This window comes from Nesoenas mayeri (assembly GCF_963082525.1).
Source record: "Nesoenas mayeri genome assembly, chromosome: 4".
NCBI classification, from domain to species: Eukaryota; Metazoa; Chordata; class Aves; order Columbiformes; family Columbidae; genus Nesoenas; species Nesoenas mayeri.
This window is the reverse complement of record NC_137540.1, coordinates 12,012,951-12,073,898: the sequence shown is the minus strand read 5'-3', so window position 1 is coordinate 12,073,898 and position 60,948 is coordinate 12,012,951. Positions and strand designations below refer to the sequence as shown.

Below are 60,948 nucleotides of genomic sequence, written 5' to 3'. Positions count from 1 at the left end.
CTAAGGGTGGTGGCTCTGTTACCTGACCGACAGCCAAATGTTAGCAATACAGTCCGAGAAAGGATATCGGGTATTTTTAAAGTATGTTTTTTCATCACCTTCAAAGCAAAAGTCAGGGCGAGTCCATCACAATTATATTGTTCACCAAAATGTGAGCCAAATAGCCAAAAATCTGAGTAACTTTTCTATTCCTGTGGGAATATCTGAGAAGTGGTTTTGTTCCAGTCCAGGGGATGGTTGTCAAATGTCTTAAAGGAGAGGGACATTTTTCTGAAAGCAGGGAAGTTCAGGGCAGGTGGAGGTGTGTGAAATGTGAGGGGGGGCGGTAGGGAGGATGGATGCTGCCTGTGGGTACCACTATGTCGGCATTTCAGTTTGGATGGCAGTTTCGAAGTGAGTCACCCCAGCGAGCTTCGTTTGGCGGTCACGGGTGGTCTCGGAGCACCGTTTCTGTACAAGAGCACTTGCACCCAGGGAGCACGGCCATCGTGCTCCTGCTCGGACCGAGGGCCCAGACCTCGCAGCCGCCGAGGTGGGTACGTGGCAGACACGGTACCTTCTGCACCCACCGCCTCGGTGCCCTCCGGTCCTGCCCGGGCAGGGAGGTGCTATAAAGGCGGGGGGTGAAAGCAGGACTGCCTCCATGGTCTCTCTGCCCGGTGCCCCTCTCTGCCCGCCGGCCGCCCTGCCGCAGGGGAGGAGGCTTTGGGCGGCGAGAGGATCGGCGGCTCGGCCGCCACCGGTATCAGCACTGGGCGGTCCGCGGGGAGTCGCGCCGTGCCGGGCAGCAGGCGGCATGGAGTGGGAGCTCAACCTGCTCCTCTACCTGGCGCTCTTCCTCCTCCTCTTGTTGCTGCTGCTGCTGCTGCTCTGCCTGCTCCTCCGGCAGCTGCGGGGCTCGCCGGGCAGCGCCCAAGGTGCCCCTCCGCGCCGCCGCCCGCCGCCGCGGCAGCCCCGGGCTGCGTGTCGGGAGCTGTGAGCCGCCCGTCGCCGCCGCCTCGGGCCGCCCCCAGGTGAGTCCGCTACTTCTCCAGGCGGCGAGAGGCAGGGGAGGACGGGGACTGCCCCGCTTCACCGCGTCCCCTGGGAAGGCACCGGCCGGGCGCGTTCCGCGGGTCCTGCTCTGCCCACTTACGCCGCTGAAGCGCTCCCTCCCCGCGGCACCGACCGCCCTCTGGGTGCCCACTTTCCCTAGAGCGACTTCGTTTGCATCTCAAAATTCAGATTAAATTTGACGGTGAGCTTGCCTTGCAGCTTTTACTTTGTAACACAGTAGAAAACTCCCCTCGGGCTCTCTTTGCGGGAGACATTACTTCAACTTTACTTCTTTGGCATACATAGATCAGAATTTGACCTTGTTAAAGCATTTTTAAGTTTAGTGTTTTCCAATGCAGAAGCAGACAGTCATATTTTTAAATGACTTTTTTTTTTTTTTTTTAACTTTGACCACATCTAACCTAGTTTTCCTCCTTTTATTCCACAGGAGTTATTCCCACATATGATTAAAATGCTAAGTAGGCTTCACTCCCTACAGATGGGGACAGACCAGGCAACATCTTACGGCTGGTGTCTCCTTGTCCCTGATGTCCCCAGGGACCTCTCTGGCCCCAGCACAGCAGCTACTGTTCCCCAGGTGTTGCCAGGGGCCAGTGCCCACACGGTGTGGCTGGGGAGGCCTGGGGCATGGTGGTCCCTCCACTGGGCATTGATGGGGCACAGAGGAAGCAATTCAGGCTCTGGAGCTTTAGGAATCTTGTGCTTGAGGCAGACAACACAGTGTTGTTTTTGATAGCTCTCTTGTACCATGGCAGCTTTCAGCGAGAGAGCTCAACCAAGTGTGAGCTCTGTGGTTGTGTATGACCTGTGCCCTGACACAAGTTCTGATCCAGTCATTTATTTCCGAGAGCCTCTCACCATTCCCACATTTAGCAGTACAAATATCTATGAGAGGAGGATTTGGGAATGACTTGACAGTTGGAATGGCACATAGATACCTGCTGGGGCCATGAGTCAAAGGGAGGCTGGTTGGTAATGCACTATGATGGGCTTGAGGTTACTGAGCCGTTGGGATGGAAGAGAAATTGTAGAGAAATTAAGGATAGATGCTAACACTTGTGCAGTAAGCTTGGGAAAAAGAATATATTTCAGAAGTACTATAGAGCTGGTGTTCCTGTTTAAATGCATGGGGTTTGGGCTTTTTTTTAGGCCACATTAGATGGCAGCTGTTGGGGCAGTTGAGCTGTAGAAGAGCAGGCAGCTGGGTCTCCAGCATTGCCATGGGGTATATTTTACAGAGCAGAATGCTGCTAATTCAAACAAGTACCTCTGGGTACATGGCCTGCCTTATTCCTGCTGCACATCTCTCTGTTGCAAGGCAGCACACTGTGGAGATGAGGCCACTATTAGAGGCCACAGCACCCATATGATATTCCAGCTCCCCAGCCCTTGCTGCAGTGAATTTCCTTCTGCTCACTGCTAAGTAACTCAGCATGGGGGGAAGAACCTGTCAAGGGTACAGGGGTAACATTAAAAACAAATGGGAAAGGCCCTCCTCCGAAGGGTATTGGCATTGCTCTGGCTCTTCTTCCCTTTGGCTGGCCCCAGCTTTCCATCACAAACTTTTGAAACTGTTACATGCTCTATCTCTTATTTGCATCATTATGAACCCCGTCATCTCCTATACAGCCTGTTGCAGCACACGGTCCTGCTTGCCAAGGAGCCGTAACCAGGCCATGCAGGCAGGACCAGCAGGGCTTCCCTGTGCCCAGCGTGCTCCTGTGTCGGGAGGGTTTCAGCACGCAGGGTGACATGGTCAAATTCAGCTTGGCTAAAGGAAACTGTATCTGTCAAATCCCCACAGAGTGTGTGCACAGGAGGGAGCCAGAGTCTCAATTCTCTCCAGTCCTGCTGTGCCTCCTCCTGGTGCCCCAATTGCCTTTCTGCATTTTGGGTGGGCTTTTTCAAAGTCAAGGGAAGATGATGAGAAAAAAGTACTGTTTAGGTTTCCTTCTTAAGACCCATCAACCTCCTATGTGTGTGGTTTTCTTATTCTTTCTCTGTGAAAATAGTGAGGATGACTTTAGCCCCATGTCACTGATTAGAAAGAAGAGTGGCTAATGGCTTTGCTCGATTAATATAAGTAGCCATAAAACTGTGAAGCCTATTATAAATGAGTACAAAGAGATCACCTTTATACCCAGCTGACTTTGGAGATGAGTAGCCCTGAAGTATTTCAAATAATGTGAATGGCTGAGGCACTTTTAATAACTTGATTTGCAGAAGCACTTTATACTTACTGTATTGAATGAAATAGAGATAATCTGATTTGTATAATGACTCTTCACAAATGTGACTGACAGGGCACAGCCTGAGTTACCTTTATTTGGAAAATGGAAACAAAGAGGTTATTTTCCTCTGACATATATGCATTTTTACATCAATGCAATGCAATAGAAAAGGTTTGGGCAGTTACTCAGTTAAACATTTGGAAGTCAGAAGATTATCAGCTCTTTGTTTTGTCTTGTTTTGGTACTAGTACTGCATCTAAAATGTCCTAATTGCAGAAATATTGCAGTGCAGGAATAAATACCCTAAACTTCCAATGCAAGTAAGATGAGTGCTCCTTGAAAGTAATCTCCATATTTCAATGCTGTCACCTGCAGTGTAATTTGGAAGGACAACCAGGGGGGCTCTTTGATATCACACACACCAGTGCCATCAAACATGTGCACCATTCAAACTAATTTCCATTTCTTGATACAGATTTTAGGGCACAGCTGTGGAGGCAACACCTTTCCATCCAGTTGTATGGTCACAGGGCAGAAAGGTGAATAGAGCTCAAGCCCTTCTTTGCTGAGGTTATATCTGTTGTTTGTTTGTTTGTTTTTTTGTTTTCCAAACGGAGATTAATGCTGCTGGTAGCCCCTGTCTTTTTGCTCAGAGAGGAGGGCAGGCCATGTGCAGAGAGCGCCTCTCCCACTGTCCACAGCTCTTCTGGGGAGTTTCTCAATTTCCAGTGTTCAACTTCACAACAAAAGATGTGCATCATTTTGTTTAATCAGTGTTGAGAGACAGAAGTAATCCGAAGGCTATAGAAGATTAGGCAGGTGAATCATCTTTGGAACATGTAAACAAATAAACTGGAGGGTGAGAGAAATACAAGATGTGATTATTAGTAATGAATTAATGGTGAGTCTGCAAAGCAGCAAAAGTGTCCTGTGTGTTGCTGAGCTGCACAAGCACAGCTGCCATGTCATAGGAGGGGGTAAGGTCTCTTTTCTGTTCAGCTCTAAGCTACCAGGCACTGCCAGGGCACCTCATTACTAGGCTGTTGTTCATTACCAGAGGGAATTCAGATAAGAGCAATTAAATGCCTTTGGGAAATTCAGAAAGAAAGAATAAAATAGTTAAATATATATGCTTTTGTTAGCTGGCAGCTATAAGGGAATACGATCATCTGCAAATACTTGAAATATATACATACTGAAGAAGAAAATTACTTATTTAGCATAATCTATAACTAGGCATAATGGCACAGACTATAGATAGGGACTAGTAGAACCAATAGCAGGAGAAAGCACTTGATGATGAGGTGTGTTAAGTGAAGACATTCTCCCAAGGAAAACACACAAAGCTCAATGATCGTATGTTGAAAACTAGACAGTGCACAAGAGTGGATATAGCTGTGCTTTTATGAAGATACAATCTTTTACAACTATGTAATCAGACCTTTTCCCATCTCTAGATTAAAAGATACAAAGGTTCAGTGGACCCAAATAGTTTCTGGCGAGACCTGCAGAATTATGCCAGGAATGTCCTATATGGGCATTTGCAAATACTCTAAAACAAATACAACAACCTATTTGTTTTTCTGGTGGTTAATTTGATATGAGTATTTTCCCAGTGACAAGTAGTGTAGCTCTGCTTACAGCTGCAGCTGTGCAAGACCTGCTCAGTAGCTTTAACTTCTCAGCATTCCTGAGAAACTCTTTATTCTTTTGCTTCCCTTCAAATGTCATTGCACGTCTCAAATTTCACTTTAAAAAAACCACCTCTGTGAAGGGCTCTCAGAACTCTGACAGTCATTTAAGATATGTTTTGAGGTGCCTTGGTGTGACTTCAGCCTAACAGGTTTTCCATCCAGCTGTGCTGGCACATCTGAGCTGAGCCACTTGCTCCTGTGACTGGTGTCACGCTCAGAAAACTCGGTGCTAGTTTGAGAGTCTCATCTCCTGGATTTGGGTGGTTGGATACAAATCTGTTTCCATTTTCAGAAAGCTCACTAGATCCCATCATAGAAGGGAGAAGTTTGAAAGGGAAGAAGGTAGTTAATCAAGGTCTTGCAGTTGCATCTTACTCCTTGCACAGAAAGACCTGATCCTTTTTTTTTCTCAGCTGGAAAAGACTCTGAATGCACAAAGCTTTCAGTACAGAATATGATGAACCATCTGAAGTGGTCATCACAAATCCATATGTTATATATTTTCAGTGTGACTTCTAGTGAAATTCAGCAGCATATGCTTATATGCTTCGGGTCACTTCTCTCTGAAAATGCATGTACTTTATTTTTTTTTTATTTCAGAAAAATAAACTTATTCAGAACAGAGCATGTCAATAACAATGATCTTAAAATTATATTCCACTTTTTCTATTTGTTTGATTTTAAATAACCAAGGATAAAATGTATGCCATCAGTCTGCTTAGTTTATTACTTGTCTCTGTGTGTTTTTTAGAAATTAGTTTTGTACTCTTTTTCTGAACCTGTCTTGACAGAAACAACAGTCTGCAAAAAGGGTTAAAAGACTGAGTCCCTGGTTGCTAAAGATATCAGATGATAAACAAATTACTTTTCTTCCAGTCCTTGTACACAAGGCTTTATTGATCTCTATGATAGTGAATGACACTTCTGTTCTTCCAAAAAGATTCGACATTGTGTTTTCAATATCTTTAAATGCTGAATTAACTGGAAGTCTACTGTACTCACCAAGGCGTACTCACACCTATTTAACACCTGGAAACTGGTGTGTGCTAGCATGTATGTCCTGCTGAACACTAAACCTCACTTTCCTTGCTGTAAATATTATTTTCCTTATGCTTATATTTTCAAGAGCAGTTAGTGAAATACCTCCTAACACAACCTCTTTCTCCTGACCACTGCCATGGGGTGACCAAAAGCTTGGTCTGTTCTCATGCCAAAAAGGGATGCTTGTCTGCCTCTGATGTCATTTTCAGGAGCTCAGCTGGGAGAGAGAATATGAACTGGAAAGGTTGTTGAAAGATGATAATAGCAAATGTGAGGGCTTCCTTCACTGCCTGTGTCCCACAACCTCCTTGGTGCTTTGGACAGGTCTCATCCAAGGGTCTTTCTCTCATCTTTAGGTTTTCATGGCCCCAGGCTTTGTCTGACCCAGGACATGAGTGTTCCCTGTTTAGCCTTGGCCCTGTATATGCTGAAACGGTATGAATTGTTGAATTGGGGTGAGAGATGTGTGCCACATGAGCCATGCCCACTGTGCTGGGAGGCCACTTTCTTCCAGTACCTCGGCAGTCATGCAAAGGATGCTTAATGATCTTCCCAGGGTACAGGCAGTCTTCCAAGCCACACTGACTAAAAGCAATGAACCTTATTTTGGCTTGTTAAACTGGAGCTGTTAGTGCAAGGCAATGGTGGAGGCTGTATCCAAGGGAAACTCTAGTACTAGTGCGAGACATTTCTGGTATTCACACTCTTATATTTTTTCATTTTGAACTTAGGTTTTATTTGCCCTCCTTCCAAATGAAGTGAGTCTTTACATGCCTGGGTATCCTTCATACCAGTTAATGCTACTGTGAGCTGTTTCTTTATCAGTGTTATCAAGATACCAGAATTTAATTATCAATGTGCCCAATAATATAGTACAAGTCCTAATTTTGCAATTGATACAGTACTAACATTTGTAGATAATTTTAAAGCATGTCAGCTATGCCAAAATGTTTGCACAAAGTGATCCATAACACACAATACACCAAGATTAAAAAAAAAGACAACTATAATGCTAAAAATTAATTCCATAGCTTGGCTGCAATTTGGATTGTCTAAGTATCTTGTAGCAGCTGATGTGGGACAAGTCATTACTAGAAAGAGCATGATGGATGTAAACTTAAAACCAGACCTGGTACCTGCACACACATGCTGCTGTTTCTCCTGCGTGCGATTAGCAGGAAAGATTTTCAGCAATACCAGGGCAAGATGTAAAAGAAGCCATAGAGAATTGATTTCCTAAAGCTTTACAGAGCCTGTGAGCTGCACTGTAGCTGGTCATCTGTGCACGCCTTATTAAAATTTATGCTGCGTTAAGGAGACTGTCAAGAGGCAACTCGTTGTCTTAAAGAATAGTAATGAAGTTTTCAAAGGTGTCCATTCTTTTGCAAAAGATCATCTATCTTTGGTAGAACAGGTTTTCCTGGGGTTTTGATTGATTGCTGAAGACAAGTTTAGCTGTTCTGCTTGGGGAGAAAAGCTCACTGGTGTATACTTTTCCTCTTTTGTTTTCTCTTTCTTTGGAGTGGCTGATGTACTCAAGCCAGTCCTTTATTCGTGACATGAATGCCACGTAACATCAGACATGTGATGAAAACTCAATATTCTCATGTTGAAACTGAAAAAAGCCTCCCAAAACCCAGCCCAGACCTTCATATGATGACAGTCCTGCCAGCTTACTGACCCTTGGGGATAGCCCAGGACTGCTTCTGGGAGCCCTGTGGGATGCTGCTGCTCAGCCTGGCGGGAGGAGGCCCTGGGGGGAGCCAGGGGTGGGCAGGAGGTAGAGGCAAGTAGGATGAGACACAGGTGTTGCCAGTAGAGAGAGGGGAAGGGGAGGTGGCTCATTTACTTGCATGGGAGGGTAGAAGCTGAGGTATTAAGAGGAGTGGGACAGCTGTCTCTTTCTTGGAGAGAGACGTGAGGACTTGGGAGGGGTCTCACAGGTCTTCCCTGCTGACCTGCGCAGCAGTGATATCTTCTGCAGTGCTTTGGTGTGTGTCCGCTGAGAGGAGCAGGTAAGGATGCAGGGAGATCCAGGAAAAGCAGGTGGCATGTAGATGTATTTTGTTATACTTGATTTCTGGTTAATAGAAGAGAGCAGAGCTCCTGTATGGTGAGGTACTGCTATGGAGTAAAGGGCAACGTGTTTGTGCTTTTCTTTGTCTGCTTCAGCCAAATGATTTTTAGGAAAATAGTGAGGTTTTACAAGGCATTAGATATTGAGACCTCTCTTGATCTCTTTTGTTAGATCGAGGCATGAGACAGACCCTGGGGATGTGCAGGAGACTTGCTGCCTTCATCTTCAGCTCCAGACCCTCAAAGAGGCATCAGCCACCGGAAAACAGGCATGGGAAGGGAGGCCCTCAACACCTGTGTTTAGCGGGAGAACCCCAAGTCAGCACATGGGGAGGTACGCAGCACTTCCGTAGGGGTTTTGGTGTCAGTACAGAGTTTTTCTGTCCGGCTGCATGGACAGTTCAGCACCCTCCTGCCAGAGGCAGGCATGTCTTGCCTTAGCATGAGGTGCCGCCTTTATTTAAAACTAGAGACAAAAGAGAGCATGTCTTTGTGGTCTTTTTGTAAGCCTCTAATGAAATGATCTAGTTGAGAGTGACTTATGGTAATTTGTCAGTAGCTGAAGTAAACCACTTCTGTGTTAAAGTGCAGTTTGGTTAAATAGAGGTCTTTAAGTTTTGTAGCTCTGTTTTACTGAAGTCGGCTTTAACTGACCTGTCTGTATCTGTTGCCCTGATTCAAGTGTGAAATCCCTGGAGGCTCAGCTGTCAAAAGATTATGGATATTTAGTGGAGGAGTTAGAGGTCTGCAATACATTATTGTGCAAAGAATAAGCAAAAAGATGATTCATTGCTGCTTCCACCAGCCCTGCATCCCCATAACTTACTCAGACTTAGGTGATCTCAATCACCCTGCACAAGGCTGAAAAAGCTGGGAGGGAAACGTGCTGCACCTGGTCTGTGTGTGCACTGTTCCTCCTCAGCCAGCTGCCGTGCGTGTTGGGCAAAACTGTGCTCCCCAAATTCCTCAGCTGGGAAATGGAGATATAAACTGGCTCTGAGCATGCAGGCCTACCAGCAGGGGTGCAATGCAAGCCACCGGTGAGGATCACCAGTGTGGAGCTCATGTGCCTCCCAAAACTGAGCGTGGGCTGAGGTGATCCACCTCCTTGAGCCCCTTGGTGGCTGAAGCCAACATGCTGAGTCCCTGGAGCCAAATCTGAACAGGCTCAGAGTTACGTCTGCATGCACTGTTATAGGCTGCCTAAATGCTGGTCAGAAACCCAAAAGACTGCCAGAAAGTGTGTTATAATACTAGGTAAACAAAGCTTGTAATTTGATCTTCAGGGAAGGTGCAGCATTTTTCCCTCTTGTCCTGTTGCTATGTGAATGGCAAATGAGGCTGCTGAGAGGGAAAGGAGTGTTTACTGTGGCACAGGCTTGTTTTGCCACATGGGCAGTGGTTTACTAGGAGATGCATTAGGGAAATTTGCTTAATGAACCCATGGAAGTCCTTCCCCATTTGATAGCAAGTTGCTGACTTTTACTGGTAGCACTAAGTGCCCAAACAAATTCCCTTTCAACTTTCTCTTTCCGCTACCAGCTCCATATGTAATGGCAGGCTCTGTGGAAAACCTGAAGGTGACAACATTTTGGAAAGTAAAAGACTTCAAGCATTAACAAATGCTTGTGACAGAGCAAAGCTGTTTGATGTGAGAAGATGTGCAATAGACTGACTTGCTTGCTTGTCTCAGCCTGCGCTTCCGAGAAACAAAGTATTACCTGAGAGCTGTAGAAATACTTCAGCTTTTAAAGTAAATGCATAATTCTGGAACTACGCAATGTTAATTTAAAGAGAAATTAAATTTAAAATACTATTTCTTTTTAATCTAGTATCTCCAGTTTAGTCCAGTCATTTGAGAATAGTGAATGCATGACTGGATTTCTCATTCACCGTTTAAAGCCGTTTTGCTTAACGTTTTTTACAAATGTCAGATTGCAAAATGTTTGCTTGACTGAAATCTGCTTTGACAGTACAGACAGTTCACTGTTGTGAAAATCCTTCTCTCCCCTTTCCTTCGAAGGGAGTTATTTGAATGCTAGAAAGTACTGCAGCTCTTTTCAGTGCTAGTGCAGAGGGAAAGATGGAGCCCTTATGAATTGTGATGGTTTTGGTTGCAGTCTGTACTGAAGTAACCTGACTGATCTACAGGTTTACTGTTTTCTCCTTATTTGTTCATCACCACTGTAGTATTTTCTGGTATGCAGTTTCCCAGGCATGAAATCTGTTTCCTCAATATACAACATGTAAACAAAACTTAAATGCCAAGCCTTATTATGGACTCACGACAAAAAATCATAAACCTCAGGACCTTTTATTTTTTTTCTCTGTTACACCTACTGCATTTGTATTGGTCCCATTTCCAGCTCAGAAATTAGCTTTCCTGTGCTAAAGACAAACTCTTGGCATGATATTATCTATCAGTATGAAGCATTTTACTCAGTAATTATTATCAGTTTTATACTGAAAAGAGCAGCGTTAGCAGGGGATCTGCTGACAGCTGCTGGGAATGCTGAATAAACAAAAGTATTCTGGGATCAAATACTACCATCTATAGGGGATAGTGTAGGTAAACAAAGCCCTTCTTTTTCCCCAACACCAGAGTTGTCTCCTTCAGCTTTCTACAAACAATGGCAAACCCATGGTATTTCTATGTGTGAACCTGTAATTCAGATGCAGCAGGATAGCATCATCTAAATCTTTTGACGCTTTGAGGGGGCATGAAGGGGAAAAGGAAGCTATGAGCCAGTTTATGACAAAAACCCCAAAATTTGAACCTGTCTGATCACCCCGTGAACTCCTGGAATAAACTTTCACCGTGTGTCAGGATTTTTGAGGACTCTTATGTACTGTCTCTGTTATTCCTCCCTGATTTAGCACAGTCTCCATGTGCACCCACAGAAGAGGTTTGGAGGAGACGTCTCTCCTTGCAGCAATTCCCAGGCAGTGCCACTAGATGTCCCGTTTTCTGTAAGGTTTATGCTGCTTTCAACATCACCGGTACTTTGAAATATAGGAAGGGATTTCAACAAGTCAGCATTTGTATTATTCATGTTTTCACTTCCCCTCCGAGTGTTACTGTAGCTATTTTTGAAAAATTTTCTACTAAGAGTGGTTCAACTAAAATTTCTACAGTGGCTGAGACTGCAAATGTGGATCTGACAAAACACGGGCATCCTTCTCTGTCACTGTATTCAGCAGAATGACTTGTGATAACTTGATTTTAAATTGCTGTATAGCAGTGCATCTATAGCAGGATGTATATCTCTGATGAAATCCTAGTACAAAACCCAAGCTCTTTGTCCTGTAACTACTAACAGTGGGAGATATTCAGCGTAAGCTACTACTTTGATGGTTCTTTTGATTTTAAAATAATTTTGAGGCAAAGCTATGCATGAATTGTGCTGTGTCTTGCATCTATGTGCAAGCCTGAGCAGTGCATTTGTGCCTCTCTGCAGCAGTATATGAATTATATTCTTAAATACCAGAAATGTTCATCCAGACGGTGACATTCGCCATCACTTCTGTGCAGATTATATACACTAGGGCTCCAAAACTGGGCAGGCACAATCATTTAAGGTTCTGGCCTCCAGATCCCAAAGGTCTGTTCTTGATCTTCTTGCTATAAACCCAGGGAAGCTTGTCCGGAGAGCCTTTGTAGCGAGTACCAAAGGTGTCTTTATGGCTCTGGCCCACAGAACCGTCATGTGGGCAGGAGGGGTGCTGCTTGCTCTTAATGACTGTGCAGATGGAGGCTGGTGTTGCTGTGAAGTTTGTGGGTTTTCTGATTTCCTCCTGTGGTTAGCTACCCATTTCCAGGACGTACGGCCGCTTGCCTTGCTTTGCTTTGCTCAGCCTTGCTGCATTGCCTCTTAACGCAGCCATTCAGCCAAGTGAACACTTGCAATAGAGAAAGGGAACTCCTAATTAGCCATAAATATTTATTTATTTCAGCTGAAGGAAAAAAAAGTAGTTTATGTCAGCAGCTGTCTTTGACAAATAATAAAACACTAGGAAGCAAATAAGTTAGGCATTAACAGAACAAAATGCACCTGCTCATCTTTCATAGTTGGGATGAAAAGTTTAAATGTGCTGATTTGCCTAGTGCCATTACACAGATGTGAATGTGCCACCTTTTTCCACAGCTCACAGTGTGACTTGCCTAGCTATATAGATGATATAATGTCTTACTAGAGAAAATCAGGGGAATTGCTCTTCAGGTTCATTCAATAATTACTGCAGTTATTTTTGATGATACTATGTGATCTGCAACTCTAGCTATACATGGCCTCTCTTTAATGCCTGATTCTGGATAGTGCTGGACATTTCTGGCTCCTGCTGCTATTTATTCTATGCAACAGTTGTCAGGATTGTACCTCAAGGCTTTTTTCTTTAATGAAGTTTTTGCTCGAGTCATCTTTATCGTGGCTTTTAAAATTACTGCTGTCTGAGTAATTGAACAGTAATTGAACTAAGTGAGAGTTAGAAGATGATCACAATTAGAGCACCATACTTTTCCTCCTTTTGTCTTGAGCAGAGTTTGGTGATCTTTGTAAAAGAGCAGCCAGGGAACCAAAGCAGCCTTGGGGCAGCTAGGGTACCAGCATGCGGTTTGTGGGCCAAGTGCCTGCTCTGTGTTAAAATTTCTCGTTCATCTGTAAGTCTGCTATAGGAGAGCCTGCTGCTGCAGATCCTGCCTTTGCCAGTGGGACTGCAAGGGTTGGAAGGATCAGGACAGGAATTTCTTCCCTTTTCCTCAGTCTCACCAGTCCAGAGCTGGGAGATGTGCAGTTATATAGGACCAAGATTTACCAGACAGAAAAAGCCTGTGTGTCAAACTTTTAGTGCTTGTGAGCCTCAGTTTCACTTATCTCCTGCTACAAGTGCAGGCAAATACACAAGAAGATAGTGAGGTTCAGATATTTCTCCTTTTTTTAATTCCAGGAACATGATTTGTCTGGCTCAGTCAAGGCATCTTATTCCTTCTCAACTCCATGTGGTCATTCATGTATTTGCATGTTTGCTTTTTTGAGCAATGACCTCCAGGCTTGAAAGGTAACAGTGATTTTATTTGTAGGGTTTTGATTACTTGGGACATGAACAACCAAGTGGTGTTGCAGGCAAACCATAAGAAGTCATTCAAACCCCTGACTGGAAATAGATGCAACAAACTCCTTTGAAATAAACAGAACTGCAGTTTGCACCAGGATGTAATTTGTTACTGTGTTCCTTACACCATAACCTGTCTCTAGTTTACCTAAAACTTCGCCGTGGTTACTGCTGTTGGAAATTGTTGGTGTGCTCAATTAATCATTCTATGCTTCAAAATCCAAATTATGGTTAAAAAAAACTCCACCAAAAGTCTCTGAGATGCAGAGGCACTGAGGCTTTTTAGAGGAATGTTACCACAGACGTTTTTTCTGGAACTAATAGCTTATTTTAAGACAAACAGCTAGTTTAGGAAGAATAGAAATATTCTGTCATGCAGCCAGCTCTTATAAACATGATGGGAAGGAGAAGTTTAAATTACTGGCAATGTTGACTACACATACAGTCTTGCGATAAGTCCATTATATTTGCTGCCTTACTTTGCTAAAACTTTGACTCCTTGAATCATATTATCACCTGGAAACCTCACCTTTCATTAAAACAAACAAAAACCCCCTGAATACCCAGCATTTGTTGCTATATAGAAAGGAATTGACAACATGATTCAGAGAATTAGGAAAGAATTGCACATCACACTACTTGAAACCTAGTCCTATTTTTCAACAGGAGGGTCAGTGATCCATGGAGGAAAAAAAGACTTGTGCCTGGCAATGATCAAGGTGGAAACAGGAGAATAATAAGTAAAGCTATTTAAAAGTGTCTTTGATTCCTTTTTTTTTTCTTTTTAAGAGAAGGATTGGGATTTAGAATGTGGCAGATCCCTCAGCCTTTTGTGAGAGCAAGCAAGAGAAAGTCTATGGAACTTTGTCCTATACGGGACTACACCTAAAAGTCTCATCTTTGTGTGCCTTTGTCCATGCATAAACCTTTGAGTGACTTGCTCACCTTTTAAAGTTTCAAAATTAACTAAAGAAATGGAGCATTTTAAATCCAGAGTGTCTGTGTCTGGGCACGGAGTAGCAGTGACTTATCAGGAGCAATTAAAACAATTGAAAACTTTACTTATGTGGTGCTGTTTTAGGTAGATTTGTCCTAGTTCATGTGTCAAAGCATATTGTAGAAAGCAGGAAATGGGCTGTAGAGGTCTTGAGTTCATGGCTAAAAATGTTTCTTGTGTTTACAGGAGCACTAACCATCCAATGCCAGGGGAATATACAAAAAGCTATGGAAAGAAAGAATGGAAGTAAGTTAAGTTCCAGACAAATTATTAAAGCTCCATAAGACACAAGTGCCTCCTGATAAAACTGTTATCTAGGTGGCTGCACCTGGTCTGCAATCAAAGCACTCTGTTATACATGGTTTTGATTAATAGCGGCTTGGAAGATTGAGATCAACATGTTTTAGAAACCTAATGAAAGACTGAAGAGAAAACAAGTTCATTTTGGCTTTCTTTGGTTTTGCCTCCAGACTTATTTCCTCATAATGAGACTAAAATTTTATGGGCCTGATTCTGCTCTTACTTAACAGGAGTCAAGGTTAGTGCTGCATCTTAGCCCAGCACCTTTAAAATAATTATGGATTCTTTTTTTCTATGTCAGTGAATACGTAAACCAAGGAGGCCGTTTTCAGTGACACGGAGGCTCTTCAGCAGAGTAAAGAGAGAAAGAACAGAGCAGTACAAGTCAGTAGCTTGTGACTTGAAACCTGGGTTCAGTTACCTACCACTGTCTGTGACGTTAGGGAAACCACTGAGCCTCAACTTACCTTTATTCTCACTTGAAAATGAGGATAATAGTGCTCTTGTATCTCAAGACTGTCATGGGAATGCTAATGGTAGGTCCTTTGAGGAGAAAGAGGTCTTGTTACAGGACCCCAGTTAGAAGCATTTGGTATAACAAATGCAGGGGCCAAACTTTAGTGACATTATGCCAATTGATTTCAGCAAAAGTGATTCTTATTTCTATTCTCTGCAGAGAGGGAGACTACCACTCGTGGATTATTTTTATTTTCTTCTCTCAGATTCTTCAAATTTCCATTAAGCTAGATCTCCAGCAAACAGAATAGAGTCTTTTTCTCTCTGCTCCTCTTTCCTAAGTATAACTAAGGGCCTAACTGATTAAGGGAAATATCTTTTTGAACTTGCATTGATTACTCTTGATAGTTGCTTAGTGTTGTCTCAGAGGTTTGTGATGACTCTTCCATTCTTTATGCAATGCTTAAATTTTGTGGATTTGGGATAAGACGAGTGTTCTGTTATTATTGATGGGCTATCCCCTTGTACACCCTCACTGTGTGGAGATGTGTAGAGCACAACGCCTATGCGATCTGCCTGAGATAAATTGTAGTGCAGAGCATCCAGAAATACAGAAATGTAATACCTAAGCACCTGGCTCTTTTTCTTTCCCTTTGTCCTCGAGGAGGAGTCCATCTCACTTGTCATCAGGGATGGCATTTCTGTTTCTCAGGAAGAACTGGGCACCTAGAGATCAAGCCCTGCCTTAGCGTAATGCTGCAGAGCTGTCCTAGTAATGAAGATTAACATCCAGGGACTGAGGCAAGTACTTGAATCTGGCTCCAAGTGATTTATCATTTCTTGAAATCAGATTGTTGCAGTGATACCCATATCAGATCCTTGTGATAAGTCTTTCTGTAAAGACAGTTTCAAAGAAACCTGTATCTCCTCTGAATAAAGGAAAATAAAGTATTTTTCCAGTAAGATGGTCAGCTGCCTGATGCTGTAACTGGTGTGAATGCTCTTAACTCCTATTAACCTTTTTACATTGTACTGGTGTCCCCAGAGAAATCAAGAATCTGACAGAGCGCTGCTTTGTAATGGACTGTGGGTTAGAAGTAATGAATCACTTACAGGAAGTTGTCTTTGCTGGAATATAAATCATTATTTAGTCTCCAAAGCAAGTGCTTTAAAAAAAAAGCTCAAAGTGCTTTAAAAAAAAATAATAAAAAACCAATCTTCTATTTTGTACTCTTACCAGGTCCTTCAGCGGCTCCCTGATGTTGGCACAGGCATCATGGAAAGAATTTTCTAAACTTTCTGTCGGTATTAAAATCTGAACTTTTTACCCTATCTGTAAACCAGTATTGCCCTCCCTTCTGTCCACTTTTAATAGTATTATTGTTTAGCCTTTGCATTGTACTTTCTACCCACAGCACTGGAGTACAGCACAAAGCTCGCCCCATTTGTGCCAAGAGCTGAACTGTTTCTGTGCTCATGTCAGAAAGGAGGAAATGAGGCACTGAGAAATGACCATCCGTTGGCACCTGCTCTGGAACAGGACCCATTTCTTCTTGTGAGTGTTAATCAAAGCATGAGCTTGAAATTCCTCTCTTTTTTAGCCTCCCTCACCTTTGCTTCTGAGTTGTGGTTCATCAAACAATTTTGACTGTTTCACTTCCAAAGTGACATTAAAGTGTGGAAAAGTGTTTAAGACTGATCTTCAGTTATAACTTCATAATGAAACTGTCTGCTCTGTGAAATTTTCCAAGCCTGAAAATCTCCTTTGGTAAGCCTATTGCACTTCAGTTCCTTGACAATAGGCTTTTAAAATATTTTACAATGGGACATTTTTTTTTAAGATAAGATATTTTAGCTAGGACACTAACTGTCCTTGGGCTTTCTGTATCATGTGAAAGGGGCTCTGATGTGATTACTGTGCTATAACTCTGTTAGATAAATTGAAGGACCTTTCCCTTTTCAGCAGCTCTTGGATACATATCAGAAGCGAACTTTCCTTTAATATGAGCTTTGCTCTTTTTGTCTCTTCTGTGATGCACTTAAAGATAGCTATGTAGTGTCACATAATAGCTCAGAAATAATATTGGTAGCAAAATGATGTATAGTGCTTTTGGCCAGGAGATGAGGACACGCTGGAAGACTGTCTTGATATAGCAAACCATCCATCTTTTTATTTGTTTATTTTTAAAAAATGCAAGTCGCTGGTCTTTCTAGCAGCTTGCTCTTGACAGCAACTGCAACAACTACTTTTGTACTAACTTTTCATCATTGAATGTTTTTGTATTGTTTCTGGAAAAAAAAACATGCAGATGCATTTTAGTGCTACAACCAGTCTTCAAAAATATTTTCCAGCCCCTTATTAGAAACTCTGTAACAAGTTAATTATGTCACATATCTAATGATTGTTCTCTGCAGTCTTTGCCTCCCTTCTACAACTGTGATGACTATTGTGTAACTGTGACATGATGGAAATTTTGGACTTTATACTGTGGTCAGTGCTCAAGGAAATTTTGCTTGCTTGCTTATTTTGAATAAATGTGTCTAGACCAGATCTGAATTTCATCTGGAAGTGAGGTTTACTGAGATCAGGCTTCTTTGGGTAGCATGTGCATACTGGTTTTGTCCTATGTAACATGCAATCTAGGCCAAGAAGTGCAGGTTACGCTGGGGTTTTGGACTTTTAAAAAGTAAAACAATATACAGAGCAATAACTTGGAGGAACAAAAGGTGGCTTTTGGAGCACTTCTTTGGGAGGCAACAAAACCCATGTTCTCCCACAAGTAAAGAAGTGTGTGATAAATGAAGATGGTCCCCATGATACTCTTCGTTTCTTCTCTCCTGGCTCTTCCTCTGCAGGAAGATGCTTAGAACCCCTGATGCAGGGTTTCAGCAAGCCACATGTCTCCTAAGTCCTCACCTCATCAGGAGGAAGAGAAATGCACAGCAAGCAAGCCCTGATGCGGATTAATAGTCTATTTTTATTATTATTATTTTTTTTTTTTAATCAACAGAACACTGGAACAGGCTGCCCAGGGAGGTTGTGGAGTCTCCTTCTCTGGAGACATTCAAGACCTGCCTGGACACATTCCTGTGTAGCCTCATCTAAGTGTTCCTGCTCCGGCAGGGGGATTGGACTAGATGATCTCTTGAAGTCCCTTCTAATCCCTAGCATTCTGTGATTCTGTGTAATGTGTAGCTTTTAAAATCCCTTTTCAAGATCTTAGGTCTCAGAAGTGGTAAGCTGTGACACAGCAGCACCTGCTAGTGTGTCTCCAGAGCAGAAAACCTGATCCCCAGGTGGGTGCAATCACATCTTTGCCTCCTGAGGAAGTGCAAGGTTGCTAACATAATCTATGCTTCTGAGATTACTTTGTTTTCTGGCTGCTGAACACTTCCTGGTTGCTTAATCAAGGCACATTGAGCCTTAGTGTGATATTTCAGCTTTCTGTTTTGCTCTGTCTTTGAGACCAATGCCAGAATTTCACTCTCTATGAAAAAGACTCGTGCATTGAAGCTGACTGGGAATTGACAGGGCCCTGCTTACAAAGTCACAATGTGTGCCAGAGCTAAATACATCATTATGGCACTGCCACTCTGTTTGACATCATGTTTGTTGCTTTTCATTATGCCAGGTGTTTGCAGCTCTGTGTTAAGGGAGGACTGGAAGTGCAGTGTGCCTGCAGCAGCGCTGGGAAGCAGACTGTTACATCCTGGTATGATATTGCTGGTGTTTGAAGATGCAAAGGGCAGGGAGGGGCTTGGAAGGGGGGAAAGACTGTTCTCACCTAATGTAGTTTTCTTTCCTTGTGTGAGAACTTGGCTTCATTAGAAAAAAAAAAAAGAAGAGAAACAGGGAGAAAAATATGAGAATTATACTAAAGCTAGAAGTCTTACTTGTGGGTGAACATTGCTGAATATTAGAGGAACTGTCAAGTTAAATACTTGCCCCTGGTGACTCTAAAGGTCCTGCATCTGATCCTTGTGAGTCACCATCTCTAACGGTTCCAAGTCCAGTTTGTTTCTACTGAAGGCAGTCAGTACAATATGCATTTCCCTCCAGCCTGTGTTCATGTCTTCAAGTTTGTTCTGGATTTGCTGGTATCGCTATTTCTGCCTCTGCCCTTTGCATTCAAATTGATGCAAAGACTGAAATTCTATGATAATTGGGAGATATTTTTTGCATGTCTGCTCTTGCCAAATGGGCTGGCAAATATTTCACATGGTTTTACTCTGACATTCCCACCTCTGTCCTGGTCTCCTTGATCCATGAAGTTATGCAAATATTTGCTTGCTTAAATAAATATTGATGACATATTAGATTGACTAGAGTAGATTTTACCCGACTTCATCTATTGGCAACAAGATCACTCTGTTCTGTTCAGTTGTTTTCCTACTGTTGCATCTTGGATAATGTGTTAATATTTCAGCCCCCCTCCAGAGAAGGAAAATATTCTGTGTTCTCACATCCAAGATTCTTTTCCCTGTCTTTCACTGATTGGAAATCCAGTGGTTACATTTGACTGACTGAACATTACCTCATGTTTGGCTGAGGGTAAGACTGTGCACATAGGTTGGAATAACAAGCTATTGTGTATAAGCTACTAGAAGGCAGAAGAGAGGAAAAGAATTTCAAATACTTTGAAATGGAGGAAGGTAGATTTCCTCCACAATAAATGAGAAGCGAAGTGTACAGAAACACTTACTGCAGAGCAAACAGTATGTGTTGATTCGCTCCCTAATCCACAATCTCCAACACAAAGAGAAAAATGGCATTAAAGGCATCTCTTACTACTTGAAAATGTCCTTAAATTTCAGACTTGCTATAAATTAGTAATGACAGTAAATAAGGCATGGGAAACAGAAGTCATATAATCCAGAAAAATTCATACCCGTAAGTCAGAAGGTATGAGAAGAGGTAGGGAGAAAACAAGCTTCCCCTGTTAGTGTGCTCTCATACACGTGAAAAATTAGCAACATTTTCATTAAGCTAGCAGAAACTGTGTCACGTTGCGTGGTTTAAACTCTACTTGGCATTATAGGAAGCCAAGAATTGAAAGCTGTATTGCAGCGCTGGGAGGGTCTTGCTGCAGCAGCGGGGAGGAGAGCAGAGGCTGCTGGCTTTCCGAGGCAGTGCAGTTGCATTCCAGGTGCTCAGATGCTAATTGCTAAATAATTTGCTAGACAAATATAAGCCTTTTTTTTCAAATTACTCAACGGTTCATTTTATTTGTGAAGCTTAATAGGTACATTTGTATCAGAAAAGGCAACGTACCAATCTTTGTGTATGCTGTTTGCTATAGTAGAGATTCTCTTAATGTATTTCAAATTGACAAGCACTATAACTTCATTAGTTTCAACACACCTTGTTAATTGTTCACATTATATTGATAGAGACTTTTTAAACTTTCATGTTACCCAATAACTTGTTATCACACATCTGAGTCACTAACAAGGTTTGAATTCCATTTGGCTGTGCTTAACGCCTCCGTCATGTGGTGCGTGGAGCACGGTTACCCCTGTACTTATGCGCCTCAGTCTGATGGATGGAATTTTGGAGTGGTTTAAAGAGCATAGATTTAGATCCCACTGCATTTTTGTGTGTGTCTTTGTGCTGTTTCTAGATGGTAAGGCTTGAAACATGATTGCAGCATGACCTGTAACTGCTCTGGATATAATGTGTAAGGAGAAACAGACTTACTTTTGCAGAAGGAGGTTTGCGCATATAAACAAGGTTGTGTTTAAACTAAAAGCAAACAGTTTGAACATCAATGACTATTTTTGAAACCATTCCATAACCCGTAATATTTTGTTAAATAGTGTTACGCTACATCTAAGCCTTTTGTGCATTTCCACATGCATATTACGAGCAGCTCACCATTATGTGTCTTTGAGCATGTGTGGAATGACACTTAAATGGGCTAGACTCAAATCAGACTTTAATAAGTAAATCAGGCCATTTTAGCAAACCATTTGACCCTTGGTCCTACAAAGGAAGCCAGCTGGATGGATCTTTTGTTTTTGCTGACCTGTGTGTGCACTTCTGGGGCAACAAGAAATAATGCATTTGTCAGTGTTTTCTGAGGTAAACACAACTTGCTTTAAGACATAAGTGACTGTAACACATTAAAGTGCTCATGCAGCGAGATTATGTTCACATCTTATTTTGGCAAATACACTAAATTCCATTTGTGTTGCGGACTCTCTTCCTTCTTTCATGTAGCACACAGCTGGATTGCACTTGTATGGGTGAGAGAGCAAGTCTTTGGCTTTAGGTGAAAATGCTTATTGAATAGCTGTGCAGACTGCTTCCTCCTTCCTCTCCCAGATTGGATGTGTCTTGTCTATACCTGGGTCAGTGAAGTCACTCCACTGAAAGATGCTGAGAGGTAAAAAGCATCATCACCTAAAATGCTTATCTTACAGATAGTCTAGAACCACAGCATTCTCTTCCAATGTTGTACTTATTTTGCTAACCTGGCTTACTTGGAAATTAATCTAGATCAGCGAATAAAATGCTTACTGTCAAATTCAGTACAGACTTGCCCTTTAGTGATGGGATATGATCTTTTTCAGATTAATAGGAACTGGTTTTTTTTCCTGATTTCATCTGGAGGGGGCTTGAGCACCCATTGAAGGCTGTCTGCAAATGTAATTTTTATTTTAAAAGGTTTATGATTACTGAGACTGAGGGGTGACCTTATTAATATTTATAAATATATAAAGGGTGAGTGCCATGAGGATGGAGCCAGGTTCTTCTCAGTGGCAAACAATGATAGGACAAGGGGTAATGGGATCAAGCTGGAACACAAGAGGTTCCACTTAAATTTGAGAAGAAACTTCTTCTCCGTGAGGGTGACAGACACTGGAACAGGCTGCCCAGGGAGGTTGTGGAGTCTTCTTCGCTGAAGATGTTCAAAACTCACCTGGACATGTTCCTGTGCGACCTCACCTACGTGTTCCTGCTCCAGCAGGGGGATTGGACTAGATGATCTTTTGAGGTCCCTTCCAATCCCAAACATACTGTGATACTAATAAACAAAACACTAATTATCCCCTTCCATTGGCATAATGGGGGAAAAAAGCAACCGCCTAAAGGAGGTGAGCCACAGGGAAGAGAAGAGGATGGAGGGGAAGGCTTTCTCTTTGCTTTCCCAGCTGGCCGCCCACACTGGTCACGGACCACAGGCGCGATCCCCTCGTGGCCGGGTCCCGGTGCCCGTTCTGCGGCCAGCGGGGCAGAGCCCGGTTGGGTGGTGCCTTCCCCGGCCCGGCTGGCAGCGCCGCAGCGCTCTAAGGTTTCGAAGCCCCGCGGCTTTGCGGAGTAAAACCGCCGCCTGCCCGGCCTCCGGGCGGCCCGGGAGAGGCGGCCGTGGCTCGTTGCCCGCCCAGGGTGGGGCCTGGCCCGGCCCCCGGGTGCGGCAGGCAGCGGCAGCGCTCCCTCCCTCCCTCCCATCCTACTCAGTGCTCCCCGTGGCTCTGGGCGGCGGCTGCTCGGCGGACGCGCTCGCGGTGAGGGCGCTGCCCCGCGTTGGGGCGCTGGGGGGAGGCGGGTGGCGGCCGGACAGGCGCTCACTGTCGCATCTCTCTTTGCAGACTGAATCTTTGCATCTCCCTGCAGACCCACACTCGGCTCCGGCCCGGCGGACCCCAGAGATGGCGAAGGTGAGGCGGGCACCGTGCGGACCTGCCGGCGGCCGCGGCCCCTCGGCGGGCTCGCTCCGGCCGGTCCCGGGACGTTCCCATCTTGTCCGTCTCTTTACTTTTACTCCTCACTGATTTATTCTCGGTCTCCCTTAAAATAACCCATGGCCAAGGCTGGGGAGACGCGGAGGGGAGGAGGACGGGGAAAGCAGCTAATCATGTGAGGCGTGCGTCAGGCACAACTTTTTTTTTTTCCGACAGTTTCCACTAATTTGGCCAAGTTTTCGGTACCGCGTGTTTATATTGTGCCTGGGTGGAGGCTCCTTCCACTGCAGGAGGAAGGAGAAAAAAATGCCACGGTGGCTGTGCCCCGTGGAGGCTTTGGGGTCGGTCCTCTCGTCCTCGACGTTGTCGTATTAAAATTAGTATTTCTGGAAGACTTGCCACTGTTGCACAGCACTTCGGCTGGTATTTCTTTCCTTTGCAGCCCCTGTGTCCCTGATGTTACGTCTGAGCCCAGATGAAAGTTTGCAAAGCGGGGCAGATTCCAGAGTTTGTTTCTATAGTTACATCAAATGCATACGTTCTGAAAAGTAAAATAAGAGCTTAATTGTTTATTTATGGGTTTTGTACCGCTGTGGGAAGTGAAAGCCATAAAGTTGTGAGTGCCTTCACAAAGGCCAGGGTAATTGCACAGTAATGTAGTGGTAGTTTCATTATTTTAATGAGTGGGAAGATTAGTGGTGTTTAACACTCCTGTGAATATTTACTTTTATCTGGATTTAAAAGACAGAAAAGGTGTTACTTAAAAAAAAAGGTTTTACTTTTAATAGTATTCCACTAAATCCTTAAAGTTTTAGATTGGTTGGTTGGTTTGTTTGTTTGACAAAGAGGGGTTTTTTCTTTCTTTAAACAACAAAGATGGTTTGTATGACGCATCTTAAGAAAACAGGGACTATGCCAGTGCAAGGAATCTGAGTGGAGGGATCTACCTGGACAGTCTTTTGTTATGGCATGTGTAGCTTTACTTATAGGCTTGAGGGTAACTTCCTTTTAGTAAAAGCATGGAAATTTGCAGTTCACTCGTGTATTCCACAGAGACACAAACTTTAAATCCTGATTTTTGTAAAATGAATATTTGATTCTTTGCTAGCGTAAACTCTTTTTTTTATTGTCTTTATGCAGTAGAATTTTCTACTGCCTGAGGTAACACTCGGGGCAGATTTAGTAACTGTGGTGGATGGCGGTAGGTTGGAATCATTGGAACGCTGGGTAGGCCTTGTCCTCCAATTTCCACTTTCAGGTGGCAGCTTTCCACTGACTTCAGTAGTACTCTTTGCCTGTGTGACTGTTCTACATTTTGTTATGCCACGAAGGTATGGTAAGAAGTGAAAATGCCTATAAATCATGAAATGTTGAGTGTCAGTTGATGGTAGTTATTTGTACAGCTAAGGATTTGGAGTTCAGAAAGGCTGCACAGCACAATGTACTAAAGTCCAGTTTAGTCTAGATAGTATCGCTGAAGAATAAAACCTTTAGGGAAGGTAAGTTATTTTTGGAGTCTTGGTCACTGAAGTATTTCTTCTTGTTCAGTTATGGGAAGATTTTAATTTTTTTTTCCAACAACCTGAGGGATTTTGTGTGTCCATGTCCAGGACAAAAATGTTCATTCATTTTGTGGGAAAACTCCAGCACACCATAATGTTCCGTGCAGACTGTTCTCTTCATGCCTGTGTTTATCTGTTTTCTTTGGCAGATCACTGCTGTTCTAACAAGCTGCCTTTTCTCACCCATCTGTGTGTGTAGTGGTCTTTGTTAACGCAGAGAAGCACATGGAACTACCTGCCTTGGAAATGCTGCCCCGTGTTTGCTAATTTAGAAATCTGCAAAGAACGCAACAGGAATAGTTTCTGCTTGCATGCTGTGAACCAGTCTGTTTTGGTCTGCTACTCCTTATTTTTTCCTCGAATGTGAAGTTGAGACCATTTTGTGTATCCCGCTGTAAAGCGCTGGGGAAGGAGCCCTTGCTGCAGGTGAAGGTGTGGCCGCTGTAGCTGGAGTTCCTGCTCTGCTGACGTACGCGTGTGACTCGGAGCACAGGAATAGTGTTGCTAATTCCAGTAGTGCTTCAGGGCACGATGTCTCACATTCCAGAGTATAGACGCTTTTTCATTTTTCAGAATTGAGTCCTAAGCTGCTCTTTGGCTTTGTTGAGGTTACTTGTGAGGACAGGTGCTTTGAGTGTTTTTGCAAAAGTCCCTACATTGATTCCTACATTACTGTTCCTTGCTCTTCTCCCTCTCTCCTGCCCTCTTTATTTTTCCTCCTTTATCTCCCCCATATCTTTGGAATCTCCGCAGCATACTGACTCAGAGTTCAACACAGATATTGTGTAACTCTATTTTTTGTCAGTTTAAATTTAGTGAGGCAGATGTGAATACAGTCTGCTGACCAGAGCTTATTCTTTTCATTTAAGTGGATGATCTGGAGCATTAATAAACTTAGGTGTTTTGTAAGGACAACTTTATAGTTGTGCATTGGGATCACCTCTGTGCCTATATTCATCCTCTCACAACATGATTTACGTCCTGTTGCCCTTGAAATTTTGGAAAGGATGTCACGAAACAGGGTGTATATTTCTTACATGATGTTAGTTTTAAAGCAGAGTTTGAACTGGGATCTCTATGCGGTCTTCAGTGGCCACGAAGGCTTTTGATTTAGCACACTGTGTTGTGCTTTATTTGCAAGATGGCTGTGCTTATGTAAGAAATCTTAAGGAAAGCTTTCATTTATTCTGGCATGTGACCTTCTGGGCTCTTTTCTGTCTTCTGAAAATAGCGTACCTTCTCTGTTTGTCAACACATGTGCTGGAAAACGTTCTCCATTTCCATTCTTAGCACTCCACAATTTTCCTGTGTCATTTTGTAAACAGCTGCTTTAAAAAAAAAAAGTCACATACCACCTTCTTCATTAGACACTGGTCTTTCCAGTAGCAAATTGATGAGACCCCATGTTTGTTGCTGCAGAGCAGGATCATGAAAGGGGGTGGCTCTTCGTGTATGGGAAAACTGGCTGGTAAGAACTTGCTGTGAGCGGGCAGCCAGAAAGAAGTCTGAATTGGTTCAAGGATGGTCTTTTGTTTGCTGATAGTGAATGCTTTGTGTTTAGCACTGACTAAACATGGGATCTTGTGGGTGGGAAATTCTTCATGTCCTTGGTGGGAAAAATTAAAAGGAACCTCACTAAGTGGCTATTGTTGATCTTACAGATAATGCTATTGCCAGGATATGTGGCTGCATGATATCAAATTGTGAAACCTATTTGTCTCTTGGGAGAAGTTAACATAGCTCTGAGGTGCTGGTTAGAAACATCTCACCTGATGATATTGTATCTTCTTGTCCTTTTGCAAACTTTTGCTGGTGCAGCATAAACAAAAATAACAGAGAACATTAATTAATTTTCTTGTTTGGAGGGTTATAAATTCTAAATCGAGATAATCTCTTTCTTTGAAGTGTATACATATACATATATTTTCCTCTACCTGTCCTCTTCATGCTGATTTTGTGCATCTCATTGGTCTCATTAGTCTCATCAGTAGGTATCTGGTAAAAAATAGAAGCCACTGTTTATTTCTAAAGTATAATCATAAATTGCACTTTGTGCTACACAGGATTGCTTAACAGCGGTCAGTGTATTGGGGAATGTAGAAATAAAAGAATGTTGGGTAGGTTTTGGGCGTTCTAATCTTGTAATATTCTTTCTGTTCAGGACTTGGCTGTTGTCCTTCTCTTTGTATTTTACTGCCCAGTGTAGGATGTTGCTATTCAGTAAGGGATCACTCCAGATTACAAGTGGATTTGTTTCAAAGACTGTTTGTGTTCTCCTTTCCATTGATGTGCTTTTAATTCTGCTGGAGGGGAAACTTAGTAACCAAAATAAAAACAGCCTAGGAGGCTATAGTGTTATTGTGTATTTATTTGCATAAATGTCAAGGAACATTCTTAGAGATACTAAAAATATAATCATTTATTTACCTCTATAAAGTTATGAAATTTGTAAATAAATGTTAAATAGTTGCCTTTCAGTTCACTATTTCTCATGTTAGATCAGGATGGTGTAGCAGTTGTAATGCTGTGATCCATCTGCAAGAAACACTTTGTTTTGATAAAGTTTAAACTCTAATGTTGAAACTGTGGCTTAGTTGTCTGATAAATGAGTGTCTTGCTTTTGTCAGAAACTCTTTTGTATGTTTTGTATGTTATTTTGTTAGAAACCCCTGGTTCATAGCTCCTATTTCAGATTCTCTGTGACAGAAAGTTGACTTCAGTGCTTTGGGCAGCGATGGTGGTGTAGAACAGGTGCTTGCCCTCTCATTCTCTGGCCAAAAGGTGCTGTGTTTGGGAAGGGGGCGGCAGCTCTTCCTTCCATGGACTGAGTTTAACTGTTGCAAAGTAAATGCTGTGTGTCAGAAGGGAACACCTGGAATGCAAACTGTGCCCAGACATGGAGAAAGTCTTTTAGACTACAACTGCGCCAGGAGGACTTCAGGAACTGTTCATCAAGCTTAGTGTGTGTTGACGGTTTCTGCACAATGCTTTGGAAAAGAGATTATTGAAGGATTCTTCTTAGCTAATAAAAATGAGGTAGATGATGCAGAGTTAAGTATAATCTAGCATACATTGTCTAAAACAGCCACACACGTTGTCACAAGACTTGAGAATTGTGAAGAGGAATTCCACTAATTCCACTTGCTTATAACAAGATAAGCAAAGGAAAACTTTAACTTTAAAAATCAATAACTGTTTCCTCCGAGATCTATTGACCATTGGTCATTTCCAAGGGAGAATTGTGGTAGTTCTGTAATATTAGTTAAGATGATATGAAACAAACCAGCAGGAAATATCTTTTTAAATAACATGCTGGCTGGTGTAGTGATAAGGGAGGAGGAGGAAAACAGCCTTTTCAGTCTTTATACCAAATTAAATTCAGTTTATAAAATTGAGTCCCAAATACTTGAGATTTGTTTTCATGATAGCCTTTGGAATTAGCTTGGAAAATGACATTAAGTACATGTTGTTGTGCCTAAATTTGACGTACTGCCTCAAAACTTGCTTGTAATGGGAAAAGCAGAACGCTTCAACAGAATTGTCGTGCCTCTGAAGCATGCTGCATATTGGAAAGCATCTAGCAGAAAGAAGTTTGTCGTTGCTATTAAACAGCATGACACTTTGTGTTATGATTTTCTGACATACGAGAGAGGTAAACCTGAACCATTACTGCTTGCACAGTGGGAGGGGTAGGGAGTCTCTGGCAGTAACAGAGGGGTGGCCTGGGAGGCAGTGGTGCCTCAGGGCAGGTTCAGGTTAGTGCTCCCCAGCTCTTTTTTCTCTCTGCTCTTCTGGCTGACCTGTCTTGGATGAGTACATTGACTTGAAACCAAAACACTGTGTGGCTGAAATTGCTAACTCGAGGGAAAGGCTGTACTGCAGAGGCCAGATGGCTGTGCTGCCTGTGTAATAATCTGGTGCTAGTCTCAGTAAGTGTCCTGGCACTCCTTTCATGCTCTTTCTTGAGGGTGGAAAAATGCCCTGCCTGTACTGATTACTACTTTTGTACAGCGATGCTTACCGTAAATTTCCCTTCAGCTGTTAGAAAAACCTCCCTATTCCCAAAACTCAGCTGTTTCCCCTTTTGGCCATTGCTCAACTTCTATAATTTGTAAATAAACTTCTGTGCTATACATATATAGGTTCATAAACTGTCATGTATAAATAAAGCAAGAATTTTGCATAAGGATGATGAATATCCTTTTGTGTTTGACCCAAAGAGAAACTCCCTGAAGAGCAATGTTCCATAGAAACGTAGTGGAATTATTTTTGTGTTTAGACAGGCTGATCTTTTATCCTTATGTTTGAACTGTTATTTATTTTTGGCTGTAAAATACTATGAGAAATGGAGCTGAATCACTTAAATAAAAAGTTGCTTATATCAAAAGAAGCATGATGAAAAATTGACAGCCATTGCAGAGTTCAGTAGGTCTCATTTGCAAGGCACCAGTGAAAATGAGTGAGATACTGGTTCAGAGCTCCTGTAGGTTTTTCTTGAGGAGACGAGGTTCTTATTTCCAAACATGACTTGGATCTTTGTGCAGCGTTTCTAGTATACATGACTTGTGCAATTATTTTCCTGAATTACTTTAGCAAATGATAATTTCTTAGTCATTTTCATGCATTCAGGTGTCACTGTTGTAAATATCAATCCTGCAAGCTACCGTTACGTAAATTTACCTGAACTTAGCTGGTGTACCACCGAGTAAAACCATAGCAGTACCTTTTGAGTGAGAGCCATGTTTAAATACACACAGACTGCTATTTAGTCAGACAATTGCAAGAAAAATGCTGTAATCTTTTGGATTGTGGATTCAAATTTAGTCTGTACTCATGTATGGACAACTGAAAGATTCTATATCTTTATTTCACAGTTTTTTTCCCTTTCACCCCACCCCCTTTTTTCCCCTCTAGAACACCAGAGGCACCGTGACAGCCTTCTCTCCTTTTGATGCCAGAGCTGATGCAGAAGCCCTTCGCAAGGCAATGAAGGGAATGGGTAAGAACAATTTATTTTATGAAAAGGAAAGGACTCTGACTACGGCTTTGGAAACATCCTTTCTGAACTACATATACACACACTTTTTTTTTCATTAGCAGAGGAGGATAGGGTGTGCCTCTGCTTGTCATGGAATGAGAACCCCCCAGACAACAGAAGTCTGGGCATGTCATAGTTTTGACTGTGCTGTTCTCAAGGATGTTTATTTTTATGTTAGCATAAGTGAAAATAGAAGGTGGTTTACAGGACTCATTAAAAATGGATGCTCCACTGGCTTCTCTGCATGTAGGGTTTTACTGCACAGTAAGCTAGACTTGGAATTTACAGGTGAGAACTATGGAGGATTATGACAGTATAGTAGAAGCTCTGTGCTTGGAAAATGTACAACAGCCCCCTTGGTCTGAAAGTGTGTAAGCGCAGTACAGTTACTCTGAAGAAATAATTCAAGCACACAGCATAGATGTAGACTAATAAGTTGTCTGTAAACTCATGCTGTGGCTTTCTGCCCTAAAACTTCCCTGTGAGAACAAATCCTAGTTTGCTAATTTCTTTGAAATGCCTGCAGGAGGAAGCTGAAAGAAGGGAAATGTGACACACCTCAGCTTATTGACAAATTCAGTAGGGCTAGTAAGATGCTGTGCTGTCAGGGCTACTTTGCAAACTATTGTATATAAAATGCATAATAACTCCACACTTCTGTACTCTGGAGTATTTGGGGTTACTTGTCTGAGTTTTGCTAGGAGTCAGAAGATTAATTATTCTAAAGTAAATCTCTTGGTGAGCCCAAAGGTAAGGCTTCTCCGTAGAATACAGACTGGGACTAAGTGTTATGGCAAATGCCTGGAGTGCTGGGAGCAGTGTCTGGAACAGAGTGCTGATGGAGAAAAAACAACATGTAGGTCCTCCAGCCATATTTTTGCAACAGCAGAACACCAAACCTGACAGCTCAGCTTGTGGTATGGTGACATTTGTTATTTAAATGCTTCTGCTATTTGTTAGTACGCTGTTATTTTCAAAGCACCTTTCATTGCCTTTTGAGTTTGTGCCACTGCTATTGGTTTTTTTTAGAGCGTGTTTGTAACTCTTTGTTCTTTCCAACTTCAGGGACTGACGAAGAAACTGTAATGAAGATCCTTACCAGCAGAAACAATGCTCAGCGTCAAGAAATTGCATCTGCCTTTAAAACCTTATTTGGCAGGGTGAGAAGACAAAAAATAACTAGAAATGAGCTGAATGTGGCCCAAGATGGTTACTTCTAAACTGTGAGGCACATTTATCACATTCCCTGTAAAAAGTTCCTTCAAAGAGCATCTAGTTTTGTTTCTGTCTCCCCGTCTCCCCCACTCTTCCGTATCCTTAGTTTCTGGCTAGGTTAGAATATTTCTTTTAGGTCAGCACAAAGGAGTTGCTTTCTTCTTCTGTATTTTGGTCCAATATCTCTTAGATGGGTTTTTGTGCAAAAGATCCTATAGCTTCCTGTTAGTATGCTTCTAGTACTGACCTCATTGCCAGTATGGAAGGAGTTATCAAATATTTTGATGCAAGGTCTGCAATGGAAGGTGATAGCAGGAAAAGAATTTTCTACAGCTAGAAAATGTGGCAGAAATAAAGCAACCTTATACCGTAGGAGAGAACAAAACCAAGTATATTGGTAGATAAAGCCATAAGTGAGTTCAAAGCAAAGACAGGTTGTTTCTTTCTCCCAGCGTTGTTGGACCCTTTACTACTCTGCCTGGGTAACCTTTGTTTCAAATAGCAAGTGCAGTGAGCAACTGGGGTTTAAAGAATTTCTATATTGAAAAAAAATATTATTAAAAAATCACAATATGTTTCAGGTTTTCCAAATGCCTGTGTATGCTTTTCTTCTGCCTTGTTTGGCTACATTTGTTTTGGTTCAGGTACCAATTAGAACAAAAAGAGCCCTGTTCCTTTTGCTTTTTGATGTGTCTCCAGAGTCTTGCAGCTTGTACTCTTCTTAAAATGCTTAGTCCTTGTTTATTACAGCACTATTTGTTCTGCCTTAGGATCTTGTAGATGACCTGAAATCAGAACTTACTGGCAAATTTGAAACGTTGATGGTATCTTTGATGAGACCAGCATATATTTTTGATGCTCATGCACTGAAGCATGCCATCAAGGTAAGAGGAGTGAGGGAAGTGAAGTAATGCATTATATGAAATGTTTGACGTTGTTGTGTTTCAGAATGAGCTTTCGGTTGGTAAGGGGAATGTTAGTAGAAGTAGCTTTTTTAAATCAGGAGTGGTATGCTAACACCTGCTGTTATTTCTAATACCATAGTTTTGCATGGTTTCTTATTCATCCTAATAACTCATTAGAGATCATTTAGAAATCTAGTCTGTATGAAGTTTTAATTGAGGTTATTTTAATGAGAAACTATGTGATTTTAGAAGAACAGAGTTGCTGTACATACAAATTAAAATGTATATAGCATAACACTCGTTCCTTCTGATTTAAATATAGTGAGCAGATGTGCATGATGCTTTTAAATCATTTTTGCTGCTGAAGTGCAGTGCTGAAGTCCAGTGGACACCAAATTTTTCTGCTGTGAACAACCCAGGTTTTATAGCTATATACCTGTATGCACAGGCTGCAAATTAGTTCAGGGCATTTCATTAAAGTGTGTTGTTTTTGGTTTTGTTTGTTTGGTTTTTTTTATTTTTTAATGTCTCACCTTGATAATTATTTAAACTATAGAGTGTTTTGCACCTGAGGGATTACGTGAAACTCCAAAATTGATGGGCTAGCATACTTCTGTAAGCTGATGTCCAGCACTAAAATTCTGAGCAGGCATTATCTGTGTTATTGAGTGTGTCCTCAGTAACACAGAGGGAAGAGTTTGCCCTGTCAGTGTTACCTTTCTAACATTTCTCTCTTTAGCTGAATGCATTTAGTGCCTTTTTGGGATGGCCAGCTAAACAATTTACAGTTTGTACATGTAGATATTTCAGTGTGTTTTCTTCCATGTGTTCCTATTTTTTTAGCTCTGTCAAACCTGTCCAATATCATCAGCCTGCGGAAATTTAGGAATTGGATGCCCCTGGATTACTCACAGAACCTATTGATTAAACTGGAGGACATTGAACTTGACTAGTGTCAGTTAGTGCTTGGTTGGGTGACACACATAAGCTCCCAAGATCCTTGATGACCAACTGGTTAATATTTAGGCTTTAGTCAACTGTGCAAGCTAGTGCTCATGAACCCATGACCCAGCAAATAGTATCTCAGACAACAGAAACTTTAATCCTGGAAATTTTCTGTGATGTCTTTATATTCAGTGGGGGAAGGGGAGATGGCGCTTGACAAAGAAACTGATAAAGGCCTTATTGACTAAAAGGAAAATACACATTCCCAAGCTCCTCTTATTGATTTAGGAGTCAAAGACCGACAGGGAAATGACAGAACAGATGGACGTAGGAGAGAAAATAGAGATAGTGAAACAAGAGTCGTTTTGTTCTTGTCACTTACAAAAAATGATATTGAACACAAGCTCATAGGATTTCAGAGAATGTGTATGCACAGGAGAAGATGTCGATACCAGCTGCAGTTCAGCTAAGGTGGTTAACAGCAGTGACTTCAGTGCAAGACGACAACTCAGCTAAGAGCACTAAGTGTGTGCTGAAGATTGTCCTGTCCATTTTCACTGGGACTGCTACTTGAGCCACTTAGAGTTAATTTAACTGTGCCTGCCTCACTGGTTGAGTAGGCATGTTCTTGAAACAATCTGTATTTTGAAAATGATTACGTGTACGCTGGCAGATTTGTATTTTGGATATCTTTGTATGCAGTTAGTGTTCAGATTTTCCTTATAGGAAGGATTGCAAACACCATGCTGAAGCAAAAAGTACACAGTATTGTATTTCAGTGTTGCTTTGCGCAGTGGCTTCTTTGGAAGTGCAATCAGCAATGGCCTGTTCTTACAGGAAAAGTAGACTCAGGCTTGTGGAAACAAGATATTGCTTTGGCTTTTGTAAATTTTATCCTCATAAAAGTGAAGAGTGCCTGTTGTGCTTGCTGTAATATGAGTGCAGCAGCTTAAACTGAGTTAGCAATTGTGTTGTAAAATGTGTGTGTTTGCAGTGGAAGAGAAGGTGGGTTTGACATAGCACAATTCACAGAAGGGTAGTGATCATTTCTGAGTGGCTCTGTGTTTATCTGTGTACTAGCTGATGAAAGACAGTATTTGAAGCAGAGCTGAGATGGAAACGGTTACCCTATTTGGTTACCTTGATGTCATTGACCCTAATAGTGAAGAACTGAGGTGTATCTGGGTGTGCTGGGACATGGAAGGGCTCATCTGAATCCTGCAGCAGTGAGGCTTTAATAAGTGTTGAGTTGGTTTTGAAAACAATTAAGCTGGAACTGGAAGAAATTATTTCCCAAACCCCCACTATATACCAGATAAGAAGAAAAGAGTTTTTCTTTATTTGGTCTGAATATGTAAACTGATGCCAACTTTTGATTCTCAAAGGGAATTCTTACTTTTCTTTTGTTATTCCACCAACTGGTTTATACTTACACCCCTGCAGGGAGCAGGAACCAATGAGAAAGTGTTGACTGAAATTCTTGCCTCCAGAACACCTGCGGAAGTGCAGCAGATTAAACAGGTTTATCTGCAAGGTAAAGTTCAGTATAAAATAAAGTTCTGGGGTCTCTGTTCAGTTCTCTTAGTAGGATTTCAGCACATATTTCAAACAAGGTATCTCTGTGAACTGATGGATGTGTCCAATAAATGGGATTTTGTTCTGCTGTGTTCCAAAGCTTCACATTGAAAGAAACATGGAGTTTGAATTGTAAACTGAAAGAGTGTTTATTTTGGTGCTATGGCTTCGATGCAGGTTGTGGTGTTTTGCACTTTATAGTTAGAATTAATACAAATGCATTTCTTTTTCACCCATTATTTTCACTCTTTAATTGAGAGAGGATTTTCAGTAACTTGAAAATAGAAAACTGGTATAACAAGAAGAAACAGAAGTGATTTTTTTTTTTTGGCTTTTGCTAAGCATTCTGTTCAAATGCATTTGTATTAAAGCTCGTGCAGCTTTTTGGTTGTCCACAGGAATATGTGCTTTTACCCATGATTGTGGGGTAATTTGTTTTTTGGGTCTTTTGAGGAAGTGCTTAATCCAGCACGTTTCTTTTACCTCCATGCAGATTCCTTGTACGCAAAAAATTCTCATGTCTGCCTAAAGTTTGAGGCAAATCTTAGTATCTCCAAAGACAAAATTTACTAGTACTGGGCTCTTCTGGGATCACACTTGTACAGTTGTGAGACTGTTGTATTTTAGCATAACTCCAGACCTGTGTGCTTTCTAGTTCCTTAAAGAGCTAAATCAATGCATGTCAACTGGTATTTTAAAATATTTTGAATGGTCTTCTCTTAGGTGTTAGGTGCTTCTTTTTTTCTTCCCTCTTTTACAATAATGTTAGGTTATAAATGAAGGCAGAATATGTCCTGCTTGTTAAAGCTATTTCTGATAAATGATTCCACAAGCTACGAGTCAAGTTAATTTTTTGCTTTTCCTTGTTTTCTCCTCAAAATAGTAAGGAAGTCTGTAAGGTGGTGAATGGGTTTTTCTCTTTTGCAGAATATGAGGCCAACTTGGAGGATAAGATAAAAGGAGAAACATCAGGCCATTTTCAGAGACTGCTGGTGGTCCTGCTGCAGGTCAGTATCTCTCTGTGTGCAGGGATATATGTATGGCTTTAACTTCTGTTTTCCTGCCTGACGTACACTTGTCTTTTTCTGCTTTACTGACCTGCGGTTCTAGATAGACCTGGTGATAGGTGCAATTGATTCTGAAAATGAATCCATTCCCATGACATGCATGGTCGGTCTTGAACTCTGCTATGGGTCATTTCTGCATCACTGAATTGAAAAACTGTGATGTTCGTGGGTATAGCAGAACGCCTGCTGCTTGGTGTTTTAAAGAGAATAGGAGAACAGAACATTTATTTTGTAAAGGCACATGCAAGCAAAGAGAAAAATCAGGTGATTTTGAAGAAGATGCATTAGGGGTTGATTTCTTGTAGTAACTCTTACAGGTTCAATACAACAGTTAAGTTGTTTTTTGATTCAACTTTTGATTCTTCAGTTTAACAACTTTTAAAAATTCTTTTTAGGCAAATAGAGATCCTGATGGCAGAGTTGACGATGGTCTTGTTGAGCAGGATGCTCAGGTGGGTGAACGACTTGGATTCTGGGGCATTTTTACAAGTTACCTTGCAAAGAAAGTATACAGCTAGAATTCAAATGTGAGAGATAAATTGTTAATGTTCTCTGTGGGTGCTTCTTAATCAGTTTCCCTGTGTTTTTATACATTCTGGACAAAACCTGAAACATTGGGGTTAAGATTTTTGACAATTTCACATTCGGTGTAAGGCGTCTTGTTTTGCTTGTTACTTGATAAAGTACTGAATGGAACAGTGGTTAGGTCACTGGAAGAGAGGGTTAGGATTGCTGAGGCTTTGTGATTTGAGACACCCACTGTTGGAAAATTCAGAGATGTTAGTGATTCATTCCTTAATATACAAACTTGAACTTCTTTCTAAATTCCGGCCTTACATATCATGTGTCTTCTGAATGTTATAATGAAATGCTAATGCTGTTTGGTGAGGGATGCCTCCATAGAGGTTGAAATAGTAAAAAGAGAAAATATACCAAACATTCTGCTTTACTGTAACCAGATGGCAGTTTAAGATGCCTCCGAAGAGTTTCTAGGGACTCACATATTGCCCTTAGCGAGTGTTGTCCGTGATGTTATCACTGATCACCAAACCTGTACCCAGCACTAAATTGGTATCTGTAGAGATTTCTCTTGCTGGTTGCTATTGACTTTGTTGTTAGTTGTAGTGATGGTCAATATTTCTGCAATTGAATTACAGAGCTCATTTAATGCATATTTCTTCTTGAGTATTTCAAGTAACTCTGGGCTAGATGTTTTGTTCTCGTAAATAGACAGTTGAGATGAAAGAAAAGTGTGAAGGAGAAAAAGCAGAATACCAGATGAACAAAGTGTTCTCCTGATAGCAGTGCAAGATGGAGAGACAGACAGGCAAAATGGATTTTACTGGCACAGGCTTGTCCTTTGTTATGTGAATTCAGAAATCATTGTTCTCCCGCTATAGAGATTAATCCTGTGGAAACCAGAGCCTTGAAAATTAGTGAGGCCAATGTTTGAATCACTAACTAGACTGCTTCATGAAATTGTGTCTGTCTTGCCTTTAACTGGGTTTACATAATTGAAGAAACCCATGAACCACACGCCTTGGCAGGTAGATAGATTCATTTTGACCTCTTTAATTGAGTTTAAACAAGCATCTAAATTTAGGAGGCACTGTACCTAAATGTAGAAAACATCCTGGTTTTCTGAAGGGTCTCTGTGGTTTGTTGGGTACATTTGGCTTGAGCTGGGACCTGCACACAGATACGTTCTGTCACATTTCTCTTTATTGATATCTTTACATTCAACATCTAAGATAGCTGGAACAGATTCAGAGAATTTGCCAGGTGCAGATGGTGAGAATTGAGGTACATGACTATGCAAATGTCAGACTAATTCTGGCTTCCAAACATTTGTCTTGATTAATATTCTGGGAAGGATTTGAAACATTGGAGGGCAACCTTTTCATTCAGCGATGATTTTTTTTTTTTATTATTATTATTATTATTTTTTTAATTCTTTTTGTTTTGAGTCTTTGATTACTAAACATTAACTCAAAGCAGTTTGGGGAATGAACATTCATACTATGAGACAGTATGAACATGCAGGGAACTTGCAGGACTTTTCTGAGAATGCCTGAAAGTTTAACTTTTTGGAAGAGATTTTGTTAATATCACTTTTTTAAAAGTTATACAATTGGTGTAAGTTTTGGGTATTGCATGGTGGAAAGGCAGGTAAAACCTTGGAGCTCACCTAAAACCCCATTCACAGCTTCTAGTTTATGTAAAGAAATACATTCCTGGAGTTTCTAAGTGCTGTGCTGGGACTTCACATCTGCTACTGGGTGGAGAGTACTTGTATTCATTTGAAGAGCTTAGCATATATTATTTTGAACTAAATATCCTTGCATTGCCTTGATAGTTCCCTCCCTGCCCTTTATACTCTGTACCATTAATGTTAAAAAGAGCATGCAGCAGTCACAAATACATTTTGAATAGGATTATGGGACAAACATAATAGGAAATTTGTAACATGCCATTCAGGTTTCACAATATGGACAGACAGATGGCCAACAGCATTGCTATGTAGCGAATTTGGTTGTGTGGATTTTTGTAGGAAATATTTGATTGCCTGAATATATATGGTAATCTGTTTGCATGTCATCTGCTCTACTCAAGAGGGACAAAAAACCCACTATATACTACGATATCTACAAACCTTTCACCTTGCATGGTGTTTAGCACACGAATAGGAAAAAAGCTTCTGAGTGTCAGGAAAAGAACTACTTTCATTTTCCAAATATTTTTTCTTTCTCATTTTCCCCCTCCTGCTGTTTATTCCAACTTTTAGAAGCTTTTTATGTTTCTTAATGCTGCTAATAGCCCAGTCATTGTTTGTATTGACGAAAGACTTACTTGAAGAGCAATGAATGTGCTAAAATGATTAAAATCTGTTACCGATCTGGTTTCATATGGCTAAGAATTTAGCAGCCCACAAATCCTGTTTCTGAGAGCTTCTAAATCCATCTTCCCCTCCTTTTGGGAAAACATCCTCCTGGGTCAAGTCAGTGTGGTTCTCCCATTGAGATGAATCATCATGAAATAAAGTTTTGCTAGTCTGATTTGAGAAAGGGACAGGGAAAAAAAAGCAGTATTAAGAATGGATTTTATCTCCTGTGTTACCAGTTTCAGTAAACTTTAGGTTTATGAGAGGGACTATTAATTAATTAATTAATTATTTTTAGGACCTTAAGCAATATTACTCATGTAAATACTTTCACAGTTAATTTCCGAAGTTATCATTTATTTCTTCCTAAAGTCAGTTCAGTACTTGGCAATTCTATTTCATTTTTTTTCTCTCCAGCTATAGCTTGTTAGGAAGTTTAATGCTCTTTAGAGTAAGACAAATAGAGCTTTTCAACAGTGTGTGTGGACTCATAACAAATGCTGTTGTTTGGATCTCTTGAATTCACAACAGGTTTTGTTTAGAGCTGGGGAGCTGAAATGGGGAACAGATGAAGAAAAATTCATCACCATCTTGGGAACCCGAAGCGTTTCCCATTTAAGGAAGGGTAGGTAGTATGGTTCATATATGATGATAAACTTCTGCCTGAACTCTGTGTTACCCAGTTGGTGGTAGAAAAGCAATTTCTGATACTGCATTTGTCAAGCCCAGAAATCTTTAATCACCTTCCCTCTACTTCATACATTTAATTTTGTTTCCTGTGATTCAGTTTCCTCATAGCAGCGGTGATCCCCCGCTTGAAGGAGGGTGCAGTAGATCTGATGGACAGCTGGAGTGTTTCTTTCTGGATACTTGCTTGTTGGTGTTCGTTTTTCTTTTGAAAGAGGTCATGGCAATAGAAGTGATGCTGAGAGTCTGAGTCCTCAGAAGCTGATGGAGGTCCAGCTCTGAAAAGATCAAGCCTTTTGTAGGTGCACACCTTACTGTATGTTAGTAAAGAGGCAATAACATTTTTCCCTGCTCCTTACCCATTGATAAGTCTGTATTCCCAAGGTGTTGGGGCTGGAAATTGTGACCACTAAGTTTTCCTTTGTTTTTCCAGTCTTTTTGTTTTTCTTTTTGAATCTTTTGATTCATTTGGATTTTCAAAGGTAATTTGGTTTGTGATTTTACTGTTCAGTTTTTTATCGTTACATGCATTAAAGTAATCTCAGAATTTGTTTTGTTGCATCCAGCGCTTACTTAGCACAATAGAAATGTAAGATTTCATAGGAAACTCAGGTCTTATTCATGTAACACAGATTTGAACAGACTGCCAGAAGACTAGTTTGTGTGAAGTTTATTTGATATCGTAGCCCAGTGTAGATAACATCTTAGTTTCAGGCTAAATGATAGCAGTGCTCTGGGAAAAATGCTTATCATTTCCTAAAACTTCCCCTCTTTCCCTTTCACTCTTCTTCCTGCGCCCTTTAACCGAATGCATTCACAGAGTCACAGAACAGCTGAGGTTGGAAGAGACCTCTGCAGATCATCTTGTCCAACCCTGCTTGAGCTGGGCTATCTAGAGCAGCCTGCCCAGGACCATGTCCAGGTGGCTTTTGAACATCTCCAAAGACTCCACAACCTCCGTGGGCAAAAAAGGTTTCCTGATGTTGATACAGAACATGCTATGCCCATTGGCTCTTGTGGTACTGGGCACTGCTGAAAAGAGCCTGGCTCCATCTTCTTTACACCCTCCCTGCACATATTTGTACACATGTATGAGATTCCCCTTGAGCTGTCTCTTCTGCAGCCTGAACAGTCCCAGGCCTCTCTGCCTTTCCTCATAGGAGAGATGCACTGGTCCCTTAATCATCTTAGTGGGCCTTCGCTGGACTCGCTCCAGTTTCTCCGTATCTCGTTTTGTACTGGGGAGCTCAGCAGTTTCCTGTGGCCTCTCCAGTGCTGAGCAGAGGGAAAGGATCATCTCCCCTGACCTCTTGGCAACACTCCTCCTAGTGCAGCCCCAGATACCATTTGCTGTATGCCACAAGGGCACATTGCTGCCTCATTTTCTATTTGATGCCCACCAGCACCCACAGCTCCTTTTCTGCAGACCTGCTGTCCAGCTGTTTGACCCCTGGTGTGTGCTGATATGTGGGCTTGTTCCTCCTCAGGTATAGCAATGTGTCGTATAGCAGGAATCTGTTGGGAAATAGATATTTAAAACACAGGGAATAATGAGTGGATGATAACATTGGAACTGTAGATAATGAGATATACAGATGGCATTAAGCTATACTGAGGATACTGTGAGAAACGTGGGCTGTACGTGTGACTCAGCAAACTTTCTGTTTTGCAGTGTTTGACAAATACATGACTATTTCCGGCTTTCAAATTGAAGAGACTATTGACCGTGAAACGTCTGGTGATTTGGAGAAGCTGCTTTTGGCAGTTGGTAATTACGTCTTAATAGATCTAGAACTGACCTTCTTTGTTTACTCCCAGGTTTCCTTAAATTGCAGTTGTTATAGGAAGTGACGTGAAAACGTGGTTCCTTTAAAATTTAGTCACCCAGGATCTATTTTTGTATTTAGGAAATAGACCTTTGTTCTTCCTTTAATAGCTGTGTGTGGCAGGGGATGGTGGTGAGCTGCATTCTGTTCGGCCATGTGCACCTCTATCAGAAAGTGAGATGAAGCTCTGCCTTCATTTCTATTCCTGGCATCTCACTTAGGACAGTGTCACAGTAGATTTGTAACTGGGAGTAGAATTTGACTAGCAAGGTCTTTTTTCTATTAGAAATATGTGGTGCATTCTAACTGCTAGAACCCAAAGAGCTGTAGCAGAGCAACAGACTAGCTGGCAGCTGTATACTTAATTGTCCACACTGGAGGGACAGATCCAGTAACACACACCTTGTCTTGACAGTGAAAGATTGTCCTGTATTGAATAGCAGTCAGTAATTTAATCCCTTGCCTTTTTTCAGTGAAATGTGTCCGAAGCGTGCCTGCCTATTTTGCCGAGACTCTGTATTATTCCATGAAGGTATGTGCGTATTTTCCATACATCACTTTCTACCTCTGCTGGCTACAGTTCCTCTCCCTTTCCCTTGTTCTTCATTTCTTACTTCACTGCAAATGCCAGCAGGTTACTGTGTCACTGAGCACTTGCGAAATGTTTGGGGAATGCAGATCTAGGAGAGGATACAAATACTTCATAAGCTTTGCTTTGAATTAATTGTAAGTTTGTCAGATGATAAATCTTTTACAGGAAACATCAGTCTCATCAGCTATTTTTGGACTTGTTACATTAGAAAATATCTGGCTAGGCCCACCGGGCACCTTCAGCTAAATAAAGACTACAGCATCTTTAGGAAATAAAGATGACCAAAAACTAAACTGCAGTTTGTGCAGATTTAGTGCTCTTTGTTTTGGGGATGAGTATTTACAGACTGAAGGTGTAGTTAGCTCTAAAACACATTTTAATGACTATCCATCCTGTTTTGAGAAGGAAAAGAAACTTGTCAGAGAAAAAGGAAAGATGCTTAAACAGCTACAAAGGATTCTGCAAGGGAATCCCATCAGTGACTTAGCTGTGTTGCTCTTGGCTTTGCCTTCTCTTAGATGGGAAGAGATAAGCAGAGAAATGGTATTTTTAACTCTCAGTGGCTAATATTAATTAAAACTGAGGTAGGTAGTCTATTGTTTTCAGGCAAGTTATCATCTTCCCTGAAGAAGTCCTCGCTTCCCCTTGCTGAAAAACACTGAAGTATGTTTGTCACAGATGATTGTGTTGATGAGGTATCAGCCTAAGAATTAGTGAAAAGAGATGAAATGATAGCTTAATTTTAAAAAGGTGTTTTACTGCATCTATAGACATCAGTGTAAAATAAGGTTCAAGTGGAAGCTACAAAATATAACAGTACGTGGAGTTGTATGAGGAGGATTCCTTTTTTCTTATTTATCTTTTTTTTTTTTTTAATTTAAGAATGAGTTAGAAAACCTTTTTTTTCATGTAGGTTGTAGAATCTTAGAGTACTATTATAAGGGTCCTGATTAATATCTGCTGGTGATATCCCCAATTATATTTTTTAATATGAATAAAAATCATTAAGCACTTTTAAATAAGAAAGATCTTCATCATTTGTTACTTTAGCAGAAGATTTGGTACTTCTAATTTATCAGTTTGGCATGATAAAGTTCTGCAATGCATAGAGTTTGCTTTCATGATTAGGTGGGGCAGAACCTGGCTTTTTCCAGATTCTAATGTCAAATCCTACTCAGCAACCGCTGGACTCATGGCATAACTTCTGAGCAGCTTTAGGGAATTTTTAGGTGTAATCCAAGAATATTACACCCAGGCGAAGGATTGAGTGACCCTGGACGTTAGGCTGAAGATGATCGTGGGGGCTCTGCCAAGTCCTTCCTTGAGGTGCATTAGCAGGTCAGCATGTGAAAATCTGTATTGCTTTAGCTTGTGTGGAGTCTGACTTGTCTGGGCAGGAGGGGCCAGGCCATGAGTCTGGCACAGCCTGCCAGCACAGGAACTTAAAACATTTAAAGCATAAAGATGAATAAAAGAGTGGAGCATGTTTGCGTGGCTGGAAAAAAATTTGTGAAGTTTGCCTTCTTGATAAACAGATGGATAATTTGTGGAATGAGTCGCTCTTCCTGTGTCATGCTGTACCATGTTAGATGCTCTCTATTAGTCACCGTTAGTATTTGTGTACCCAGTTCCAAAACTTGACTGGAATTCTGCAGCCTCAGACAACGTTGAAAGGGTGATTTGCATGGGACTGATTGTGGTGATCAGATATACTGCTGTGTAATCTTGGAACTGGATTATTTTAAATTCTTATGGGCACTCAGAGTTGAAGCCTTTGAGATGAAACATGAAATGTGTCTGACTGGATGGCAATTCATAGAACTCCAGAGCATAGAGCATCTTGTGTAGTCAGTCCTCTGTCCTCCACATTGTGGTGTGAATGTCTTGTGATACTCTCCCAAATGTTCTCTGTTTTGGAGTAGAGATGTAATACAGGAGTGTTTTGAGACACCACTTGCTTTCTTGTTGCACCTTGGTTTATATTTGTTTTGTTACAGCATCTGTCTAGAAAAAAACCTGATGTTTATAATGTTGTTTAAACTTTTCTCTTTAGGGGGCTGGCACTGATGATGATACTCTGATCAGAGTCATGGTTTCAAGAAGTGAAATTGATCTGCTGGATATTAGACAAGAACTCAGAAAGAATTTTGCGAAATCATTGCACCAAATGATTCAGGTAAAATGACTGTTGTGTTGTCAAGGAAAGCGAGGTGACTGAAACGTCATTGTATCCCCTGTTTATTTTTATGGGAGGGGGTGGATGTGAGCAGAGCTGGACACCACAGTGCACTCTGAGAGCAGCAGTGGCTGGTCTGCAGTTTTCTGAAGTACCACGCAGCACCATTTAAGTGGGAGACATTTGCTGGGAAAAGCTAAAGGTTTCTTTCCAGTGTTCACTAGGAAAGTAAATGTGGTCATCTGAAATTACAATTACTCATAGACCATTTTTAGCTCCTGCTCATTTCCTTTTTCTTGTCTGGGTTCCTTCTGATTTTCAATGCTTTGGAGAGGGTGCTGGCTCCACAGGCATAGTATTGGGGTCGGGAGTCTGAATTTTCATGAGGCTGAAGTTTAAATCTTGGATTGTGGTGTGGAACCTTTTGCACCATTGGAAAACATTTCACTGTGGAATCACTGTCTGAATCATAATTTCCTTTGAGTGGATGGGAAGGAACAGAGCCAGCAAGAAATCCAGAGCCAGCTGTTGCTGCAAAGTTGAAACAAAAATGCCTTTTTTTTTTTTCTTACAAAAATTTTTGGGGGTGTTTTATTTTTAAATGTTCATTTTTGATTTTTCTGTTATAACTGCAGACACTGTCCTCTCTGAATTAGGCTGAGTGGAGTTGCTTTTGACACTGTCAGTGGTGCCCATACAGCTATGCTGTGTGATTAGTAGTCGAGCTTCCCATTAATTACAGGGAGCAGGGCTGGGGTCTTTCTAAACCATGGCAGGTGCACTTTGCACTTTTAAAGGTTGTTACTTTTGGTGCTGCTTTGGGCTTCTCCTTTGTTAGGACTTTCTCACTTGCAGATGAATGCATTTTAACATGGAATGGGTAGCTCAGTTCTAGTAAAGCTTTCAGAGGCTTTTTGTGTTTCTGAAAGTCTGTCTGTGTAAATACAGCTCTGCCATTAGAGACAGAGAATTTCCTTGCGGCATTCCCGAGTGGCGAGTCATCCAAGTGGATTTCCTGTGGGTGGGACAAATGTATAATCTGTTGGAGTCCTCCTTGGCTGCTGCTTTTCTTCCCATTTCTGTGGTTGTGACTCATGGTGACTGGTCTGTTATATTAACAGAAAGATACGTCTGGGGACTACAGGAAAGCACTGCTGCTCCTCTGTGGTGGAGATGATGCGTAATGGTGGCATTGACATGAAGGATTTGTTGTACTCCAGCTTTGCAGCCATTTAGTTAGCATGTCTAGCTAAGTTTTTGTATCTTAACGCTTTGTGGCTGTTTGAATTTATGCTAGTATTGCATTTATTAAAAAGGAGCATATTGTTATCCAAGCGATAGCTGGTCCCTCTTCTTCCTGACATTCCAACCTCCAGGAATTTCAAGTGCCTTCTGTAAGTATGCAAGAGTCCCCTACATAGATGGGTGCTGAGCACAGAACCCGCTTCTTTGCAAGTGTTTTGCTGAAATAGGAAAAAATAATCATGTATTACACTAATTTGAAGATTTTTTTTTTGCTGTTATTTCTTACATTTCCACTGAATGTTAAGCTAGTTCTAACATTGCAAATGAAGAAAATATATCTTTGTAGGTAATATTTGAATTAATTTGCTGAACATAATACAAGCAATCATTGGAAATCTAAAGGACCAATAAATTTTTTCCCTCTCAGCACAGTTGTTTGTGGTTTTTAATGGGCAAAGATGTGTTTTTCCTTTCTTATAATTCCAGTACTTCAAACTGTTGGTCTATTTTTCCTACTATTATGCAGGCTTACAAGTATATATGATGTTTTCCAGCTATATGTCTTGATGTCTAGTTTAGTATCTGAGTGCTGTGGTTGTGCTGCTTTTCAACATAGCTGGAATTTATTGGTATTTGCTGGGCATTGCATTCTCATTTTGTGCTGCTTTGTCTCTTTATTCTCCTCCAAAGCTGGAGGAAGGAAGGACGGCTGTTTGCACAGTGCCAAAGTAGAGCATATATGCTGCACTTGTAGGACCAACTGAAGATATCTGGGGTGGAAGCAGGTGAAGAAGAGATGGGAAGACAGTGATCCACACTGCAGGGATCTTGGGTGAAAAGAGGGGTAGCAGCACCAGCCTCTCATCAGGTTAGCAGGGAGCAAAGCACAGTGTGAGAGAAGCACCAGCCTGATATACATGCTGCCTTAAATTCACCACTTTAGATCGTTATTTATGACAGGCTCTGAAAATTAAATTGATGTGTGTGAAGGAGAATAAAGAGACTTCTGTTTCATGCATTAAAAGGTCTAAACACTGTGCTTCTAAACTTAGCTTATCGTTTAGTCACAGACATCAGCTGTAGAAACTGCACATTTTAAGAGTTCTGTTGAAATTGATTATTCACAGATGATAAAGAGCTTTTAAACTTTCATATATAATAAATGTAAAGTTTTAATTTATTGATATTATAATTCTGAATTATTATTGTCACGATATCTTGCTAATAAATACTTGGTTTCTAATTTAAAATATGAACGCTCTTTTATATGTAAATATGTTAACTAAAGCCTAATCCACTCTAAAGCCTTATTTGTTTTCTATTCTCTCTCATTCTTGCTCATGCACTCTCACTTTTACTCTCTTTCACTTCCCTGTTTCTTGTTGCCCAAATTTAAGACTTACAGACTTAAAACTAGCACAACTGTTTGTTTGTTTGTTTTTTTAATAGTTAAATGCTTTTCTCTGCTCCCCTGGACAGTGCATCGAATTCTCTGCATCATTTGCCGTATCCAGGAATGGCTGCGGGTGTGGTTTTGCATCTCCACCAAAATTTAAACTGATCTAAATGGTGCTGCTGTAATCCTGCCCTGCCCTCTTCTCCAGGATACATGTTCCCACCTCTCCTACGTGCTGGCTCTGAAGCTTCTCTGCCCTTTTGGTGAGCCAGTCCAGGGCCCTGTGCTGCCTGAATCCAACCACACAGCTGCAGCCCAGTGCCCACGATAACTCGCTGGGGCATTTGGTGGGGGCTGGGAACATGGGCAGGGTGGGAAGGGTTTTGTGGTGAGGGAGATGGGGCTCGAGCTGGGTTGCTCTGAATTGGTGTCTGTTGTCACACGCTGCACTTGGCATTACAAGAGCCTTCCAATATCAGCAAAAGGATTCTTCAGATTTCTTACTGCAGATGCAGACCCCAATTAACAAATTTAGTTTGCGTGTGAAGTCGAAGGTCGTGCTTGCAATGAGATTTCAGGAATCTCGTGACTGTGCCTCAGCTGTAACATTTCTTCTTCCACTTGGATCTGGCTGTGTTGGAGACTGGGGCACAAATCAACCCTCTTACCTACAAAGAATCTATTTTAAAGCAGACTTCAAGAAATCAAGTATTGTTGGTTTTGCCTGAAGAGCCTACTCTCCCTCCTTCTTTTTCTCTCCCCCCCAACAGAAAAGTGTTTTAGGAGATAGTATTTTACTATGAGAAATATGTTACTGTTTTCATCATAAAGTTTTTATCTTAGCACTAATTACATATCGTGTATTGGACAAAAAAGGTGACATTTACTAGCTTACTTATTTCATTCCCCCCCATTTTTTTTTGTGGATGCATATAAACATTATTTTGTTGTATTTGGATTCATGGTAAATGCTTGTTAAACTAAACTGAGCTGCTTAGTTTCTTATTAGATAATCCAGCCATTTAGAAAAAATATTCTGGTTGAAGCCTTTAAATCTAAAACTAAAATATATTTAAAAAAAGATTTGTGCTGGAGCATAAAATGAATTTTAAGAATTAAACAGGATTTGGGGGCATGTATTACTGCATCACCCAATGTGTTGCTATTCATATTGTTTCTCTTTCTCGTTGCTACTCTGACAGCTGGAATTGCTGTGGGCATTTATTTACTCAAATCTGCTTTCAAGTAGTTATTTATGAATAAGTCAATACTATGCATGAAAAGCCTAAACAACAAAAGCTTCTCCTTTTTGATGTAGTGTGCAGTATATCTGAAAGTCACAAATCAGCCAAGTACATCCAGTGTATTGATGAGTGAGCCATTACACTGCAGAATGCACGATAGCTTTTGGGCGCTGTGTATGTATTTCCAGCATCCTTTAGCAATGCAGCTTGATAGTGCTGAAAGCTGATGTTTTCTTCCCCTGACCCTCCAAAGAGGAACGGGCTGGGGAGTGGTGCTGGACCAGTGACAGGAATCAGACTTTTTTCCACTGCATCTTCATTTCAAGCTTGTTGAAGAGTGACTGAGTATGGGAAAATGAGATTAGATGAGGCCTTAACTCATTCAGATGCTGGTTTCTCTGCCAAAGCTGTTAATAGAGATGCTGGCTTGGAGGATGAATCTTGTCTTGTCAGAGGTATAATGAAGTGCCTCGGAAATGGTGCCTCTTCAGAGCTAGATTTTTTTTTCTTTTCCTATTTCACTGCTGTGACTACAGCTATACAATTGTCTGTTCTTTAAAGGAATATAATACATTATTATTCATGTAAAATCCCTGCTCCAGTGCCTAGGCCAGGCAGAACAGGCAGGCTTTTATCTTCCTCTGGCATTCAAGGAGAGGTGAGCTGGCTGGTGCAGAACCTGCAGCTGCCCTGGATTCCTTTCATCAGAAGTAGTAACTCTCTCCTCTGAAATTAATCCTTCCTGTGACTTGTAATTTTTAAATGAGGGGAAAAAAAAAATCAACCAGACTTCAAAAAGAGCAAGAGCACAGGAGTTCCTCTGTTCGATTCCCATTTCCCACATGGGACGGGAGTGTCACTTTTGTGCAGGGGCTGCCTGTGCATTTTGCCATGTGGGCAGCGGATGGTGCTGTTGTTCCAAGTAATGTTATGCAGACAATGGTGGTGCTCAAGATCATCTCTGATTTTCTCAAATCACTTGCTTAATGTTTTAACTCGTACTTTTCTCAGATTGCTTTCCCTGGCTTCCTCAACCTAAAACGGGTCAGACAAGTGATTCAATTTTTTTCTTGTCATACTTTTAGAATCCTTTAATATAATCTTGTTTTCAGTATAAAATGAGAGTGCACCGATGTGTGGGAAATGATGAACAATATCCATTATTAGAAATAGATGCACATGACATCTTCCTTAATGTTGAACATTTACCTTCTAGAAGCCGAACATACACAATATCTACTACTCCTCCTCAGTCACGTTATGAGAAGTTAGCAAAAAATGTTTTGTTCAACTCATGCATTTATGACTTGTGAGTTTAGTGAAACAGATTTTGCTGTGCAGGATTATTTTATATACAGAGATTTCTAACTTCCAGTCCCTGAATTACTAACGTGTTTTAGTAAACCTGTGGCATTCTTTCATATCTTTCAAGCATATGGCTATGAACTGACAAATGACCAGGAGATGAACAGAAATTCTTATGTAATGTTCTTATACTAAAAGAGCCAGGGACCCATAGTAACGTTGCCAGGTAGTGAGTTTAGAAACAAAATGAAAAAACGTTCACGTGGCATCGATTAAATTCCAGAACTGGCTGTTACATGGTGCTGTGGAGACCATGACTATAAATGACACTTCTAAGATGACCAGTTAATGCAGATGTGTCCATTGGTAGGTTTTAAACCAGACACGGTGTGTAGTCCATGCTGTTCCAAGCTGTGTTTTCTGGGAGCTGGCAGTGAGCCTTGGACTCATGCTGTTTCTGATGCTCTTTCATGACAGTTGCTGCTGGCAACCAGTTATGGGATTAAATGGCCCAGGTGGCAGATTTTATTTATTTTCCCCTTAATTCCTTGTCTAGCAGTTGGTTTGTGTTTCCTGTGTCCGTCTGCTGGGTCACATGGTGAAAACGCAAAATATTCCCATAAGACTTTATCCACGCAAGCAAACACTGTGTTTATCATGAGGGTGTTAATTAATGCCCCATTGGAAGTGACTTTGATGAATGCCTAGATGAGCTGAAGTGATTCAGTGCACGCAACTCTATCAGGAGCAACAGGGCAACAAATATGATGCAGTGGAGCATCTCCCTTATGAGGAAAGGCTGAGGGAGCTGGGGCTCTTTAGCTTGGAGGAGACTGAGGGGTGACCTCATTCATGTTTATACATATGTAAAAGGTGAGTGTCATGAGGATGGAGCCAGGCTCTTCTCGGTGACAACCAATGGTAGGACAAGGAGTAATGGGTTCAAACTGGAACACAAGAGGTTCCACTTAAATTTGAGAAGAAACTTCTTCTCAGTGAGGGTGACAGACACTGGAACAGGCTGCCCAGGGGGTTGTGGAGTCTCCTACTCTGGAGACATTCAAAACCTGCCTGAACACCTTCCTGTGTAACCTCATTTGGGTGTTCCTGCTCCAGCAGGGGGATTGGACCAGATGATCTTTTGAGGTCCCTTCCAATCCCTGACATTCTGTGATTCTGTGAGGAGTGTTGCAGGTGTGGCTGGTCCTGCTTTGGGGAAGAGAAGAAGACAAGGCAGTGTTTCTCAACCTAGTTGAGAATCATTAAGAGGGAAAAAAAAATCCATGAAAATGAAGGAAAGTTTTGAACATTCATCCATTTGTTACCCCTGACTCCCTCCCATTTTTTTCATTTACATGGGGGTATATGGGTGTATAGATAAATGAGATCTTTCTCACAGGTGTTTGCAGCAGATTCTTGAGCTATATTGTGGTATCTGTAAAAGAACACTGACTACTTGAGGGCCTTAACTCTTTTGCGGTGTGAAGGGGGACAGCAACAATCCAGTGGCCCATCTGTCACCGTGCCTGTCTCACATGAACACGTACAGTGTTTGGACAGTGACTCTCAACCCTTCAGACTGTCTTTCCCTAAGCTCATTTGCAGGACTGAACACGGTGTTGTGGTTTTCTTACTGTTCACAAAAGATGCTAATTGTAATCTTGCTACTATTTTTTTCCAAAACTGCACTGATCTGAAAGAGGTAAGTGATGTGACCACCTTCTCTGGGATTTCCTTTCTGGATACAGTGGGAAACACCTCAGTACTGAAGGACTTTTATTTTAAGCTGACTCCTGCCAGTTGCTGGTCTCAAAAACAGCAGATGAGGAGGAGATTTATCCCACCCACTGTAGTCTCATCCAGGACCTGCACTTGCCTGGAGCAATGCCAAGCGCTGATGGACACTAAAGACCTGACACCAACAGAAGTGGGTCTGTTTGGTGATGGGGGTGTTGATTTGTTTGTTTGTTTGTTTGTTTGGGGTTTTTGTTTGTTTGTTTTTGTTCTTCTTGTTTGTTGTTTACATTTTCTTGTTTCCACATTCTGAAATGCCCACAACTCTCAAGCCAGGACACTGAACTTTCCCAGCATCCTATGGGCTGGCCTATAACAACCACACCTGGGGTATAAATGAACAAACTACATTCAACTCAGAACTGCCAGGGGGAGCAGCCAAATTTGTTTTTGACCACGCAGATGCTAAAAGCTGTAACCATTCCTCTCCAGCTGTATTCCCTTCTTTCTCCACGGGCTGCTTGCTCAAGGATGCATTTACTTTTGAAGACCTGACAGTTGAACAGTTTGGTTTTTGCACTCCTTTCTTTGAGTTTACTCCCCCAGTAACAGCAAGGGAAAGGCTGGATAGTCAGCAGCACAGAGCTTTCAAAGCCTCCTGAGGTAAGTGGCTTGTTATTTGTAAAACGAGAACATTAGACTGATAGACATGAGACTTATAGTGTAAAGGGAGCAATAATCATCTACAAAGATGTGTCTTCTTTCAGCACTGGTTGCTTTGCCTTAGGGTATTTGTCATAATTGTTGCTGATACTACCTATAATTATCACTACAGCAGATTGATATGGTCAAGTATAAATTTGACTGCATTAAACCAAAGTGTGCTTTTTAATTGACATTTTAACCACTGTTTTGAACATACGGTCACTCTTGAAAGCGATTGTCCTCCAGTTGCAGTGTTCTAAAATGATGGTTTTGCAGTACAAAAATTGCTCCCTGGAACAATGGTTTTTGCTGTGTAACATGATCAACCTCAACAGATTCTATTTCCTGACCAAGTTCCTGCAGACTGGGACTCCCCTGGTATCTCCTGGGGAGGTGTTTGGAAGGTAATTTCTGTTCCTAGTGGTGGGAAACCAATCTTTTCAAAGGTCAGGATTTACTCCGTCTCTTTGCGGTCTCAGTGGCCGATAGCTGCCTGGCAACACTGTGGCCCTGGCTGGGAGGAGGCAGGATGGGGCTGCTGGCCTGAGCGTATTGGGCCAGTGGCTACTGGCACCAGCTTGCCCAGGAGGAGCGCACGGGCTTGTGTTAGTTACCTTAAATCTGTGAGAATCTTGTGTGTGCTGATTGCAACGTTTTAGAAGCTTTCACAAAACCCATACTCAAACTGTTTGACTCGTAGTCCTTGTGGATTTAAGCACCCAAGAAGAACACTGGAAGACTTGGATGTGGTTTAGGCTTTAAGACACATTGTTACAGAGTCCCACCTTGGAGAGAGTAGTTAGATTGCAACATGCATTAAAGATATCGGGTTAAAAAGTCTGAGCTTTGGTCAGAGCCCTCTGGTACAGAGGCTGAGGACTCCATGGTTGACCACAACTGTAGTTGACTGACAGCTTCAACACAGTGAGATTGTCTGGGCTGTAGTTGTTACGTTTATTCAGTTTGGAAAGGACCAGATGTTCTATTCCATGGGAACTATAAGCTTTGCATTCCCTGAAGTACAAATGTAGCTGGCTTTCACATAGTGGTAGAAAAGGCAACCTTGAAAATAAGTGGCTTGCCAATTTGCTGTTTGTTCTTTTGTTCTTTGCTTCTCTGAAAATAGTCAAGTCAAAGTAAACCTTGTGTGCAGGTTCAAAAAAACAGCTGTTTTTCATAAAAGGAGCTTTGAGCGTGCTTTACTGTGCACTTCTTTCACCTAACATTTCCTGGGCGATTGTGAGGTTTAGTATATAGAAAGGATGTTGATTGCCACACTCTCAGTGAGCAGCTGAACGAGCAGAGCCAATATATAGCAATGGATTATCCCTCTCTGAATTCCAGAGGTATGGTTTGACTTTGGTCTGAGATCAGAGCAATTGTGGTATTCAGAGTGTGACACTACCCGGAAATTATCCTGGGAAATGATGGCTTGGGGATATTTAATTCCCTCCATGACGTCTTTCTGCTCCAAGGAGGGACACAATCATTTGTTGCTGGCTTGCACAGAGAACTGGAGTGGATGAGAAGAGGTGGTCTTGATTCCATAAACATGCTGTTAGTCCTGGAGAAAGCAGCGTGGCAAAGAGGTTACGGGGAGAGAACCACGATTAGCATTAAATTGCGTCAAGTCACAACCACTAAAAGCTGTAATGTGGGCAAGTGTGTTGAGGACAGGGTGATGGCAACAAATGAAGACTTTATAGCATTTTAAGAGCAGTTTTTGGTTGTCTTTCCTTCTTGTTTGATCCTCAGATAATGAAAACCTCCCAGAACACCATGGCTGGCCTGAAAAAGTGCCTTTCAGTAGCAGCTGGAGCGAGCTTACTTATTTACTTCTCTTTATCTAGCAAGGGTTACACTAACGGCGTGTGTTATAGAAACACGTGGAAGGGAACAGGGAGAAATAACATCCATTCTGAACTGTTAATCATTCAAAAATCCTTTCTTCCAAATTAGCGCTTTCCCTGTTGCCTGCTGGGGTTTGGCATTGATTGTTTCCCAAGAAGAAACACACAATTGTTTGAACAAAAACACTTTAAAGGAAGAGCGAACAGAGAACATTTTATTGGTAACATTGTGTGTAATTACTAGAGCTTTTCATTTAATAGCTGTAGTCATAATTGCTGTAGACATGCACTGTCATCTCCACAACATGATGTAACTGAAGGAAACCTTTAAGTTACAGATAATCAAGTTCAGAAGATATCAATCACTTCTAGGTAGATGCAGAAAAAACATGAATACTGAGAATCTACAATGAGGCTGTGTAAATGCTTAATATCTGGTTTGTGGGGTGTCCAGAAGTGTACAACTCCCATCTTAGCTGTCACCTTTCCCACCAAAACCCAACCAGAATTTGCAACAGAGATGTTTAGATGTTTCTTTATCCATCTGCATAACCTATGAGACAGCCTTTTGCAAAGGAAAACTGAATTTTGTCCTTTTTGTGATTGTGCAAATAGAAGCAAAAGCTTTAGTATCTTGTCCAAGTTCAACACAGCAAGTCAGTGACAGTTTCCCCCTTTCTGGCATCGCAGTTCTTAAGGCAACAAAATGCTCAGAACACTATACAAATGTTAGTTGACAAGACACGGGGTGGCAATATTGTGTGTGAATTGCTTATGGTTGTATGTCATGTGGGAACTCTGCTTGGAAGTACAGATGATGTGAAGTTTTGTCATCCATCATTTTAATGGCCATGCTGTCATGCGTAAATGAAAGCTGGAAATTATACCGAAGTGTTACTTTTTCTGCGTGAAGTCCTGTTCAGCCGTTGACTCACTTTTGGTGTCAGTTCATTTGACTTCATTATGAAATGTAATTTAGTTCCTTCTGTGTAATATACTTAATAGACCTTGATAAAACCTAATGGATATTCTACTTTTTGGATCTCTGCTGTGTACAACTGTAGAGTAATCTTAGTAGCTAAGTGTTTAATAAACTCAGAAATCCCCCAGCAGCAAATTTGGTAAATTCTTAGCTTTTGTCACGGTTTTACCAGCAGAGAGGGGTCTTGGCAATAGGGCACTGGCATAAGGACAGAGTTTCCTTAGAAAATTATCAATCGGTAGAAGTGACTCTGTGCTAAATATGAAAAAATAGCACAGAGGCTGAGAAGAGGCTTCTTAATCTGTCTCTGACAGGGACCTGTGGCGTTGGGGTCAGTATCACAGAGGGTTAAAATTCTCCCTGTTTTTCATATTGATGATGAGCTCTGAAGCTGTGAAGACAGGTGCTCCAGCAAGTAGTTGTGCGATTGAAGTTATTCAGACTTCAGAATTTGCCAGAATATCTTACAGGAGATTTCAATAGCACATCGATACTAGAAATCAGATCTTCGCAGGGCACCATACGTGTTATACAAATACTATGTATTATACAGGTATATTCTCAGATGTGGACTGCAACGGATCCCATCTAAGAATAGAATGCAACCTTTTAATGGCATGAAGATTACTGAGAATGTGGGTTGGATGGGTGACTTCTAACAAGCTTGAACAGGCCATTTGAGTAAAATCTTGGCTTTCTCCTTCAGGATTGCAGGGTTTTCACTGTAGTGAGTCTCCCAGCCTTGTCCTTCCCACCCTGGAGCCTTCTCCTCTTCCTCCTCTCCTCTTCCTCTCCTCCTCTCCTCTTCCTCTCCTCCTCTCCTCCTCTTGTAGCAGTTTTCTGGGCTATATTGAGATTCAGGACTTTTCTTTCTGCCCAAAATTGCACCCTGTATTTTACTTCAATTACTGGGAGTTCAGGGACAGTACTTTGGTTTCTGCCCCATGTAGTTGTTGCAGGTCCTCATGGCTTCACTGACTGGGATCCCTCAGGTTAATTCACATTTAAATGATCACACAGAATACAAAGGTGGCTTTTCTTGAAAAGATAAATGCACATAATCAACAATGCCTTTCCTGGCTGATGATTGAATTGCATGTCTTTTCTATGACTTCTAATATGCAGTCACATTTTAAAGAGATTTTAGGCTGTAATGCAATGTCCTTGTTCAAATATACGACCGTTTCCAGGACCTGCAGAGAAGAAAGAGGGAAGAAAAAGAAATTATTTACTAGGTGACAGATATTTACCTTGCTCTGTGAAACTCAGCTTAATAAATAGGTACAGAGAAAAATGTAAACAGGACTTCAGAGGATATTAAGGAAATATGATATTGTTTTGAACGAAAATTGTTAGAAAAATGTTAGGCGGTATAGATTTTTCTAGGTTGTTATACTAATATAAAAACAGCTGAAACAAACACTCATAAAATGAAATGCTAATGTGCTGGTACAATGCATAATAAGCAAGAATAAATCAGATTTTATGATTAAATTACATGAATTAATACAGTATTATTAAGAAACCCCCTGAAAATCAAGGACTGAGGTTTTCCTTCATAATGTAAAACAAAGACAGAACATAGTACCCTTGGGCTATTTAGTTTCTTCTTTATACCAAGGTTTAGGAAAAGAACTTTTGTTTTGCAAAGTTTTAACCTGTCTTAACTTATATTCCTTCAAAAAAGTTGTGGTTTTGCTTCTTTTTGGTGTTTGAAGAGTATTGTTTTTCTTTCCAGAATTTAGATGGGGCAAACAGAAATCTCATGGAAACAAAACCAGAAGGCTGAGAGATACTTGTTGTTGGCTCAAATTAGTCTGAACCAGAATTTAACTGGTGAATTAGTTGCTCGGTAGACAAGAGCAAGTTAGTTTGGATATAGCTGAACAGATGATTCTTAGACTTCTTGCCCTAATTTTATAATAACATATTAATTAATTGTTATTTTTTATTGAACAGTGAGCTCATGATTTCTGCAGGAGAAGGCTTGAAGCAATTATTTTGCACAGTAAAAACTTACTTGCAGTAATGATGGAAGTGCAAAATGATATTTTATTCTGATCTTTAGCAGAGCTGATGCCAGATCATGCCAGCTGATTCACAGGACTACAACTTAAGAATCCCAAAGGCTGAAAATAGAATAATGAAACAGAAAAGCTATAAGAAAATGCATATAAAATTGTGTATGTCATGTCTTACAGCTGAAGGCCAGCTGATTGGCGTCTTGGAGCTCACTGGGACTGGAGCTCAGCTCAATGGCATGAGCTGTGTTAGACAGGCACTGCTACAACACATCAATGGGTGAGCCTGGAGTCTAATGTGACAGAGAGCTCTGTAGCTGTGCCTTTGCTTAGCACAAAGCACGAGTTCCTATGCTGAGTAAAGAGTGAAACCTATTGATTCGTTTAATGGATCTGGTGAATTTGAACTGGTTTCGCAAAGAACCCAAGTGATGAGAACAGTATTAAAGTCTGAGGAGGTGAGCAAGGCTCCGATGCATCTACTTGTGGTGCAGGTCAGTGTGAGATCCTCAGCCCACAGCGCGGGAGCTGGTGACTGGTGGTAGGGAGCCCCAAAGACAGGGGTGCATCTGAAACCTCGCAGCATTAAGAGTCTTTGGCCCCTGAATTTGGAGCCTGGTGCCTTTTGGAGAGAAGTTAGAAAAGCATAACTTAGAGCTTGCTTGTCCAAGGAGGGAACCAAGTCTCTGTTGAAAACCAGACGAATCCCTATTTTCAAGATTTCACATTTATATGACTGAGAACTAGTTAAAAAATTGTGTAGCAGAGGGAAAACCTTTATTCAATTTCTTCTTTGTGCAGATGTATTAGTGTTTGTAAAGTCTGAACTCAAAAGCATCTCTCATCAGCAGTGAAGTGGATCTCACTGATTAATATGAGACTTGCCTGTTTACTGCGGAAAGCTGTATTTAGAAGTGGGAGATGGCTTCCCATAGGTAAACTGGTGCTAACAGCTTTTCAGAGCTTTGGCATATTGCCAGTATTTTCTATAAAATATTGTTTGTTAGACACAATATCAGAAGCAATTCAGATTTCTGGAACTTTAAAAAGAAAGGCACAGTTAAATACCTCTTGTCTATGCTCCTTGCTTCTCTAATATGATCTGCCGCTGATCTGATTTTCAATTACTTTTTCAGGGATTTGGATTGCGGACCCCTATTCAATGAATTAGTTTCTCATGCAGGAGCAGGAACCTTGAAGATTTTACCTGACATGTCTTGTTTAAAATACCATCTGTGTCTGCAGTATAGTCCACACAAAAGTATGACCAAAAGCTGCGTATTAGCCTAGCACACAGTCTGTGCTGATTTAACCCCCCTGAAAATAACAAGGGACCTGTCCTACTGGAAGATCGTATATATATTGCAATGCTGTTGTGTTTTCTTATCCTACTGACCAAGACTATTTCTGAAGATGCTTTTTTTTTTTTTCTGTTTTATTAAATATTAGGCATTTACGAAGACATAGGAAGATGCAAGGGGAGTTGATGTGAGTAGACAAAGCAGCATGTATGCATGGACTAAATCTACGTTCTCCTGCCCCGTTTTTTTCTTCTTGGATTTTTCTGACACCTCTCAGGTACACTCTTGCCCTCTTTGTCTTACGTGTTGCCTCAGTTTTGCTGCCAAGCTGTTCTGCCTGTCCATTTATGCCTTTTTTCATTCAGGATGAAGCCCTTAGTCAGGGAGACAGGAGTGGTGTGAAATGTTTCACGGCAGAGCCCCGGCTGTACCGCCCCACGCACACCGTGGCATTTCAGGGCACAGTCAGGTGCCCCTGGTGTTTGCTGTGCCGGCACAGTGCTCTAATTTATTGGACTCTGTGATTTTTCAGCACAGTGTTCTAATTTACTGGACTCTGTGATTTTTCAGCACTGCCAGAGATGTCCTCAGAGAACAATTCAAGTATCCAGAAGGGCTTGGGAAGTCTGACTACATTCCAGGGTTTGCCATACTTCACTGTGATGTACGAAAGAGCCTTCTGATGAAGATCGATGCTCCCCATTATGTCCAGTGGGTGATCGCATATAGAGAGCTCAAACTAGTGCCTTATACAAACTCTACAGTGGTACACAGAACATCCCCCTGTAGCAGGTGAGTGACTTCTATGGCAAGAGTCTGTCACTCGAGCGTTTATGGACATTTTTTTCTCTACCTGAAATGGTGCTGCTCTTTTCAGTCATTGATTACTTCATAACTCATGGCATTGATTTTGACCAAATGCATCTTTACAAGGATATATTTGATGCTGTTAGAGATGTACATGTGAAAGGTGTGATGTGCAAATGGATTGAAAAAGATCTGGAACAGTCTATTCTGCGGGGGGAACAAATCTATGCTGTGTTAAACCAGCTGGTGAGCCACAAGAAGAAGATCTTCCCCATCACAGTAGAGAGGAAGATGGCATATTACCTTCCCATTTCAACCAGAATCCCTTGCTTTGCCCGTTTATTTGCTCTTGTAAGTCTTCAGGCAGCTTTTTCCTTTGCTCTTTTCAACTGGATCTCAACAAAAGCCTGCTCTATTGAATTTCCAGCCTGCCCCTTCAGTGTCCATACTATCTGTAGGTAGATAGCTTAATTTTTACAGGTCTACTATAGTGTTCCTTTCCCACCTGAGCAAATGACATGGATGTGGGAAGAGTGGCTGAGACACCATGGGCCATGTGCTGTGAAGCTGAACTTGAATATATCTGCTGTGTGAAGGGAAGATTCATTTTCATCTGTTTCAGGCTTCTTCCACTGTCCTTTAAATCGCCTGCTACTCATTTGGTGTTGAGGGTTTTGATTGCGGGGTGACAATAAAACTGTGGCAGATGTATTGTTAACCCCCTCTCCCACCGCTTCCCCCTTCAGCCGCTCTCTCTCCCCCCTTCCCACTCAGGACAGGCGATAGGGAGGGAAAGAAGGACAGAGAGGAGGGAGTTGGAAAAATTAACAATGTTTTACTAATGCTACTGATAAGAATAGAGAAAATAATACAAAATATACAAAACCAATCTTGAAAGTCCCAGCAACTGCAGAGCCGGCACCTGAAGTCCTGGACTGGACTCTGCAGCCAACTGGAGCTGGATTCAGTCTCTCACTAGGCCTCAGTTTGCAGGGACGACTCGCAAGGTCCTCTCCTAATGTCGGCCATAAGCTAAAGGAAAAGAAGGAAAAAGGGCAAGATCCTCGTGATCTCCCACTTTTATATGAAGTATTCACATGAATGGGATGTTATACACAGTTGGTCAGTTCCTCGGTCACCTGTTTCTCATTGCTCCCCTCGTGAGATGTGCATCAATTCATTATCAATAACCCTGCATTCCATTGCTAGGTTTACCAAAACATGTATCTGGTTCTCCAGGAAAATGCAGCTAATATGAAAGCTTTAGCTGACAGGCAAATTCACTAAAAGAGAAACTTGTTTTTTAACAAAACCAGGACATTTGGCAAGACAAAATACACACAAGTAACAAGGTATTTTGTAAACAGTAGACTGAAGTCAGGTTTCCTGTGAACTTGTACTGCTTTCCCCAGAACAAACTCCAGCTCTTCAGATTCCTGATGGCTGCACCACTGTCTCCACAATATCTTGTGTTGTCCTTCATGCTCTCATGGTACCCCTGCTGTCTTCCATCCATTAGCTGGGCAAGGGGCATTGTGTGCTCTGATTGCTTCCACCTGTGTCGCTGCTCAGTGTGTGTGAACGTTTACATAGATATTTTGAAATATTTAGAAATAAATCTGTGCATATTTCTGTAATGAAACAATGCAAATGAGGGAAATTCAGAATGATCATAATTTGGATGGGAAATCTATAAAGGGAAGTAACAAACATATTGCTCTAAATGACAGAAACTGCACCCTAACAATAATTGCAAAATACCTGATGACCAACAGGACTTTATTTTTATTATTTTTATTTTTATGGTATTCTTGAGCTGTCATTTAAACCTGACTGTATCAAGGAAGTTCCTAGGATAGCTGCAGAAGCGTTACTTGCTGTTTTTCTTTTCTGCAGGTTCTCCCCAACCCTGTGTTAGGCCATGCACGCTTCTCTTTTTGTTGGCATGCTGTTGGCAGTTCCTGCCTGATTTTGTAATGAATAATCTGATATTCAATTCCAAATAGAGAAATCTGTTTCTTTGGACAGTGTGTAAAAGCAGCTCTAAAGGTGGTTCACTTTAGGTGGACAGTGTATTTTGGAATTTGCTGGCTGGCACAGAACAGGCATAAAAGGGTGAGGGCAGCAGAGGTCCTGAGGAATCTGCAGGATTTAATGCTGTTGGTCTCAGAGGATGTCACACATGCTCCCAACGTTTCACAGAGCAGTGAGCAGCCTGAGCTTCTGCTTCCATCTGCTGTGGAAAGTGCACTTTCCTTGTGCTCCTCTCTCTCACCCAGGCTTTGGGGAGATGCTGTTCCAGTTTTGCACAAAAATAATGTTGACTAAATCCTGCAATTCTGATAGGGTATGGCTTTCTTTGGTTCTTAACCAGCAAAAACTTTTATTCATAGTTTTTTTTTTTATTCCCCTGGCATTTATATTCTGGTGCATAATTTTAATGAAAGATGATCTGGAACTTGTTTATTGAAGTAAAGTGTTTTTCTGGAGAGCATGTTCTCTTACACATGCCAGCTTACTGAAAATGTCATCCAGCTGGTGCGAAAGAACGGTGGCTTCAATATCCTCTTGCTACTTTAGTTGTTTCCTGTATCCAAAAATGAAGAGACTCTCAGAGCTATGGCAGGTCTCTGTTTTTCATATGGCTTGAAATAAGACTGCAGTTGATGATTTAGTGCCAGGATTATTTTGTATGTGTGCTGGGTTTGGTTTTTGTTTCTTTGTTGAAGTGAGGATATTTCTTGAGACTTTAGAAAGTTGCGATCAAAATATTCAAATACAACTGGTTTGCCAGCACTACAGAAGGACAGGAGGGTGGCTCTGCTCTATAGAATTAGCCACTGGAGTTTGCATCAGAGCATTCCTGAACTCATTCTGTAATTCAGTATATTACTAGTTACCTGCACTTTAACCTGTATTGTAAGGAAGCACTCTAAGGCGTTCCAAATTATGGTTTTATAAAATATATATTTTTTAAAAGAACATAGAAGCAATCATTTCCTACTGAATGGAGATTGTGACTTTACATTTCTCTAATATCAATGTAGGACTTAAAATATGACACTGTTAAAAAGAATCATCATCACCTTTGGTGATTTAATTGTTGAAATTAAAAGAAAATCTACTTCTATTTGGAATATGAAATTTTGACTAGTTGATTTGCTGCTTACTGATACAAGATGTGTAAATGCTTCTGGCTCTGGGGGGGCCTTCCTAGTCTGGGAACCTTGTTACTAAGCAGGG

General features: G+C 41.4%; 1 protein-coding gene across 1 annotated transcript; it reads left to right on the top strand.

Moving 5' to 3' along the window:
• Window positions 1–359: 359 nt before the first annotated feature.
• Window positions 360–44,498, top strand: ANXA5 (annexin A5; the record flags this gene model as incomplete). Its single annotated transcript, XM_080343341.1, has 14 exons — window positions 360–532; window positions 890–1,013; window positions 22,116–22,622; window positions 29,123–29,207; window positions 30,312–30,406; window positions 31,232–31,345; window positions 33,755–33,845; window positions 34,814–34,893; window positions 35,349–35,405; window positions 38,366–38,459; window positions 40,194–40,289; window positions 40,821–40,879; window positions 42,993–43,115; window positions 44,237–44,498. The coding sequence occupies 14 exons, from the start codon at window positions 360–362 to the stop codon at window positions 44,297–44,299; spliced, it is 1,761 nt and encodes a 586-aa protein (XP_080199467.1). The 3' UTR covers window positions 44,300–44,498.
• Between the last annotated feature and the right edge of the window lie 16,450 nt (window positions 44,499–60,948).